This window comes from Ipomoea triloba, chromosome 3, assembly GCF_003576645.1.
Source record: "Ipomoea triloba cultivar NCNSP0323 chromosome 3, ASM357664v1".
Classification (NCBI taxonomy): Eukaryota; Viridiplantae; Streptophyta; class Magnoliopsida; order Solanales; family Convolvulaceae; genus Ipomoea; species Ipomoea triloba.
Window position 1 is genome coordinate 1,662,199 of NC_044918.1, and position 60,948 is coordinate 1,723,146.

The following is a 60,948-nucleotide window of genomic DNA, read 5'->3' on the forward strand; positions in this document are numbered from 1 at the left end:
TTTCAGAATAATTTCTCCGCACAAATTCCGGCTTTTCTGGTCACTCTTGTTGTCCATTTGTGGGGGATCTGGAAGTTTGGGTTCTCAGAATTTTGAGGTTTGACTCCTCTCTCTACTGGCTTTGTTGAAATTTTAATGTGAATGTAAGTTGACCTTCCCTTAATCCCTTCTATGCGGTGGGGTTTCGAAAAAAGATCAGTCTTTGAATCTTAACTTGTTTTTTAGTTCTTCAATTTTTCTTGCAGTTTTGTTTAATTTTATTGCCTTACCCTGCGATTTCTTCTAGTTTGAAATGAACTGCTAGATTCAGTGAATTTATCTTGCTAAATCAGTAAATACCGTTCTCGCTAACTTTAGATTTTTCCTTTTGCTCTTTTCAGATAGCAGAATCTCCGGTTTCTGAATCTTCAAAAAAGGTCAAATCTGGGGTGTTTTTGTGTTTCCAGTCATTCTTTTGAGCCCAAATACTTGGTCTTTGCATTTGAATATTGCATAAAGCGAAGGATTCCTGGCTTTCCCTCCTAAGACAGGGTGTTTGGTTTTTGAAAACAAAGAGCTCTCATCCTGGGAAGCTTTAAGATTTATTCCCTTTTGCTTTTTTGAAGAGAGAGTTTGAAACTTGGCCTCCTTTTCTAGGGTTCTTGTTTAATGGGCTAAGTGTACTGCTGCTTGTCTCTGGTGTTAAACTGGAGCTTTATTCAGTTCTTCTTTAGACATACTCTGTGTGATTGACTGTACAGAAAAGAAAGCTTTCATGCATCTTTCATTATGGAAGCCAATATCTCTCTGTGCTGCTCTGATATTGGACAAAAAGAGCAGAAAGAAAGATGGGTCTAACCATTCCTCAGAAGAAGTTAAGAGGAACCCATCAATTCTGAGGAAAGTGATAGAACACAAGCTCAGGGAGGCTCTTGAGGAAGCATCTGAAGATGGGTCTCTTGTTAAATCCCAAGGGATGGACTCTGAGGCCATGGAAAATCAAGATGAGGGCTTGGGGAGATCGCGGTCACTTGCCAGATTACATGCCCAGAAGGAATTCCTCAAAGCCACTGCTCTTGCCGCAGAGCGCATATTTGAGTCAGAAGACTCCATCCCGGAACTCATCGAATCCTTTTCCAAGTTCCTCACCATGTACCCGAAGTACCAGTCATCGGAGAGGATTGATCAGCTGAGGTCAGATGAGTACTCTCACCTTTCTGGGTCTGGTCCCAAGGTATGTCTTGACTACTGTGGATTTGGGCTGTTTTCGTTTCTTCAAACTGTTCACTATTGGGATTCATCTACATTTAGCTTGTCTGAGATTACTGCCAATTTGAGCAATCATGCTTTATATGGGGGTGCTGATAAGGGTACCGTGGAACATGATATTAAAAGCAGAATAATGGATTACTTGAACATCCCTGAGAATGAGTATGGCCTAGTTTTTACTGTTAGTCGAGGATCTGCTTTTAAATTGCTGGCTGAATCATACCCTTTTCACACAAACAAGAAATTGTTGACAATGTTTGATCATGAAAGCCAGTCGGTTAATTGGATGGGTCAGGCTGCCAGGGAGAAAGGTGCCAAAGTTTACAGTGCGTGGTTCAAATGGCCGACCCTCAAGCTCTGTTCAACTGATTTGAGAAAACAAATTTCAAACAAAAAGAGGAGAAAGAAAGACTCAGCAACTGGTCTTTTTGTTTTTCCTGTTCAATCTAGAGTTACCGGTGCAAAATACTCCTATCAATGGATGGCTCTGGCTCAGCAAAACAATTGGCACGTCCTGCTTGATGCTGGTGCACTAGGTCCCAAAGACATGGATTCCCTTGGATTGTCTTTGTTTCGACCAGATTTCATCATCACCTCATTTTATAGGGTGTTTGGGTATGACCCAACTGGTTTTGGATGTCTTCTCATAAAAAAATCTGTGATGGCGAGCCTTCAAAATCAGTCTGGCCATGCTGGCTCTGGTATAGTGAAAATTACTCCGGTTTACCCCTTATATTTGAGTGATTCAATTGATGGTTTCCCTGGATTGGCTGAAGATGGTGAAGCTGGAGGGGATAGTGAGGTTATCAAGGAATCTCGGCCAGGGTCTCAGTTGCCTGCCTTTTCTGGCGCTTTCACATCTGCCCAGGTCAGGGATGTATTTGAAACAGAGATGGAGCATGATAACAGTTCAGATAGGGATGGAACAAGCACAATATTTGAAGAGACTGAAAGCGTATCTGTTGGTGAGGTAATGAGAAGTCCCGTGTTTAGTGAAGATGAATCATCAGATAACTCACTGTGGATAGATTTGGGGCAAAGCCCATTGGGTTCAGATAGTGCTGGCCATCCAAATAAACAAAAGATTTCCTCTCCTGTACCGCCATTTTGGTTTGCCGGTAGGAGGAATAATAAGCGTCTATCTCCAAAACCTTCGAAGGTATTGAACAGCCCAATGTATGACAAAGAGGTGAACCCAGGGCATCGTGAAGACCATATGCTATCATTTGATGCTGCTGTGCGTTCTGTGTCTCAAGAATTGGACCATTTCCAGGATATTCCTGAAGAAGAACAGTTCACTGAAGGAAATCTTGGTTCAAGAGAATATAGGACCCCAAATAACCGGCTTGTTCATGAGATAGAAGAAGTGGGAACTAGAAAACCTCATCAAATGAACTCTGCTGTGAAAGGGTATGGTCTTAACAAGGCTTCTACCTCTGAACATTTTCAAAATGGTTCGACCTCTGAGATATGTCGTGAGATTAAAGATAGTGCTATAAGAAGAGAGACAGAAGGTGAATTCAGATTGCTCGGGAGAAGGGAAGGGAACAAATTTTCTGGTGGTAGATTTTTTGGCATAGAAGAGATTGATCAACCTGGGAGCCGGGGAAGAAGGGTTTCCTTTAGCATGGAGGATAACCACAAAGTTCGTCTAGGTCACACGCTGGAACCTGGGGAGTTATCAGCCACGAGTCTAGATGATGATGAGTACATCAGTGATGGGGAATATGATGGGCAAGAATCAGACAGGAGAGAACCCGAGATAATATGCAAGCATCTGGATCATATAAACATGTTGGGTCTCAACAAGACTACTTTTCGATTACGGTATCTGGTTAATTGGCTCGTGACCTCATTGCTGCAATTAAGACTGCCTGGTTCAAATGGTGAGGACAGTGTATCACTTGTTCACATCTATGGACCCAAAATAAAATACGAGAGAGGTGCCGCTGTTGCTTTCAATGTGAGAAACAGCAATTGGGGTCTTATAAGACCAGAAGTTGTGCAGAAACTGGCCGAGATGCATGGTATTTATCTTGGCATTGGCATCCTCGGTCACATTCGGATTCTAGATAGTTCAAAACAGCAGCGTGGAGCTTCAAATCTCGAAGACACTGCACTGTGCAAGCCAATGGACAATGGCAGGCACGACGCAAAAAGTGGGTTCATCAGAGTCGAGGTCCTCACTGCATCACTCGGCTTTCTTTCTAACTTCGAAGACGTGTACCAATTGTTTGCTTTCGTGGCTAAATTCCTCAACCCAAACTTCATCAAACAGACTCTCCTCCCTACTGTCGCAGAAGAGGCTGACGCTTGAAACCCGAATTCGATTTCAATGCTCGAGCTTTCTTGTGCTGCAGGACAAAGATGCAGAGACGTGCTGCCTTAAAGTGGATGGCAAGATTCAAGGTGGATTCTTTAGCAGCACCCTCTGCCTCTTTGATGCAATTTAGGATAATTTGTTGATTCTTGTTTTGATTTCTCATATTCAGCTTTTGGGATTCTGATGTGGAGTTGGATTTAGGAATTTGTATATCTTTAGGTAGTCATGACGAACTAAAGCATATATCAATGGGTTCATCATCCTCTCAACTACATTTTGTTATTTACAAGGCTGTTGTTCTCTGCTGTATATATACATATCATTATTTCTTGAACTTCTGGCTTTTTTTCTACAGTTATGATGTCTTTCATCTCCTCTACCTGTTAAGTAATGCTTATGCATTCTTTCTGTTTTGTTTTCCTTTGAACATAACATGTGAAAAACTAATAATATCAAATACAACTATGTAATTGTATCTGATACTATCAGAATCTTTTTTTTTTGCCTTGAGGTGTCTTAAACTAGCTCTAACTGTAGGAGACACCATAAGTCCACACCATACTCAAATTAATCTCCGTACTATACTCAAACTAATCTCTGTATGCACCGTCGAACTTGAGTAAAAATCAAATTGTGCATTTGAAATGAATTGGAATTAGTGTGACATATATGAAGGGCAACCCCTTTGGAGGGTAGCTTTATAAGGCATATAATGAAGGGGCACACAAATCTTATTTGGTAATAATTGTGTCTTGGTTCATTGCACTATGACTGCTACTTTTTGTGGTTTGGATGGGTTGGTTGAATCTGGTGCATGATATATAGGAGAGGCTAAAATGGCGGGGGTCCTCACCTCAACCATTACCTTTTCATGTTTGGGTTGGTTGAAGCTGCTACATAGGAGAAGCCTAAAATGGTGGGGGTCCTAAACAAATCATTTGTAGGGTCGATGTGACATAGCACCATTGTTTTAGGACATGGTCTTTTTGCTTCATCCTTCACGTGCGCCCCAACTCCTCATCTCAACAACCAAACCAACCGAAATTCGCAATAAAAATTTTTAAAATTTTATGTCACTAAACCATAAAGTCTTTGGCATCAGAATAATAGTCTAATACTTGAGAAATTATATTTAAAATTTATTTCTAGTGATAAGGTGGAGGTTCGAATCTTACCATCTTTGTTAGATAATCTCTTTGTGAACAGAAGTGCATAGGTTAGGCTCGAAAAACAAAGAAGTGCAAAAAGATATTCTTTGGATTTTGGTGGCAGTCCTAATCTGATTTGGTAATCTATAAGCATAGGTGCAGCAGGCAGGCGTCTCTCTACTCTTGCAGTCATTCTTGGTGACACGTGTCTGCACTCAGCAATTTCAGTTGCAATGCATTTCTGATTTCATCTATGACAGTACCAGCTTATATAGCTCAAAGATTAGCAAAATCTTAATTACCAAAACTTGTAATTATAATTCACAAGCGAAATGAAGCTTGATTCTCTCAATCCCAATGGCTATCCATCTTTCTTTATCATCTACAAGCCAAGGGTGAAAATCAGCTTTTTGTATCTCTGGCATTTGGTTTCTGCGCCCTTACTTTCCATCAAGAAAACATGTGAATTTGAATATAGTCCAGATAGACCCCAAGAATTTGTTTAGTCATATTGAGAAACCAAACGACAATCTATCTCTTTATTAAACTCATACGTTTTTTTTTTTCTTTTCCAACAACTGAACTAAAACCAAATACTCCGTATCATTCAGGAATTGCTTATTTATGTTTCTTGAAGTTTTTTACTTGATGTGACAAGCCAAACTAACACATCAAAGAAGTCTAATCATCATCATGTATGTTCAAATTTCTTACTGTTCTAAGTATGGGAACCGATGATCTTCCCTATTTGTAACTTCTTCTGTACAAAATACTTGCTGGGTTTCTGCAATCAGTACAAATGAAGGTTAATCCTCATGGCTACCCCTCGTTCATGAAGACTTATGTTGGTGAAACACGCTACTGGGAGAGAATTGTAAGTTCGATCTCTCTGTATATATATAAACACCATATTTGTTCTTACTTTAGTTTAATTTGTGTTTGATTAAGCAGCAAATACCCTCTAAATTTGTGGACACTCATAAGAACAACTTGGGTAAAAGCACATGGGTTCTGAAAACAGAAGATGGAACATCATGGTCCATGGAGATCATACGAGAAGGAACAGAATATTTCTTCGGCAGAGCGGATTGGGAGAAGTTCGCAAAGCATCACGACCTACGATTCGGAGACCAGATCATGGCTTTTCTTGTGGGAAATTCTGTGTTTGAAGTTATGCTTTACAACCAAACTACTTGTTGCCAGATTTTGAATCCCAACCCTAACCACACTGCTAATGAACCATCAGAGATCAATGAAGCTTCAAAAAATGGCAGGAAACACAAGAGGAAGTATGAATTTCGCAAGAAGGCAAAAAGTTCAGATATCAAAGATGAAATCTTTGACACCAAGAATGTAAAGCAAGAAGATGGGGTGCAGATTAATAGATTCAGTACTTTTAATCTCAACGCGAAATGCCCTTACTTCGAAACCATTATAAAGATGAGTCACCAGACTTTCATGGTACTTAGCTTCGTGCATATTATATTTCATTGAATCATTGTTATGCAGATTAATATTATCTCTTTTAATATAATGTTCATATTGTTTATATTCATAATGTGGATGTTACCATGTTAGTGTGTTCCTATGGATTTTGCACGGGAGACGGGAATAATTCATCAGAAGAGAATCGAGCTGAGAGGCGAAAAGGGGAGGAGGGAGACAATGCAGGTCGAGCGCTTACACAATAGAGTCAAACTGAGCAAAGGCTGGAAGTCTTTTAAGAAAGCTAACAAAATAAGGAGCGGAGACAAGTGTTCGTTCACTTTGGTTAATCCCGATTGTCTGTTTGTTAAAAAACTCCGCCACTAGAGCCGATCAGATAAGAATATCATCAGCTAGCCATGGCTGCCCATGAATTGATGATAACTGGAAGCTGTTGGCCCTCGTTTTCGATCTTTTCTGTTGGTCTGTATATCTAAATTCTGTTGGCATTGTTTTTGCTAGCTTTTGGCTTTTGTTTGTTTTGACTGCAAAACAACCATTTCGGTTACAAATGTTGGATTCAATCTTTTTGTTCTAGCAGGTGTGCTTGTCTGTTCTTGTGGTTTATGTATGGAAGATGGTTAAACTAGCTTTATAAACAGTGATTGATAGATTCCTAATTTACATAGTTGTAGTTGGTATTAGTTGTTTTTCACATGTTATGTTCAAAGGAAAACAAAACAGAAAGAATGCAGAAGGATTACTTAACAGGTAGAGAAGATGAAAGACATCATAACTGTAGAAAAAAGGGCAGAAGTTGAAGAAATAATGATATGTATATATACAGCAGAGAACAACAGCCTGGTAAATAACAAAATGTAGTTGAGAGGATGATGAACCCATTGATATATGCTTTAGTTCGTCATGACTACCTAAAGATATACAAATTCCTAAATCCAACTCCACATCAGAATCCCAAAAGCCGAAAATGAGAAATCAAAACAAGAATCAACAAATTATCCTAAAAATGCATCAAAGAGGCAGAGGGTACTGCTAAAGAATCCACCTTTAATCTTGCCATCCACTTTAAGGCAGCACGTCGATCTCTGCATCTTTGTCCCGCAGCGAAAGAAAGCTCAAGCGTTGAAATGGCGTTCGGGTTTCAAGCGTCAGCCTCTTCTGCGACGGTAGGGAGGAGAGTCTGTTTGATGAAGTCTGGGTTGAGGAATTTAGCCACGAAAGCCCACAATTGGTACACGTCTTCGAAGTTAGAAAGAAAGCCGAGTGATGCAGTGAGGACCTCGACTCTGATAAACCCGCTTTTTGAGTCGTGCCTGCCGTTGTCCATTGGCTTGCACAGCGCAGTGTCTTCGAGATTTGAAGCTCCACGCTGCTGTTTTGAACTATCTAGAATCCGAATGTGACTGAGGATGCCGATGCCAAGATAAATACCATGCATCTCGGCCAGTTTCTGCACAACTTCTGGTCTTATAAGACCCCAATTGCTGTTTCTCACATTGAAAGCAACAGCGGCACCTCTCTCGTATTTTATTTTGGGTCCATAAATGTGAACAAGTGATACACTGTCCTCACCATTTGAACCAGGCAGTCTTAATTGCAGCAATGAGGTCACGAGCCAATTAACCAGATACCGTAATCGAAAAGTAGTCTTGTTGAGACCCAACATGTTTATATGATCCAGATGCTTGCATATTATCTCGGGTTCTCTCCTGTCTGATTCTTGCCCGTCATATTCCCCATCACTGATGTACTCATCATCATCTAGACTCGTGGCTGATAACTCCCCAGGTTCCACCGTGTGACCTAGACGAACTTTGTGGTTATCCTCCATGCTAAAGGAAACCCTTCTTCCCCGGCTCCCAGGTTGATCAATCTCTTCTATGCCAAAAAATCTACCGCCAGAAAATTTGTTCCCTTCCCTTCTTCCGAGCAATCTGAATTCACCTTCCGTCTCTCTTCTTATAGCACTATCTTTAATCTCACGACATATCTCAGAGGTCGAACCATTCTGAAAATGTTCAGAAGTAGAAGCCTTGTTAAGACCATACCCTTTCACGGCAGAGTTCATTTGATCAGGTTTTCTAGTTTCCACTTCTTCTATCTCACGAACAAGCCGGTTATTTGGGGTCCTATATTCTCTCGAACCAAGATTTCCTTCAGTGAACTGTTCTTCTTCAGGAATATCCTGGAAATGGTCCAATTCTTGAGACACAGAACGCACAGCAGCATCAAATGATAGCATATGGTCTTCACGATGCCCTGGGTTCACCTCTTTGTCATACATTGGGCTGCTCAATATCTTTGAAGGTTTTGGAGATAGACGCTTATTATTCCTCCTACCGGCAAACCAAAACGGCGGTACAGGAGAGGCCATCTTTTGTTTGTTTGGATGGCCAGCGCTATCTGAACCCAATGGGCTTTGCCCCAAATCTATCCACAGTGAGTTATCTGATGATTCATCTTCACTAAACACGGGACTTCTCATTACCTCACCAACAGATACGCTTTCAGTTTCTTCGAATATTGTGCTCGTTCCATCCCTATCTGAACTGTTATCATGCTCCATCTCTGTCTCAAATACATCCCTGACCTGGGCAGATGTGAAAGCGCCAGAAAAGGCAGGCAACTGAGACCCTGGCCGAGATTCCTTGATAACCTCACTATCCCCTCCAGCTTCACCATCTTCAGCCAATCCAGGGAAACCATCAATCGAATCACTCAAATATAAGGGGTAAACTGGAGTAATTTTCACTATACCAGAGCCAGCATGGCCAGACTGATTTTGAAGGCTCGACATCACAGATTTTTTTATGAGAAGACATCCAAAACCAGTTGGGTCATACCCAAACACCCTATAAAATGAGGTGATGATGAAATCTGGTCGAAACAAAGACAATCCTAAGGAATCCATGTCTTTGGGACCTAGTGCACCAGCATCAAGCAGGACATGCCAATTGTTTTGCTGAGCCAGAGCCATCCATTGATACGAGTATTTTGCACCGGTAACTCTAGATTGAACAGGAAAAACAAAAAGACCAGTTGCCGAGTCTTTCTTTCTCCTCTTTTTGTTTGAAATTTGTTTTCTCAAATCAGTTGAACAGAGCTTGAGGGTCGGCCATTTGAACCACGCACTGTAAACTTTGGCACCTTTCTCCCTGGCAGCCTGACCCATCCAATTAACCGACTGGCTTTCATGATCAAACATTGTCAACAATTTCTTGTTTGTGTGAAAAGGGTATGATTCAGCCAGCAATTTAAAAGCAGATCCTCGACTAACAGTAAAAACTAGGCCATACTCATTCTCAGGGATGTTCAAGTAATCCATTATTCTGCTTTTAATATCATGTTCCACGGTACCCTTATCAGCACCCCCATATAAAGCATGATTGCTCAAATTGGCAGTAATCTCAGACAAGCTAAATGTAGATGAATCCCAATAGTGAACAGTTTGAAGAAACGAAAACAGCCCAAATCCACAGTAGTCAAGACATACCTTGGGACCAGACCCAGAAAGGTGAGAGTACTCATCTGACCTCAGCTGATCAATCCTCTCCGATGACTGGTACTTCGGGTACATGGTGAGGAACTTGGAAAAGGATTCGATGAGTTCCGGGATGGAGTCTTCCGACTCAAATATGCGCTCTGCAGCAAGAGCAGTGGCTTTGAGGAATTCCTTCTGGGCATGTAATCTGGCAAGTGACCGCGATCTCCCCAAGCCCTCATCTTGATTTTCCATGGCCTCAGAGTCCATCCCTTGGGATTTAACAAGAGACCCATCTTCAGATGCTTCCTCAAGTGCCTCCCTGAGTTTGTGTTCTATCACTTTCCTCAGAATTGATGGGTTCCTCTTAACTTCTTCTGAGGAATGGTTAGACCCATCTCTCTTTCTGCTCTTTTTGTCCAATATCAGAGCAGCACAGAGAGATATTGGCTTCCATAATGAAAGATGCATGAAAGCTTTCTTTTCTGTACAGTCAATCACACAGAGTATGTCTAAAGAAGAACTGAATAAAGCTCCAGTTTAACACCAGAGACAAGCAGCAGTACACTTAGCCCATCAAACAAGAACCCTAGAAAAGGAGGCCAAGTTTCAAACTCTCTTTTCAAAAAAGCAAAAGGGAATAAATATTAAAGCTTCCCAGGATGAGAGCTCTTTGTTTTCAAAAACCAAACACCCTGTCTTAGGACGGAAAGCCAAGAATCCTTTGCTTTATGCAATATTCAAATGCAAAGACCAAGTATTTGGGCTCAAAAGAATGACTGGAAACACAAAAACACCCCAGATTTGACCTTTCTTGAAGATTCAGAAACCAGAGATTCTGCTATCTGAAAAGAGCAAAAGGAAAAATCTAAAGTTAGAGAGAACGGTATTTGCTGGTTTAGCAAGATAAATTCATTGAATCTAGCAGTTCATTTCATACTAGTAGAAATCGCAGGGTAAAGGCAATAAAATCAAACAAAACAGCAAGAAAAAATTAAGAACTAAAAAACAAGTTAAGATTCAAAGACTGGTCTTTTTTCCAAACCCCACCACATAGAAGGCAAGGTCAACTTCTATTCACATCAAAATTTCAACAAAGCCAGTAGAGAGAGGAGTCAACTCAAACCTCAAAATTCCGAGAACCCAAACTTCCAGATCCCCCACAAATGGACAACAAGAGTGACCAGAAAAGCCGGAATTTTGCGGAGAAATTCTTCAGAAAGAGCTTCGCTCGCTCGCTGTGTCTTCCTCCCTTCAATCACCTGAAACTCTGAAACACCTTAAAGCTCTCTCTCTTTCTCTCTCTCTCTCTCTAGCTTTTCAGGAAGGCAAATTAAAGGCAAAGACTCAAAACCAAATGCACATTTACTGCAGTTGGGTGCCCAAGAACATAGCGATATTGATTATCTATCTCCCTTCTCTCTCTCTCTCTCTCTCTCTCTCTTGTCATTTGGCCCTATCATCAGCCTATAAATCTATGAATCAGGAAAAGCTCAAACGCATACTGCTCCACTTCTCTCGCTAAATGATAAAAGCATTGAGAAATGATATTGACTTTCACACTCACTGGAATGCGATAAATGCTAGTACGTTCTGTTATCTTTCTTTAATTAATAATTATTGACAAAATCTTTGATTATTCACAAAAACTAATCTGCGCGGTCCCCCATGACGTTTTCTCTCATCTCTCAACACCCATCCCTCAAGTCAAACAATCTGCTGGCTGCTAAAGCTGTTTTCTTTCATAGCTATTTCTCCTACCTTACATTATGGACTTTGATTCAAAAATAATCTTTAAATCTGTAATTGACAGTTTTTGTATTTATAGTTATCATATTATCTGTCAGTAATTATCAAGTTATTTGTTTACATATACAAAAATTATTAACTGTAAATATAAAATGTGTTAACTAAAAGTACACAATTTTTGTATCAGGTTTATAATATAACATGAAGTCTTATCCATTAATTTGGGGTTAGAGAACTAGGGCATGAACATATTCATAGAGAAATAAATTTGTACACATATTGATTGGTGATGCAAGTTGATATAAGATTACTTGGCTTAATGATTCTTGACACCCATTCTAATGATGTTCTACAAATTCTAGAGATGAGCGTGTTAAATGAGTTTGGGTGCTTGGCTACATTAATTATAGTTTATTTTGTTTGTGATTTCCACGTGTCAACAAAATTGTAAAATTTTGTAAGTAAAATAATAATCACAATTACGTTGTAATCATAGTAAAACACTCTTATTGCTCAGTAAACCTTTGATTATCCAACAATTGAGATGCATGTATGAGGACTAATACGGGATTAGGTGGGGGATTAACGTGTACTTTGATTAAGACTGTGACTAACATTATTAATGTTTTTTTAACAGGAACACATGAAGACAACCACAAAATGAAATCATAGAAGATCATTGGTTTTATATTTTTGTTGCCAGGTCAATTGCGCTTCCTCTTGTTTTATAGTCGTAATGAGTGACCTAATCATGAAACATTATTTGGTCAAAGGGCTTCTATTTGCTTTTAAACTCTTATATTACAAAAAGAAAAAAAAAAGAAAAAAAATCATTATAATCTAATAAATAGTTTATGCTAGCTAATAAGCGGACTCTTAATGTAATTGTAAAATTGATTCAATTTTTGTAATGAGCATTATAATGTTAATTATCATGTATTATTGTTATGTTAAATCTAAGTGTGTGATTGTAAATAATATAAAAATAATAATGATTCTTTTTTCATGTGAAAACCCTTTGGTTTGTGGAACAAGCTTATTTTTATAGTATGGCGAAGGAGCACATGACAAAATTCTCTCTGATCTAACTATGTCACATGCGACGCTCGCTCATATGTTAGTTAGATTGGTTGCACCATATATTGGCACTAAAGTAATTTGAATAGGTGTGACCATTGAGTGGACGATTCACATGCTGCTTGTCCGTCTATATATAGTCTACTTCTTGACCTCCAAGGTCAAGAGGCGCACTATTGGGATAAAATAAGGTCAGAAATTGCAAGATAGACTGTATATCTCCATTAGAGTGAGCCAAAAAATCTTTATTAGGAAATAAAAATTACAAATATCTTGACATTGCCACTCTAATGCAATCCGCTATCAAATAAGCCGAGTATCTTTCAGATGATTATTTAAAATACAAATGTCTATATATATTTAATCGGTGTATGTCACTAGTCAATCAATACATAAATTAGTCTCCAATGGATATAAGAAAACGAAGTGACCAACTCAACAAAATAAAACAATAATTAAAGAGTGTATAATTAAAGAACTCGAACACAACTTGGGAAATTCAATCATAAAATATGAGTAGACAAATATTAAAAATGTCAAATTACACTAAACAAAATATTGGCCTGTTCTTAATAATCTATTGTCCTTGGATTCCCTCTCCGGGATAGGCGGAGTGTTGGCACGACAACCTAAATTTTGAAACCACCAAAGTGAAGATTAATTAAGAAAAGTAAACATGAAACCCTTTGACTACAGTTTTAACTTGTTTTGGCATCTTACTCTTCTTATTTGACTTTTTTGTTTTGGCACAGTCAAGCAGAATAAAGAAATGCTGCATATGCAAATAGTTTGTACGCAGTCTCGTTTTACTCTCAATTTCTGACGTATCACGTATTGATATAAGTTACTTAAAATTAATATTCCCTATTTTTTTTTATTGGATCTCAACGCTCGTGACTGATATAAGTTAAGCATGTTTAACTATAAAATTTTTTGACTATCTGTTATCATATCTTACTTAAAATTAATTGGTAATAAATATATACACATTAACTATTTAAATGTCACGTCTCAAATCAAGCAGAGACTGATTTAAATGTTTGTGTAATGCAAATGTTTTTAAAATTTAAACAATGTCTTTCTTGTTTTAATTTTTCCGATTTATAAACACAACAGTTGAGTCCACCACTAAAAACAATTGAAAACAATGCGCAGCTAGAAAGCAGAAGGGAACAGAGATGGAATATATGCACTCAACTAACTCAACCATCACCATTTACTAGGGCATGGGGGCAGGAGCAGATTTTTGGACCCATTACACAAAGGCAGACACATTTAATGTGAGCTCACACATATTTTTTCCCAGCCTGTCTTTATTAGCTGTTTACATACGTTGTTGCGGATGACAAGAAATCCTATGCCTTCCATACATTCTGATCAGTTCTTCAACCAAGCAAAAGTCATCACTTTTTTTAATTAGGTGACAAGAGAAATTCACTATTACTCAAAAGTATGCACAGATAAACTTATTTTAATGTAATAGTCAGTAATCACACAAGAAAGATAAATCACATTAATTAGAAAGACTCTGTACAATAGACTCGACTATGAAAATATTATTAGTAAGAATTAAACTTCTAACATTTTAGTACAATAATTAGATTTCATCACTCGATGACTTTTTTTTGCTAGTGTCATGACTTTGTTTTGAGCAAAAGCAGGCATTAAAGATGGAAGAAACTTTTCAAAAGTTAATCCCATTTGTTGAAAAGCTCTTTTTATTTCAAAAGTATAGTGGTGCTAATTCATCTTTTTGCTAAAGATTTGCACTTTGGGATATGCAAATGTACAATGGTTGCTTTTCTTTATAGTAGCTAGCCTAGCATGCATTTTGAGCAGTAACAAATACTCAAGCTATACATTAAATTTCAAATACTCAATAAATAAAAATTTATACATAAATTATAAACTACTCTGCATTAAGTTACTATTATATTTAGTCTTCAAGCATTATTTTTGTCACATTTAGTATACGATTTTACAGAGTAATTTTTTAAGAGTCACATTAAATTTAGCTATTCTAACCAAATTTATGGTAGAAACAATTAAAATGCACCATGTTTTTAATCCAAATTACAATTATACATTTTTCTTCCAAAAGTATTGAGAAATAGGAGAGTAAAGTTTCCGAAAAAGAAACAAAAAAAAAAAGGAGAGTAAACCACACTAAACTAAGAAAAAATCATCTACAACGGACTCAGCTGAGAGGGTAATCATGCTTGTTCTCACTCGACCACCCATTTTGATATCATTTTGATTGTTTTTTACTTAATATTTGATCAGAATGACAAACTATGACAAAAATGAAAGTCGTACATGTATATCAAACGTGACAAAAATAATACTTGAGAATTGTACTAAATTTAGAAATGATCTAAATAAATGTGAGCCCAAAAATAAAAATAATTATGAAATGATTTCTTTAAACTTGCTACTTATAACACTAATCAATAACATGTTAAAATTGCTATTATTATTATTATTATTATTATTATTATCCAATTAAATATTACAATTAACATGTGTGTGGACTTCAAAGTTAAATTGTCACCTATAATTATTATTGCTTTCAAGTGCGTACGTGCCTTTTCTTTTTTGCGATATCATATCCCCCAACTTTGGATTACCTGTTTCCACTCACAACAAATTTTAACAATTCTTTCATCTTTATTTTCCACCAACTTTTGCCCTCTATTTCTTGGGTAGCTATAATATGATGCTCACATTTCAAAAGCTTACTTTGCTGGTGGCCACAAAATATAAGATTCAATTCTTATTAATCTCCTCCAAATCTCTAAAGTAGAAGCTGATAGGACAAATTAGTTCTATGAATTTTGTGGATATATTAATGTGTATAGAAATTGTATGAAAATATACATAGATAGGAGAAAATATGTGAAATTGGCTCTAAGTGGCCTTTATTATTCAATGTTTAGAGAGAGAGAGAGCAGGGAGTATAGAGAAAATGGTCTCTCCTTCACTTGTGAGTCAGTTGCCTTTATATAAGCCCAAAACATTGACTAACCGACTTTGACCCGATCTGTTTGATCCTGACCCGACTACAAAACAAGGGCATGGAACATATAAGTCAGGGAGGTCAAACCCGGGGAATATTTCCTATCAGAAGCAATAGAAGCTCTCAGGATTAGGATTAGGGATGTCAATTTTAGCTCGAAATTTATGGGCTAGTCCGATAAAACTACAAAATTTTAGGATTTGGGTCAAAATATTTTACCCCGATAAATATGAAATTGGTAAGTTCGATGGCCTAAACGGGCTAGCCTAATAACCTAAGCCACTTAATCCTATTTTTTGTTACATAAGTGATATGGAACAAAATATATATTGAGTTTATATGTAAGTTCATACTTAGTATTTTTTTTAAACTAAATTTTAAATAAAATTTTAATAAATTTATTACAAAATAAAATATTTTTTATGAAAATAAATAATTATAAAAAAAACTTACTATAAACATTATATTATAGTGTAAGTTTATTAATTATTTTTAGTTGAAATTTGAAAATGAAGGTTTAAATTGGTTGAATGATATATAAGTTTATATTTATTAGTGTAAATATGTCAGTTTACTAAAATTAAAAGTTTATAATGTTTATTTGAAAATTTTAAAAGTTTTAGTTGAACCCACCTAATAAGCCCGACAGCCCGAGATTTAGGGTTAGGGAAAAAAATGTAAACCCAAAAAAGAAAAAAGAAAAAAAAAAGAAATCAATTAACCTAAGCCTATAAGCCCGACAGCTCGATATGTTAGCACAAAACCGAACAGGCTAGACCGATTGACATCTGATCCCTAATTAGGGTGCAATCATTTTAATTAAGAACTGAATCAAATAGTTGAAAGAAACCACATATATATGTTTTTAAGAAAATCATATTTTTGTCTGACCGGGTCTTCCTAATGTGGTTTATTTCTCATGTGTAGTTTGCATTTTATTACACAATAACCGGATTTACCAATGCACACCCCTAACTAGTGGCTACAAGTTTTCCAAGTCACAAAAAAAATCATATTTTGATAGGTATTTTTACATTTTTAAAAATTCAAACAATATGGTCGAACTATATTTAAATGTTTATGTTAATTTATGTTTTATTATAGATATTTAATTTTTATTTTTGTGGCTTATCTTGAATTTTGTTGAAATAATGATTAAAAAGGCAATGGTGGGCAATCATAGATAATTGGCCATCACTGTTATTAGGAGTTGACTTGAGAGCTAGAATGAAATGTCTTATTTAGTCTATATTTCATCCAATATTGTGTTTGATTGTACAAGTTCGTTGAAATGTCATGAATGAGATGTTTAACTTGGTGCTTTTAGACAGTTCTTATATCGTGGACCGCGGTCCACAATGTATTGTGGACCGTGGTACCAAAACGACGTCGTTTTAGTAAGTGGGAAACGTAGCCCGTAATTAACACTACAGTTCATCTCAAAAGATACTGCCTTACATTTGTTTTGATATTATCGAATGAAACTGTAGTTATATCGAAATGTAACTGTAGTTGTGTTGAAATGTAACTACAGTGTATATGAACTGATACTGTATAACAGTTTCACATTTGTGTTTTATATTATCAAATGAAACTGTAGTTATATCAAAATGTATCTGTAGTTGTGTTGAAATGTAACTGCAGTTGTGTTGAAATGTAACTGCAGTGTATATGAACTGAAAGTGAGTGGCGTGAATTCATCTGTCTGTTTTCATTAATTAAAACGACGTCGTTTTGATGCGCAGTCCATGATATAATTTGCGGCTTTTAGAGTGTTTGAATGCAATTAGCTGTAAGAAGATAGTAGAGTAACATTACAAAATCATAAATTGGATTTGGGTATCCTGGAACTCTTTTACACACACATCTTTCCTAGAATATTAAGAATTACTGTACATAATCATTAGGTCAATACTTTCAAAGTGTTGCCTCATACCCGGTGTTGATGCATCTTCATGCATGGGCATTGACTTTTAAATGCCTTTAATGGTGTCTGAAACACGTATAAAAGATTCGGATTCTAAATTTAGATCGTCCATGATACTGTGATTTATCTTTCTAGATTAAGACTATTATGTTAATTTGATGCACAATATTTATTGATGCCCGATATATACATTAGGTAGTTATACTAGCCAAAAACTCAAGTGTTGTGAGCTTGTGGGCCATTGCTGGTCATGGATGTCAAAATCCAAACAAAGAGGCTCGACACCATTAGTACAAGAGGTCACATCTATCACCACTAAGCAAATTATCACATCAACGGTTACCACGTGACACGATTGACTTGGGCACCCAACTACAAAGCGTCACGATGGTTTTGCTAGTAGCCATTTCCCTACTACTCCAATATAAATATTATACACCACTAACAACATGTCGTTGGAGATTTCAATTCTATTTCACTTACATACACTGTACCAACCACAATAAAGTTTATCCCAAACTCAACCATGACAAGCTATAGAACATTAGGCCGTTCCCATTAGTTAGTTTTGCACAGGTTTTAATAAACTTTTTGACACGGTAGAGGAGAGAGGGTGGATTGGTACTCCCTGCAAATGAGGGTGTTTTGCAGCATTTGGTGGGTCCCCTGCCTGAAAAAGGAGCTGAGCCTCATATTTTGTTTTTGTTTTTTCTTTTTATTTTTTTTCTCCACATCATTTTCTCTCTCTTAATCACACTTACAAAAACTCATCAAAAACCACACCAAAATTTTAACTATTGAAGAAGGCCTTATTGTGCTTGAATTATTAACTACCACTTATTTACCAAGTATCTACTACGTAACATATACCCAAACTGAATAAAGCAATCATTACCCATCACTCTACATGATGAGAAGTTGTGGGATAAACTAAAAAAGTCCAGATCAAAGACTGACTTTGGCACCTTGCTTTAATTGCAGCATAATGGCACTACACCTTTAAAGCATTATATTAGGAATGCTTCACCTTTTGTAAAGATGGCATGGCATTATTAGGAACAATGAATGAGCAGTCTCCTTGTGGAAAGTCGGCAGCTATCTCTAACCTCTTTATTGAATGGGCAAATATAATATCAGCTTCAACAACTACTGGGTTTCTGGGCTTTTACTATTCCACAGATTCTCTATATTGGGCTGACATTTTGTGAAATAAGGAAAATCGTTAAATGGAATCAAATGTATCCAAGTTCTGTCCCATCAATATGGATTTGGACCAAACCCAACGGGGTAGCTCAAGTGGCAAGTGAGCTCTCTTTGTGGGGAGGAATTTCCGGAGAACCCGGGTTCAATTCCCACAAGTGACAATTCCTCCTTTTTTTCTGTCCGTTAAACGGACAGAGAGAAAGACCCTGTATATTTACCAACAAAAATATATATATATATGGATTTGGACCAATCCATTGTCTTATTGACGTTTTCCTCCATTACTTGTATAAAAGATTACTTGTTCTCCTTTACATATAGATTTAGTCATAAACTTCATTCCAAATAGACCACTTTAAATTAAGTTAACTAAATAATGGTTTTTTTAGTACTATTAAATAATGGTTTTAACACACTTAAATATACATAATTATTATATTTCTAATGATAGAAATTGCTCTCGATTGAGCTCGTCACACATGTTTTTCTAATGCAGTTTATCTCTTCTATATGATTTACAGACTATTGTGCATAAGTATGATTTATCTGAACATATCCTCAAGTTGTAGTGGGTTCCCACGTTACCCAAAAATTTGATTTAAAAAAAGAAGCTAGAATAGGTGTAGCCAGGGATTATGCCCAATGTAAGTAGATCCATCCTGCCCACTGACACTTAATCATGTTTGTTGAGTCATTAAGTTACTTTGATTTACATTCTCTCAAATGATCTGGCAGGTCGAGGTGTGGGGGACCGGTGAGATTGGCGATTCAACCTTTTGAGAAGAAAGAAAAAAACTAGGATATGATTTTACTATCCATTAATTCTTGAGTAACTATATTGAAATAAATGGTGTGCTATTTAAGATTCATAATTATACGTTTACTCAATTAAATAGGGTGTGGGAATTAAAGAACAGAAGCCGTATAGGAAAGAGTTAGGTAAACGGTGGATTTGAATTCTCAATTATTATGATATTAGTATCCCATGCATTGCATGCAGGTTAACATGCCGGCTTTGAAATTTCAACGGATATCCAAGTTGATAACTTCAATATACCAAGGAAAACAATGGATACATTTCTGGGTTTTTGTGATGAAGATGAAGAAATCCATCTTTTCAATATGGGTTAGTTGGAATGACTATCTGCAACTCCCCCGTCATTAGTGATTCTTTTGTGATAGTGCTGGTTAAAATAACCGTAGTCCAAAAATTGGATGTGGCAATTCACATGGCATGCAAGAAAACAAGCAAAGTAGCATATGTGCAACTCTAGCAAATTAAATTAATTAGACCGTTGGATTGAATAATTACAAAGTTCTAAGTTTTACTCTTAATGGAAGTAATTTATTGGTCTTCTTCGTTTGAGTGGATTAGACAATATAATCAGTCATGGGCAATGCTGCCTTTAGTAGTCACTGCGGAGGTTCCAAGTTCGACCCCTGCTAACTTATTAATTTGAGTCAATCAGTTATGATCAACCTAAATTAGGGTGTGTTTAATTTGAAACCCGTTCCGGGTTTCCCGTGTTCGACAATCAGAAAAATTTAAAGTCAATGAAAAATAATGAGTTGGTCAATGAAAAATAGCTAACATTTTAAGGAAAATGACTTGCCCACTCTCACCCCCACCCCACCCACCACCATCCACCTCCTCACTCCACCCACCACCTCCATCGTTACCACCCCGCCACCAACACCATTGTATATTTTAAATTAAAAATAATTGTGCTCAATTTTCAAAAAATAAACCAAATACATCAAAGACAATTTTCTGAAATGCAGCCAAACACTAGAAAGAAAAATATTTTTTGAAAAATAACTCATTTTTCATAAAACATTTTTCAAAAGTCATTTTTACGCTTTCCAAACAAACCCTTAATTTACCTTATTGGTCCTTTAATTTGTTGGCTAGGCACTTAAGCTTACAAAGCGATTGCACACTTTGAACTAATGACTTGTCATTGGAAAACAAGTAGGATATGTGAATGGGGTTTTATGTTTATGTTTAAAAGAAGGAAATTAAAGAAAAGGGAAAGGGAAGGGAATCACAGTGATTCCAAGAAGAAAAAGACAAAAAGAAGGATTGGTAAGAAGAGAGGATAGGGAAAGGGAGAAGAGAGAGTAGAGAGGGAGGGGGGTTAAGGTACACACAGATGTGGAGATTGTCGACCTAAAATTGGCAAACGGCAAATCCCATGTCTGAAAACGCAGCATCTATACATCCGGCACACAAGACCAGCGTGTGTACTTTGACAACGACTCCACCAAACAACAGTCAAACATTTGCTACAGTTTTGTATGTATGACGCCGCGCGCGTGCCCATCAGAATCACCGACCGTTTGACCCCTGACAGACACCTTATTCTCCCCGTCATAGCCCTGCCCTGCCCTGCATGCCTTTGACAATATGTTCCTAAACATACATTGTCTCTGATCTGCGTGTGTAGATCAGATGAGAATCAACGGCTGAAGAGATAGGGCGCATGGGAGCTACGGTGAGGGAGAAAACAGGACGGCCACGTGATTGGGAATATAGGCGTACGGAGAGGGGAATCTGAAGATAACGACGGAGGAGGGGGCAATCAAATAATGGCAGCTCCACGCTAACCCGACAATCATGATATTGTCTCTACTCATTCAATCTCCTCTATCAGTCCATCCCATAATCTTCTTTTCCCTGTTCTTACACGCTCAACACCCTTTGCTTTACTCCAATGCTAGCTCCATCTATCATAGCCTCGGGTCCGTGGTCTATTAACCCTTATTCTTCGTGGTACTGAACAAATCACACAAGACAGGTAAATCACACTTTCAAAACTATGTAATTAATACGCTCGATCAAGAGAATGCCGGTAAAAATCGAGGAGTGTACTTAGGAGTTGTGATGAGTAGGCGGCAGCATAATAGCAAGGGAATTGAGCACACTGCACACACACGAGGCCGGCCATGTTGCAAATGCATGCCATATAATAACACTTTGGCAGTGAATATACTACTAATGGGTAGGGGCGGTAATTGAGTACGGAGCAGTACGCACCATATGTATAATTATAATAATAATTTAATATTATTATGAAACTGCGCCTAAATTTGAATTATAGACAGCCTTCATAGTAAAAACCCATACTCACCATTAGTCCATTATATACTACTTCCTAGTCCTAAAATAATTGTATATATAAATAATGTATAATAAATCCTACTGCTCTAATGTAGTGTTCAGCCTCAAAACCTTAATACATGCATATATAGTATGTGTGTATGTATCATTTTTGTAAACATGTTACAATGTTGTACTATATATATGAAAAGTTTAACGATATTGAAAAGATATGTTGATTTTCAAATTGTGTGCACAAAAGCGCTTCTTAAAATAAATAATAGAACTATTAATAGGAATATTTTTTCTTTCTCCAACTTATTTCGTGAATCAAACATACATGTTGTAATTGTATAGAAAATGCTTTAAGTATGCTCAAATTAGAGAAAATAACTAATAGTAAAAATGATAATGTACCCTTTCACTTCGTCTTTAATTTGTTGAGGATTTTGCACAATAACGATTACTTAATGCAAATTATTACTAATCATTAATATCCTACAATAAAACAAACAATTATAAGTGTTGGATTTAATACCATAGTCATTCGCTAATGGCACTTATCGACGATGGCCTTTGAAGATAACTCATACTATCTCAAAATATGATTTTCTAATGATTTTGACACCAAATACTTGTTCAAAGACACGGATTAAGACTTAACACCAATCACCTGTCTAAGAACAAAGAGCAATGAATAGTCAACACTGAACCCTTGATTGTGGACGGGAAATGATAACTTAACAGGTGCAACCTAGCCTTAGATAGAAAAGAAGATGTGACACTAGTCACCTAATTGAGACTAATGAAAAACAACAATCTAACATATCTCGTTTCAAAATTTATTTTATTAATTTTAGATACGTTTCTCTCCATATATAATTATGATAGTGTGGCATGCATGTTAATAGACATTTATTCATCTGCATTATGTATGCATATATAGGGGAATAAGAGCCCCAAAAAAGGAGCCGACCCAAACAATGGGTGTGTTTCGAGCCGTCTGAAAAATTAAGCGGCATAGCTCCCTCCCTCCATCTTCCCTAAGCAGCAAACCCTGCAAAAGCTGCTCTCTCTATTCACACATATCCCTCACTGCTCAGAAACTGCTTCACTAAACACTACACACCATCTCTCTCTCCTCTCTCTAGCCTCTCTTCTCGTTCCATATATATAAATCCCACTTCTATGCTCCCATAAACCCCACAACCAAACTCTCTCTATCTTTCTTTTCTTGGGTTTCTATCAACACATAGAAGAAAACATGCCATCAGCTGATAACAGTGATCAACGGCGCGCTGCCAAGCAGCACCAAGTCGGCGCGCCGCCGCCGGAGCCGGAGCACCTCCGCTGTCCGCGCTGCGACTCAACGAACACTAAGTTTTGCTACTACAATAACTATAACTTCTCCCAGCCGCGCCACTTTTGCAAGTCGTGCCGCCGCTACTGGACCCACGGGGGCACGCTCCGCGACATCCCAGTCGGCGGCGGGAGCCGCAAGAACGCCAAACGCTCGCGCACCATCCCCAGCTCCAGCTCCGGCGCCGCCGCCGCCACAAACGCCGCCGCCTTCCCCGCCCACGACTTCCGCCACGCCGCCGCGCCCTCCTCGTTCCTCTTCCCGCTCGGCGCCGATCACGCCGGCTCCGTGCCCTTCCCCGCCGACATGGTGAAGCCGGGCTTGAACGTGTGCGGGAGCTTCACTTCCTTGCTCAACACCCAGGGGCCTGGGCTTTTAGCGCTAGGCGGGTTCGGGCTCGGGCCCACTATCGACGACATGGGCTACGGCTTCAGCCGAGCCGTGTGGCCCTTCCCAGGCGTCCCCGAAGCCGCCGCAAACGGCGGCACCGCCGCCGTCTTGAGCGGCGGCCCTTGGCAGCTCTCAACCGGAGAAAACGCCTTCGTTAACGGCGATTGTTTTGGCTTGCCAGATCTTGCAATTTCTACCCAGGGAACCGGCATGAAATGAAACAAAACAAAACCAAACCAAAATGAAATCATCTCTTCTCTATAGAAATCGTATTTTTTTTTACGAGTTTTAGGATTCGGATTTGTACGAGTTGAAATGGTAGTTTGGAAAAGCCTAAGAGATCAAAAATCCTTGTAAATTTTCCAACTTTCTGGAGTTATCTTGTATCGGTTGGAGTTTTATCAAACCTTGCATGTATGTCTGTTTCCTTAATTACCTCAATCAACAATACTTCTCTTATGTTAAATCATCATTTGTTTAATTGTGGTTAAGAAGTCAAATCAATAATGTTCTTCCACCTCCGCACAAATCAAAAAACATAATGGACCCCTCAATCAAGTGCACGGCAACCATTCATGATCTTCTGTTCTCTTCCAGTCCAGGTTAATCATGGTAAAAACAGAACTATCATTGCCATCTTCAAGTACTCTCAGACATGCCCGTGTTCATTAGGTAGTCCAAATAGTCAAAATTTACCGTTCAGTTTGAAAATTTGAAATATAGATTGATAAAACTCTAATCTTGCCATAAAAAGATTAGAAATTTCTTCCTTCAAGAGTGAGGGGCCTACACTCTAAACTAATAAAATAATGAAAATATAAATTATGGTGATTTAGCAGTTTATTAGATGGTAAAATTAATACTTTAATCTCACTATATTAGATGTAATTTATATATATTTAATAATAAAGTTCGTTAGATGTACGAGTCCGAGCTAAGTTAAGTTGTAACCGAATCAACTCCAATATAGTTTAAGAGTCGAACTCATCTCAGTTAAGTTGTAACCAAATCAACTCCAATATAGTTCAAGTGTCAACCTACTGAATCACAAAGAGTCAATATCGCCTGCTCGAACCCACTTCCTTCCATATAGGAGTACAACCGAGTGCCACTAGACCACAAATGGTCCTCTGACTATTGGGCTAATACTCCTTTTAGTCATTGACTTTCAATTCGATCATAAATGGTACTTTGACCTTCATTTTTTACCACAAATAATAGTCCTCTTATGTTAAATATAGGTTAAATCTTCGTCGAATTTAAAATCAATGACTAAAAAGAGTACTATTCTAATAATCAGAGGACCTGGTATTAACTCTATAAAAAATTATAAGTTTATTAATTATAAATAATTTATTATTATTATTTTGAAATGAGTATTTAATCCCGTATGATATACTCGTATCTGATTATACTACGTATTATTTTAATACTGTCCAAAATATGAGTATTCGTTTATTTTCCGGATTTGCCACTCCGACAGTCGCCCTGTCATCGCCGGAAACATTAACGGCCGCGCTTGCTCTAAGGTTAACCGAAGAATGAGTGGCCGGGAAGTACACTTGAGGCTCTGTAGTCTAATCGACGATTCTCTCCGTCCGTATGTTGTAAGTTCGTCGGCGCAGGCAGTTTTCTTCTTACGCTTTTCGCCGCCGGGCACGACTGTCTTTCCGAAACTTCTCTCGTATTTTATATAGTAACAATGATTGTGTTTTGCAGGAGGTTATGCCTACTTCGTTTAATAAGGAAAATGTAAAGGAGCTATTAATCGCGCTCTCTCAAGTTTGCTCACAAATCAAGCGGTGGACTGTGGAATTCGCATCCGATTCTGATTCCGACGGCGTGGAGTCTGATTCCGATACTGTTAGTTCTCATCTCTCTCTCTCTCTCTCTCTCTCTCGTTATATCTCGTAATTTGGATTTTTTGAAAGAAATTGTGTATTCAAACATGCGTGCCTAACTTTGTTTGCAGGAAGTGACTGGAAATTCTGCTGGCGTTGGCCTTGTTCCTGGTTCAGAAGCTGAATGTCACTATAGTTTAGCAAAGGCCATCAGCGTCTTGGTGAGTTTTTTAACTGATAAAGTTATGAAAGGCCTTTAAGTCATCGTTGAATGCATTTGGCATGTTCCACATATTGATTAAAATAGTTATATTCATCATGTCTTGGGACACCATCATCTAGATGGTAGACATTTTTGAGCAGCATTTTTATGGCTTTCTTTTTGGTTGCTTTGAAGTTCAGTATATAATTTTGCCTTCTCATGGACAACATTTGCATTTCAAAATGTTGTAGTTCTGGTTTTGCACTGTTACCATCTCATTTTGATTACATATGCAAATGTTAATCTTTTCTTTTCTTATACACAGATGGGCCTGCTTGCTATTGAATATCCATATGTGCAACACTTAGTGGGCAACATTCTGGTGGCTATTTCTGATTTCATAGTTGCATCTGTATGTTATGATATGGTGCCACTTAAGTTCATTGCATTTGCAATTCTTCATCTTACTTAGTTACTTTCTTGCATTTTAGGGAAGTAGTTCGGAGGAATTTATGCAGTTACTATCTCTCTTGAAGTTGGCAGCTGCTAGTTCTTTTCCATCTTCTACTGGATGTATAATGGCGGAGGCCAAGAATTCATGTTGCAATTCAGCAGCTTCTGTTTCACCATTGAATCCCCACCATAAAAGTGCAAAGTGGCTAACAGTGGCTGTCATTATTCAAGTTTTACGTAGGATACTAAAGAACTTGAAACAAGATGCCGATGATCACTTTTTCAAACTGTACTTGGGTTTGACGAACTCTTTTATTTCAAATATGCCATGGGATTTGTTGGATCAGGTTTTTGTTAGTCAAACAAGTAAGGCATTGGGAGACCCCATTGCCGATGGTTTGCTTCAATTCCAAGCTGCAAAATCAAAGTCAGCAATTATGTTTCTTGGAAATTTCATCCAGTTGTTGTGTTCCTTGGTTGAGAAAGGTATTCCGATTGAAGCCGTTACTGATGATTTAGATAAGCACCCACTTATTTGTGAGATCAGGAACATCCTTCCTAGACTCCTGGGTTGGTGCCTTGGGAATTTGCAAAATTTTGATGTCTATATCTCTAAATACTACAAGCACAAGCTCCTGGTATGAATTTTCTTCAACTAATCCTGTTATGAATATAAATTTTCCCCTGGAAAATGAAGCAGAAGATTTTGCATCTTTCTAGCCACTCAAAATGTTAACATGCAGATACTCATGATCAGGCTTAGTTTCAAAATCCAGTTGGATTGTTCAGTTCTTCTTTCATGGCTGCATCTCATCCACCTTTACTTTCAAGATCTCTTGTGCCTACCAATACCAATAGCTGGATTAGAGTCTGACCAGGATAAATATTTGGAAGGCTCACCATTCTGGGAAGATACTTTTGATGCAGCAAAAGAAAACATCTCATCCAGGCATTTGCATAGGCTGGCGATTTTTCTTTTTCTAAGATGTTCCTTTGGCTTGGTCAATATGGAGAAAAGTGGTCAAAACTGTGCATCCACAGATCTCAATTCTCACTCTGACCCGAATTTAGATATAGAGCGTTGCACTCAAAGCAAAGGTTTGCAAGAGCTCCATGAGTGGCTCCAACGTCTCTTTAATGATGTTTTTCTGGACCATGAGAAATCTGCTGAATCTATCGTGAGCTTTCAGTTTTCCTTCCTACAGCTATATATGCATGAGGTTATTCTTCCCCCAGTAGTGGCTCTTTTAGTCTTCAGATTATTATTTATTTCTTGGATTTCTAAAACAACATTTGCTATCTAGGTGCTGGATTTGTATTGGATTATGTTTTCCTGTATACCTAGGGTCTGGTATCTTCTGATATTTCTTGTACTTATGAATTGTAGGATGATATTTTGTTTCAAATGCTCCTGCAACTGCTTTGTGTCCCACTTTGCTCTGAGAAATGGTGAGTAGTGCACATTCGATTTTACATTTCTATAGTTTGAATGCGCAGACTGAACATTTATTCTTGTTTGTAGGTCTGTTAAAGAAGGAACTCCATCCGCAAATGATAACGCATATTCTATTGTTTTGCACCTTTTTAACCCTGTACATTTATTTCACATTTTTCTTGCAGAGGTAAGTGCTACTTCACTGTTTCTATAGAATTGATACAGATTTGCAAGTACTCTCTTCCGTTCTGATGTTTGCACTGCTAACAGATACACTATGATCATCAAGTGCTTCTTGATTATCTCATCTCAAAAGATACAGGAGCTAGTTCTGCTGAATATTTCTTGAGGTATGTACAGTTGTACTGATCTTTCACTCTTATATTTTTACTCTTGGTGATACAAATTTGAAACTGCATGAAAGCTGTTTGGACAAGTTCAAAAACTGTATTCTTGTTGTGGTTACTTGGTAATAGACCTACTAATTTAGAGAATAATTGACAACAAAATCTACATGATGTGTTCACATTTTTTACTTGAATACTCATAGGTGCTTGCGCATGGTATTTAAGTCGTGGAGCTTATTTACAAATTTTGCGTGGAGTGGAAAGAAAGAAATCCAATTATGCCAAAAGAGAAGAAAAGTTTCATTAGATCATCTGAATTTTAAAGTGGAGGTGTCCACACCAGTGACAGATGGGCGTTGCTCACCGGTTGAACGAGATCAGAAGAAAGGAAAAGCATCTGGTGTCATTGACTGCAGAACTGAGAGGCAACCATTTCAGCATGCTACTAATTGTTTGTTGGAACTGAAAACATCTATCGAAAACCTTCATCACAAGAACCTTTTTCCATATAACCCCAAAGTGCTTCTCCAGCGGTGTGTAATTTCTCCTTTACCATTCCTGTTTTGGTGTTACATTTCTTACGCATTCCATTCATCTCTGAATCAATCTTATAAAGCCAACGCGAGGATCAAGTTTTACATGTTTATTGCAGCTTGTCAACGTTTCAGGAGCTCTGCCAAAAGCAGTAGGCCGTAAGAAGCCACATAGGTTCCTCACCTTTTCCGAGTAAGCAACACAGCTCAAGAATACAAGAATCACAAAACTCGAAGGATAAGACTGGAGAGCTGTTCTCCTGTCGTGTTTGCAGCTGAATCCAAATACTTGGTTGAAGAAATGGCTAAGATGAATGTCTCTGCCTGATAGCTCAGTTTCTGATATTTAGTTGACATTCGCAGAAAATTGTTTTAGTTTTTCTACAGCTAGACAAGCACTTAGGGAGGATTAAACTAAGTTTATGGGATTTTCATATGTATAGCTATGTGCTAATTCATTTTTCCATTGTAAGCCTAAGCAAGAAAACGAAAAAGAACTATAGGAAATGGGACCAGAAATGAGAAGAAGGGAGCAAAGAAGAAGCTATTCTTGTTCCATATATCCCACATCGAAACAAAAGGGAAGCAGGAGCTCAGCAGCGCCTAATAAAAGGGGGCCCAGGAACGACGTAAAACATACTTACCTGGACGGAGTCAATGAGCGATCAACTAGGCTCATGGCTTAGGCTAGTGACCTCCATTGCACTTTGGAGGGGCATTAGGCTAAGGTCTACCTTATAGGTGGAGCCTACGTCATAATTTGTGGTAGAGGGGGCTTGCGTTCGCGCAGCCCCCACCCAAATCAAGTTTAATATTTTTTAATCAGCTTTATATTATATATATATATATATATCATATATATTATATTATTATAGATTATTTAATTGTTACTTGGTTATTCAGAACCCAAATCAAGTTTAATATTTTTTTATCAGCTTTATATTATATATTATTATAGATTATACAATTGTTACTTGGTTATTCAGAAAATATATTGTAGTGTTTGGTTAGGTTAAAGAATAGAAATACAATAAATATTTGGAACACAAATTTATCCTTCATTCTATAGAATTAGCAAATAGAGATTAGCCTAATACTAGGGTTCTAAAGAATAAATAATTATTTTTCTTTGTTATTTTAATAAATACATTATGCATTACCCAATTATGCTAATTATGAGATTTATAAATAACAAAAATAAATAAAGATAAATGATATATTACCAAATTATGCTAATTATGAGAATTCAGCCCCTTCCAAGGGGGAATAAGATCTTCCCTCAAATACTATTTTCACAAATAAAATAATTTATCAAATGCAAAATAGATTTATTTTCGAGAATAATTCATTCCTCCTCTAACCTATTCGATAAACCAAATATATTCTTATAGTCTTTGTAATTTTAATTGGAAAAAGACTAAAAGTAACTTAAATTGTTCATAACTCATTGATTTGATTTAGATTATTCCCTCAGAATTGAACCGGTTACCAAACCAAGCTAACCAACTTAGTTCAGGTTGTCATTCTATTTTGTCCTCAGGGAGAGGTTGTTTTAACAGAGTTAATGGCCATCTTCTCTGCGTTTCAGTCTTTTGATGATGACAACAATTTCATGAAAACTCAAACAGTGGCAGTATCACTTCCATTCCATGTTAGCATCAGCAATGATTTCCTGCAGGCTAAAGCAGAGCTCCTCAGGTTTTGATAGCATGGCCATATGCCCAGTTGCAGCCATGGATTTCACTTCACAAGGAGGGCTGTTTTGTATGTTATGTATCTGAAATTCTTGGTCCATAACTTGGTCATCTTCGCAGATAATATAAACCCTTTTCACTGTACCATATTTGTCTTCTGTCAGCAAATTTTCCTTTGCCATTTCCTCTACAAAAAGAGCTCCTGGCCTGATTAACATTCTTCCTAGCTCCAAGTCCTGCATTTCATCAGTGAACTAAATCTCCAGTTTCTTGATCCCAGAATTGTTTATAATTGAAGGCTGTGAGGTTAAATAAAAGTATTGTACCTCTGGTTTGCTGTGTGTGTAAACCATGGCTTCCATGAAATTGGAACCGAAAATAACAGAAGTTGGTGGATTTTCCAGTCCTTTGTCAAAAGTCAATTGACAATCCATTAGAGTTTCCATTCTAGTCCTTCTAAAATACTAACGAAAATTGAAAAACCATCAATTACTCTCTCCTCCCAATTTTGTACCGAGCATGTTTGATACAATCAATAAAGTTATTACCTCTCAACTTATTATATTACTTATCATTATTAAAATCTTCTATATGCCCCACACACACACACACACATATATATGCTTTTTGAGTTGTACTAAGGGTGTGTTTGGTTCAAATATTGAAATCGAAATGGTAATTGAAAACAAATACTTGACAATGGTAATGCGCTTAAGTAGGATGAGTGACTTTGTTTGATAGTAAATAGGAATTACAATCTAAATAAATAAATAAATCTTCCTTATTTTTGACTTAATTTTTCCAAAGTAATGAGTAAAATGGTAATGGTTTTGTAATTATTAAAAGATTTGAATTTAATGGCAAGATAACAAAAGGGGTAAATAAACATGGTAATGTGTATCAAAACCTATAGTAGGATGCAAAAGTCTCAAGCCAAACACACCCTAAATATTATCAACTCTTAATATTATATACATAATTGTATCAGGTATTGTCAACACTTATCTCACATATTCGATACGAATGATACTAGTGTCAATTGAGCAAGGAAAAATGGAGTGTGAAAGGAGATTAAGAAGAATGGATCACCTCTTGAATGAGAGTGGCAGGAGGGGCGTAGTGATTGGGCATGTAGGCAGCAAGGAAGACGGCAACCAAGATCTTGTTGGGAAAACTTTGCATGGCAAGAGAAATAGGAAGGCCGCCATAACTATGGCCAACCAAAACCACCTTCTCATCCCGGGGAAGCCTGCCCAACAACTCCATCAACGGCTGCACGTAATCTGCCACCGTCGCGATCTCCTTAAGCTGCCGCGGATTGACACCGCATGCTCCGAGGTCCAACGCCGTCACCCGGTGGCCGGCAAGTCTGAGCAGCGTTACAACCTTATACCAGCACCAAGCTCCATGGCAAATACCATGGACAAGAACAATATGCTTCTTATTATTTCCCTCCATTGTTTTAATTTGTTTAAGTCAAGTTATCTCTTTAATTTAAATGCCGACTTTATAATGTCGTTAGCATGTAGGCATGTGTATACGTATTTGGAGGCTTAAGTCTACATCTCACGAATAGTTTTCTGTGTAAGAGCGATTTTTCACCAATCTCCAGTACAAAAATAGTAAGAACCCTTATCCATTTCGGAGAACTAAATGCCTCCACCTTTGTAGTTTTTCGTATCATCCAGACTTGTACCACAACTGATCAATACGGGGATACGATGGTTGGTTGCATAAAAACAACAAAATATTGTAAGAAAACGACATGTATTGTGTTTTCAATTGCCTTGCGTGGCTGACGAATTTTATGAACCACAAGTAGTGCAGTGCAATTGACAATTGGACTGCCACCAACAATGAATTGAACTGATAACACGCCCCAATCAATGATGGGATCACATCACATTTTTAGACCTGATCTTTTCTAATTCTTTAACAATGTGATTTAAGTTAATTAATACGATAATATCATTCACATAGAGAAAAAGTTACTTTAAAAATTAAAACCTAATTATTAATCATGATGCGCGTGAAATTGCGCATCATTAGGATCAGAATTATTTTTTTAAAACCATGCATATACTTTTACTTCCATATTAACAAGAACTAAAAACATGGGCAAAACAAAAGTATTAACCAACGATATTGAGTTTCTAAGTAATAGTTTAAATGTAGTATTGTACATAGATGAACCCTAAAGGCATCTATTAAGTCCATGGTTCAAGTGAAAAATGCTCCCTCAATATTAAGGGGTACCCTCATATAGTATAGTGGTAGATAGAAACGAGAAGCATGAAAAAGAGATCTCCATTGGTAGATAAATACATACTGTATGTACAATAAATATTGACTAATGTTACTCTCTACTGTTCAACCACAGAAAGCCACCTCACCAACTTCAGCCCAAACTGCAACAATTTTACCTTATGAACCAATGAGATAATGGGCATAGCTTCTCAACTGAGAATGCTTGGGTGCCCAGTCTGGAGCATCCTCTTGAACATTTCCATCCCAAATGCGGAATCTGATGAACTAAAATAAGGCAATACATGATTTAGCAGCTTCATATTTAGTTTCAGAAAAGTTTTGTTATATTTAACAAGAAAAAAGAAGTGAAATTTTGCTATTACTAAAGAGCCTCCTTCCATTAAATTCCTCACAACTATGGCCTTTGGTTAGTTACAGTTGCTGATGACAAAGATACTGCCCCTACTCAATTAGCAATTAGAATCCACAACTGATAAGTATTTAGAGCTCTACATGTTATCAAACATAATCCACTAAAACCCTCCCCACAACCACAAGGCAGAAGTTAAAGCAAATTGGAATTAATCAGTTATATCAAGCTGCAGAAGACCATGAATATTGTTAATGTCAATTGGCATAGCCAATTTATCTCAGCTGACCAGACATACACAGCTCTTGCTATTCACACATCCATATCATAGGGAAAAATATCCAGACTACGACAACATATATCTTAAGGGTAGCATATTGATTATGAAAAATTATGATGACAACAGCAAACTACTAATATATTGATTAGGAACAATTATTTGTAGACACAACAAACAAAAAGAAAAAAGAAAACAAAAGAAAAGACTATACATGAAATATACATAAACTTATACATAAATGGATAATCAAGCAGAAAGAAAAAATGTTACCTTGAGATAGTGATCTCATAGGGAAATGAGACACCCTCAAGATTTGGTACCGAGGGAACATGGTCCTTTTTTTCATTTACAAATTTGATTATCTGAAACAGAACTTCACGAAGAGACAATTCTAGTGCTGCTCGCCGAGCATTCCTCTCCTCAGATGCACTCTCTGTAATAGTTGCAGATATAAGAAGAGTATAAATCCCTCTACACACTCCAATAATTCCATTAGTAATCTCTATGTTGTAATTCAGTAAGTCAATAAAGCAATAATAAAGCCCAAAGGTAATACCTCCAGGATCAACTACTGCTTTGGAGTGATGAGATTTGCTAGAATGTGCTTTTGGGTGCTGAGCAACATTCAAATTTATGTACCACTGTTCCCAGTAGAGACGTTCAACTTTGTTTGAGAACCACGTTGCCTGCTTGTTCTTGACTTCATAGAAGGATAAACAGATCTGCAGTATTTGATTGCTTAGTAATCAAAAAGATGCATGCATCTCAATGCCACAATAAAAAGGCATAACATCACCAGTTTTAGATAGTAAATAAATTGCAATGCAAATGAAATCCATAATGCACAAGCAACTTCAGAAATGGTCATAGCTATTACATCATTTCACAACCCACAAGGATTATACAACATGAACCAGCAAAATACATGAAGTGATTATTAATAATAAGCAAAACTTAGCAAAGAAATGACCATGTCATTAGTAAAAAAATATACTTTGTAATGACTAAGTAGAAATATGCACCATGAAACAGTTGTGAGCACCAATGGAAAAAATAAAAATTACATGCACAGCAGTTTTAGGCATAAACCTCATTCTTCTTGTTGGGGTGCTTCTCCACCCTTTCAATGAAGTGCTCAATCTTCTCATCTATTTTCTTCTCAACCTCAACATCACCACATTGAACCTGTAAGAGTTTATAAATAAAAGAAGATCAAATATGAGCCACATGGAACTCCAAACCAAAACAATCTCCTCAAAGAGTATAAGTCTGATGAAGAATTATTTTTTAGCAACTACATTGAACATCATTCATCTTCAAAAATCTCAAATAATATGTTTATAGCAAGGGAGAATAAACTCAGATAAAATACACATAAACATAATATGGATCCTTAGTTCCTTACTGAAGATAATGGCAAGCAATCACTCAAGAATCAAGATACTAGATATTACTTACATAAGTAATGTCAAAAAGCTCCAAGTCAATGTCCTTTGGCCGCACCAGGCCTAATGCTCTGTGGAATAAAACTGTATGCAAAATGCCTGCATCCATTTTCAACACTGTTACATAAGATTTGCTTGCTACAAGTCAAAGATAGAGAGTTCAGATCTTTGAGTAGAAAGTTTATGAAAGGTAGTTGAAGATTGATGAGGAACAAAATAAAGAAGTCACAAAGTTGCAACTGCTTAACAGCAAGAAGCCTGCCTTTTTCCACTAAGTGACATGGAGTGTACCAAAAATAAATAAAGTTATAAACAGTATCAAAGTTTCATGTTCCAAGTAATCCCTGTATGTATAACAGGGAACAAATACCATTTAATTGTGGCCAGAGAATAGGGTGGATACAAATCCATTCACTTCTGTTTTGGTATTTACCAATTTTCACTTCAATACCATCTTAAAGTGTCTATAGACTTCAACTTGTTATAAAATCACTGTTAGCACACCGTAAGTTCCTAATTGGCTGGCATTGGCATTACACCAGTAAAGCTACTTCAAAACTCTACTGATTCTCACCAGAGGAAGGAACAGAAAAACTAAATCTTAAGTTTCCCTATCTCATAGTTCTGGAACGACTCCAAATCAGACGAAAACTAACAGACACAGCTTAAGTCCTAGAGATTACAGTAACTACCAGCTCAGCATAAGGTTGGATATAAAACCAGGTCAAACAACTGATTAGACATTAAGACATTCAAATATTCCGAATCACAACCGTATGAAAGCTAAATCGCTGATGAATCGATATAAGAGAACTAGAAAACTAAATTAAACGAGCGACTCACATCGCAGAACCTCTCGTATCTCAAAGTGCTCCACGTCCTACAAGTAAAAACGAGCAGTTATACTTCGCATATACATAACGCGATACTTCAAAAACAAACTTCACCGAAATTCGCACGACGTATTGGCAAAACGGAGGAGGCGACGGCGGCTTACCAGTTCTTTGAGCCGAAAATCGACGCAATTCATAGTGATTGTGTGCAGAATGAAGACGATCAACGATGCCGAATTTTGATAAATCCTATCTCCGAGTTAGATTTAGCGTCGAAGTCAAGAAACAACACAGATTTTTTTATTCTCTTCCACGATTTAGCAAAATATGTAGTCCGGAGTTGCATAAACGATGAGGATTCCTTTCGGTCTCCCTTTCAGCTTCAGATTCTACTTCTATTACTTCCTGCTTAAAAAAAAATAAAAATTACGGAGTATTTGTTCAATAAGTTCAGTTCTGTTAGAATTATTTTTTGGTAGGAAAAATGAAAATGTTACTCCGTACCAACTTTACTAAATCCCGGCGCCAATCAGGTGCATTCCACGCCGGACTAAGATGTTTCGATCGTTATACCCTGCACCATAACAATGTGCACCACGTACGTAAAACGACGTCATTTTGGTGTTAGTGGACGCGGACGCGAATGACTCCAGATAATTCATTATCTATAATACACATAATCATTATTTATAATACACAGAACGTTTGCCTACAATACACAAAATGTTTGCCCATAATACACAGAATATTGACACAAAATGTTAGAGGACGCGAATAACTCCAGGGAATTCATTATCTATAATACACATAATCATTATATAGAATACACAGAACGTTTGCCTAGAATACACAGAATGTTTGTCCAGAATACACAGAATATTGACACAAAATACACATAACTCATCCTCCTAACATTCGAATGCACAAACACATCACAACCTGTATTAATAACATGAATACACAGAATATTGACACAAAATACACAGAACTCATCCTCCTAAACATTCAAATGCACAAATACATCACAACATGTGTTACTAACATGAATACACATAACGGTTGCCTAGAATACATAGAACGGTTGCCTAAAATACACAGAATGATTGTCTGAAATACACAAAATATTAACATAAATACAGAGACCGGGCGAAACGGGAAACGTGATTTCCAAAAAAAACGGATGATTAGTTTACAATGCTCAAAACGACGTCGTTTAGGTACGTGGTACATATTGCTATGTACACCGTGGTGCATGGTATAATTTGCCAAGATGTTTAGGCCTATTCGAATTATTTACCAATTCGGTCCAATACCGAGGGAACACACTTATGGGCTTGAGTTGGAGCAGCATCGGCCCATTAAATTAAATGCACAATGAGATGTGAGAAAAAGTGTTCAATAAATCACTTTGATTTAAAAAAATTCGTCCGAAGTTATTGATGTATAGTTGGTCAGCTTAAATAAAAAATAAAAACTAAGAATTACGATAGTATTTTGTGCTTAATTTTTGAAGAAAGTAAAATCAAGATATGAATTTTTGCACAAATAAAAAACATGATTTTTGGATGAATCTTTCTCTTGCAAGACCCAAGGTTTTTGTGGGTCTCGCAAGACAGAGCTGACAACAATCTACTGCTGTTGTGTGCGTTAATCAAAATCTTTGTAGTTACCAACTTAATGTCTAATCAATTTGACTAGAATTGTCTCATGTCAAATAAATCATTAAACTTTTAACATTTATACAATTAAGTTATTAAATTTAAGAATTATTAATACTTTTTATATTTTATTTAGTATCGATCAATTTACAAGTCATCAAGAATATAAGAATGGTAGTTTAATTCTTCTCTTGCATTTTTTTAAGAGGTTTTTGGAGAGTTTTTTCCTCTCAAAAACCTTCCCTTGCAGGGAAAAAAACATTATCCCATTAGTAAAAAAATCAAAGTATCAGTTTTTTGTCTGTAAAAAACCTCTCAAAATTCACAAATGTGAATGTTCTAACATAAACCAAATGCAATTGTTATACCATGGACTACGATCCACCTTGTATTGTGGATCCAAAACGACATTAAGATAATGTGCTTATAATTAACTTATTATGTGCTTATAATTAACAAATTATGTACCAGTAGTTAACATTATATACCTACAGTTTTTATTTATGAGTACATAATCTTTTAACAACACATAATCTAAACGTTGTTTTGAACTAGGATCCACAATTTCCCAATCAAATGTGTGTGTTCATTACAAGTCTTGAATGCAATTTAAATAAAGCCAAATACTCCTTAATATATTTCCACCAGACAAATCATTCATTATACAAGAAATTAACAAGTTACAAGATGTGGGGAGCAAATAATGTTGGACTGGTAAGCATATTAGCATCTTGTACAGTCAACCTATCATGACTTGTGTAAACATGTACGAGAAACCAATCAGAGTCTAAGGATGCCGGCCAGCAGCTTTGCCACAAAGCAGAGCGTTTAGAGGCATATCATATTCATTAGAAAGACTGTGAACTGGAGAGTAAACCCTGAGATACAGCTGCTGTCCTAGGTATGTCCTGTCCCACATCGCAGACCTCAAATTCCACATCCCTTGGTTGTCCAAAGATACAAGAATAGCTGTCCAAGAATTGGGATAAACCTGAATGAACAAAACACCAACGTTTTAGTTCTCAGAACCCGGGAAACGTCAAGTCCAACTATCAATTCAGACTTTTAGTTGAGAAAGAACACATCAGTTTTAACTGATATGTATAGCACAATTTACCTGTGTAGTGTGCCTGGTAGGAGCATCAACAAGGTTGTATCTCTTTCGACTAACTTCGCTCCATTTTCCCTTGCCGAATCTGCAGGCATTGTTGAGTAAATCAGATTAGGAGATCAAAATGTTGCTGCTACTCAGGGAATTGGGGAAATAAGAGATATGTAGTAGTAGTAGTAATAATAATAACGTACCCTACTACCCAGAAATCGTAACCATCAAGGTGCCATGATTGCATGGTGTTCTCGTTATTTTGGAAGACGATTTCGATGAAATCGTGCAGGGAAGCAGGCAACACAGATGTGGCAAGGTAAGGAGAGCCATCAGAAGGGAAACTCTGAATTGAATTGAGACCGAAGACCCCCGAGATGTTGAAGTGATCAGCGAGCTTCAGAGGGGTGTCTGAATTGATGTACGAGACTCTGTTGACAGCATATCTTTGCTTTCCAGCAATAATAGGAGCGGAGTTAGCCAGCACGAAAGACCTTGACAGCGGGATTTTCCCATAATGATAAGAGCCCTGTGGGTTAGGCCTAGCCGCGTTTGCTGTCAAATTCCACCTTCAAAACCACTACAATTATAAGCAAAACTTCTATTTGTATTGAAAACAACACACGACTACACGAGTCTCGTGTAAATGATGTTATACCTGAATGATCTGGCTTGCTTCATAGACCAGTGCATCTGCCCCATCGGGGGAGGAGGTAGCGGGCCAGAAACACCAGAGGCAGAGTTTGTGTAGTGCAGAATGGCATTGGAGCTAAGAACGCGCCTACTGAACCTTGTGGATGCAACAATGTAATAGTCCTTGGGAGGTTGATCCAAGGTGACAAGGACAGTTAAAGATTGGCCAACATGGACATCAAGATTATCATAGAAATTCTGGATAACATGGGATCCTTCAACCTCTACTAGCTTCATTTGGTGGTTTTGAATTCTGAAGTTAATCGAGGTTTTCAAACCAACATTCGAAATTCTGAACATATATGTTTTCCCTGAACATATGAAAACAAAACATGCTTTCAAGGGGCTGAGGGTTAAAACTTAAAAGCCAATGCAATTCAACAACTCAAAAAAATTACCTTGATCACCCGCGAAAGTGGATTGTTTCTTGCCATTGATAAGGAGTCCACTCGGGTATCGAGGCAGAGATTTTCCTGAGTCAAGAAGTAGCTGCAGTTCCTGTAATTAAAAAAAAAAAAAAAAAAAATATTCATGCACTTAACAAGAAAGATGATGAAATGTAACAGATGTGTTTTTATACAAGAAGGCCAAATATACAGAAGTATTATGCACTTATGCAGTTACTCACCTTGTGACTTTTAGCATTGAACCAATCACCAATTAGTAAAGTGAAATCTCCATCAGGTTTTGGATAGGGAACCGGAATGACTGATCTTGCATAAACATTAAGAGCTCCAAACCCTCCCATTGCCTTTTGCATAAAAGTTGATGGGAAGTATATGTAGCTTCCAATCTGATCTTTAGTCTGGAACTTATAAGTGTAATTTGAGTTTGGTGGGATAGGACAATTAGTTCCCAAAACACCATCTTGCCAAGAGTTCTTCCTCTGCTTAATACCATTCCTAAACGTGTGGAAAGTTAACCTCCAATTAGACTTTCAAGACTCTACAAATCAAAACTTTAAGCAAAATAGAGTCAACCCAGCCAAGTTAGTCAGATCGTTGGCTTGGTAGTTCCAAGTTCGACTCGCAGTGGGAGCGGCCTAAAGCCAGTCAGCTATGGACAAACTAGGGTCATAAGACATGATTTAACCAGTGCATATGTGGGTTTTTCTCGTGACCCAAAAAACTTTAAGCAAAATGTAGGAAGCATGTTTAAGCACTTACCATGTCAGAAGCAGAGGCTGGTCCAATTTGTTGATGAGGTTGAGGATGACATTGTCATTGGTGACAAGATTCAATGTTGGGCCAGGAAATTGACCATTAATGAGGATCACCTGCAAGTTAAAGAACCAAAAACATCAGAAATGGACATTCCAAAACAACCAAAATTCTCAATAATCAAGAATTGGGCATATATCTCCTAACCTGCTGAGGAAACCCAAGTGGATAAGCTGTTCCATAAGTGGCAGTCCATGTGTAGTACTTATAAGCATCCTCTGCAACAGCAGATGAGCTCCAGAGAACCAAGACTGCAAAAACCAAATAGGGCAATGCCATTTTCCCCATTTTTAGAGCTCAAGAACGAAAACCCAAATCAGGGTATACAAAAATGGAAAGAATGAAAGAATAGAAATCAAATCAGAGCGTGTTGTTGTTTTGTCTCTGTGTGTGCTTGTCTGCTCTAATGCAAAGCAAGCATGTCTATATATATGTAAATAGTGACAGGGGGAGTTGAAAGTAATGCGTTCACGGCTCAGCATGCCAAGCTTGCCAACTTTCGTACTCGGCGCAATCGACGCGTTTCCGCGTTATTATTATGGAACAACCACAGCTGTAAATAGTTATGGCCTAATTAACGTAAGAATATAGGGTTTCACAATATTTAAAATTTAAATGGCTAGTCATGACAAATATTTCTTTTTATCAAATGGACAATGCTAATGGTTAGTGCAGCTTTATTATAGTTGTTTTTTTTTAAGCACACCCCATGTTAGACTTAGAGACTTTTGAATATAAGTATGTGTTATTCTCATTTATATATATATATATATATATATATATATATATATATATATATATATATATATATAAGTATGTGTTTCGATAAGATGGTAATGAATTCATCTACTTGTTTATTTTCATACATTAAACTGTTAAAGAGAAAAACAATAACTTAGACGATTAAGATCTCAATCGAGTTGGTTGTGCAATTAGTTTGATAACCACAATGTTCCAAATGTGACTTTCAATTGATTTTTCTATTTACCTTATTTGTTTGAACCGGTCAACTATGACCTTATGAACCTTTAGACTAGTGGCTATTGAAGACGAGCATCCATTGTAGTCCACCCTGCAGGCCTTGTGCACCCTTAGACTAGAGGTGCAAACGGGGCATTCCATTCACAAGTAGTTCAAATAAAACTTAGTTTAATGTTAGTTAAATTTGAACTCTAGCCAACTTATTAAAACTCAAGGTTTTTTTTTTTTTTTTTTACTCATGACTTGTTGAGCTACTCACAAGTGCCCCTCCGATCCCCTCGACCCTCGCCCCTCCCCTTCTCTCTCGCACACGTATAGCCATAATATTTGACATATAATTTTTCTTTTGTTTGTTTGAAATAAAACCCACCATAATGCATTAACCGATAACAACATAATCACAAATGCAAAAGAGCGGATTTATACTCCAAAAACCATGACTAGCCTATGAACCCATAACATTAACAAGACCATGAGCTACATTTATGATACAATGTCCTTCTAATGTGCCGATAAGAAACCTTATTAAGAGAGTGTTATAGCGTAACACAATATGAAATAACACGACTCATATAATTAGCAAGACAAACTCAAGCTGGACTATAATTAATGAAAACTTGAGCTCAATTCAATCCAATTAAGTCGAGGTCAAGCTTGCACTCAAACCACTATAAACATTTTGAATTTAAATTCGAACTAATCAAAAGTCAAATTCATTTCAATTAATTCACACTTAAGAGCGCAGCTTAGACACCATTATCTTATTTACCTTTTGAATTGATAATCTACAAACTATACATTTATTTATTTCTCATATCAATTATTTATTTGTACACACTATCCAATTGCCTATAAAAAATTAAATTGTGAACTGCATGCCATTTTTGTCAACTCAATCAACATTTTTTTTTTTTAAGGTAACATTTTTTGTTATTATTAACTTTAAATTAAAGAAATGAATAGGAGAAAGTTGAGAAATCCTTCAATCTCGGCGCCTAGTATTGCCTATTTGCCTGCTCATGACTTCATGTGCTATATATGAGGTGAAGTCAAAAGGGCCTTTCTTATATATTTTATTTATCGAGCTGGCGGGATCTTGAATGTTCTTGGGGACTGTTGCGAGTATGAGTGAATTCGATCACGTACGCAGCATGAAAGCATCCAACTAACATAAACATTTTTTCTTTCATTTTTCGTTTTTTTTTTTTTTTTTTTGGTTGTTGTTGTTGTTGTTTGAATGCATTTTACATGCAACTTTTGCAAGCAAATGAGTAATTAGAGCATATAATATATAAACATAAATGTGAAATTTAACTATCAGTTTAGACTTTTAGTTGAGAATTAAATTTATACGGTCCAAAATAAATCATGTATTACTAATAAAATATTTTTAAATTATCATTAAAGTTCTCAAAATGCAATACAGTATTATGAAACGTAACATTTATTTGAGATTTGACTTCTTCACCCACTTGTGAATATTAAATACTGTAAAACTGCATGATGATGACGAATAATGATTCATAATAAGTGGACCTTTAACATGCACCATAATTCATATCAATGGAGCTCATGGAATGACCGAATGAACCTTTAGGAATAAGCAATTGAATATTAATCGGTTTCATAAACACAGTAAATGACGGGAACTGCACGTCTGCACTACCTAAAAAGTCACAGATTAAAGTAGTAAAAGAAGAAGAAAATTTGCAACAGGAAGTTTTCTAATGATAACCAACCATGTGACATGTTTGGTCGTTAATGAACTTGTTTAGTCGTTAAGGTTAAGGTTAGGGTTATCCTCAGTACGAGACTTCCCAAGTAGTCGACGGGCGTAAATGTGGGGGTGTGGATAGTATCGGCGTCTTCTTCGACGGGGCACCGCCTGAGCAAATTTTCTCACGAGCTTTATGGTCAACGTTCAACAGTCAACACGTTTGTAAATGGGCTGCATCCTGTAATGAGCTGGTGAAACGTGTAGGCCAAGGCCCGTGATAACTAATAATAGAGAATGGGCTTCATGGGCCTAGGGTGGGTGTGAAGGCAAATTATGCTGTGCAAGGTGGACCTGGGTCCAAAACTACATCGTTTTTGTCTTTTTTTTTTTTAAATTAGTTAACATATTGCTGAATATAGAGTTGCCCAAAAATGTGTGAATATAGAGGTTTCAAAGTGTGAATGTAGAGTATAGGAATAGTGAATGTATATTTGTGATTGTGTGAATGTAGAGTTGCCCAGAAATGTGTGAATGTGGAGGTTTCAAATTGTGAATATAGAGTATAGAAATCGTGAATGTAGAGTTATGCATGTGTGAATCTGTAACAGAGTTAAGAAGATCTAGCAACTTGTAGCCCTGTAATGTGTGAATATGAAGTTCTCAAGTTGTGAATATAGAATATAGGACCTGTGAATATAGAGTTTTGAATGTGTGAATGCATAACAGTGGTAATATAGTTACTATAAACATATAATCTTGTAATGTGTAAATGTGGAGTTTACAAAGTGTAAATGTAGAGTATAGTGTATGTGAATGTAGATCCAGGTCCACTTGCAAGGTGTACCTGAGTCCACGGCATAACAATTGGGGTGTGAAAGAGTAATATCAACTTCAACTGGCCCAAAAGACACAATTTCATCGTTCTTGAGGTCTTACGCTCCAGCTGACAAAGTATGACCCATCCAGCTGCCGGGTCTGCATGGCTTCCACGTGTCCGTTCCAAAAGCACCACGCGTGCACCTCATATCACCTTTTCGCCTCTTCTTATATCCTCCTCATCGCCTAAACTTTTCCATTTCGAAATCTTCCCTTCTGATAATCACTTTCCGATCAGCACGTTATGTCATCGGATTTGAACACAACGGAATCCCCTTCACCGCCGGCAACGGAACCCACCTCTCTTCCACCGCCGCCGCCGCAAAAGCAAGCTCTTCCCGAACCACCAGTACCAACAGCAACGATCAAAGATATTTTGCTGTGGAAGAGGAAGCGTTTGAACATCGCAGCTATAGTCATATCAACCGCAACATGGGTGGCTCTCGAGATTTACAGATTCAACTTCATTACGGCCGCGTCATGGGTGGCCATGTTCGTCGTCGCCGCCTTCTTCATCTGGGGCAACATCGACAGGCTTCTGGGAAAGTAAGCAAGCCCTGTCTCCCTATCTCCCATAACTAACACATACTTATTTGCTAAGATCTTGTGTTCTAGTGGTATTAAGTTATACTATTTTTTGTGTTTCAGTAGGGTAAGAAAGTAATTATGAACTTATACTATATTGTAAATGAGTCAATAGGACTAAAAAAAGTACCTACTTATTACTTCTAATCAATTACTTCATTAATCATTGTCCACTGTTTTTGAATTTCAGAGAACCGGCGGCCGACATGTCTAGGGTGTACATCAGCCAACAATCCGCCGAGAAGACGGCCGACGTGTTCCGCCGATGTGTCAACCAAAGCGTTGAGTTTACGCTGCGCCTTGGCGCCGAGAGAGAGTGGTACGTGGTTGCTGCGGCCGTGGCGGCGTTGTGGGTACTCTCAGTTATTGCAAGCCACCTTGATCTTCTTACTCTTCTCTACATAGGTAAACTGATTTTTTTTTTTTTAATATTGGACCAGGATCTACAGTGCACTTGTGACCCTAGTCCAAGATTTAAATTGCTGAAACACCAGTAAATTTTATGTTGTGACCTTAATTGACAACCTTGCAACTAGTTTACAAATCAAGAAGAAATTAAAACATGTGGGGATGACTTGTTGGTTGTGTTGGGACAGGTGAGATGGTTGGGCTTACTCTACCGGTTACTTATAACAAGTATGAACAGAAGATAAAGGAGTCCGGGCAGAGATTCAAGGTGCTGTACCGAAGATATTACAACATGGTTTTGCAGAAGTCCAGTGAGTTGAAGACGATGATGTTGCAGAAGACTGGGGACTTGAAGAATAAGCTGGCGTCTAAACACAAACACAAAGAGAAGAAGAGAGAATAGTGATAAGCTCATTTGCATTATGTATTCATGTTTTGGCAAAACTATGTGTTATAACGAGTAGTTTGTACTCCAGATAATCACCCAAATTCTCGCAATAACAGTATCATTAAACGATTTTAAAACATTTTCCTATGCATGTTTAACGAGGATCCGTGGCGCAATGGTAGCGTGTCTGACTCCAGATCAGAAGGTTGCGTGTTCAATTCACGTCGGGTTCAATCCCCGTGATCCATACTTTTTTTAGATTGTTTGGCTGCGATTCAGCTCAAGATCGAATTATACGCTTTCACTGGACAAAGTTTCCTATGCATGTTCAAAATTGTAGAGTCAATAGTTTCCTTTATATATGTCCACTAAGGATCCGTAGCGCAATGGTAGCGCGTCTGACTCCAGATCAGAAGGTTGCGTGTTCGATTCACGTTGGGTTCAATACCCGTGATCCATATCTTTTGTGATTGTTTGGCTGCGCTTCAGCTCAAGATCGAATTGTACGCTTTAACCCTACTTAATAACTAAGTTAAGATTATATTCTAGGTGAGTAATACAGCTCTGAAAATGGACCTTTCTTCTGGGGGGCTGGTGGTACCGTTAATTGAGTCCGGCCTTCTTCTTCTTCTAACGTCCAACCAGTATTGGCATTGTGTTTCTTCAGAGTTCCAAAATGTACTAGGACCTAGTAAAAGCCATTTTCACGGTTGTTTCTTGACTATTTCCATTGACTGAATTATGAAGCTAGTCACAAAAGCTTCGAGATGCATTTACAGTATTGGAATAGGGGGAACTTGTCCAGATGTTGTAAGAGAGCATGGTCAATTGTTTCATCTTCTTCATTGTAGCATGGACATATGAGTTCTATATCAACTCCCCTGCTAATAAGCTTTGTTGTAGTAGGTAGAATACCTTACAAAGTGAATTCGGGTCCATGGTATAACTAATGCAGCGGACACTTAAAAAATTATTCTATGGACTTGGGTCCACCAAGGTGGATCTGGGTCCAAAACATGCGTATGGAATAATGGTGCTGTTAGTGGCACCGTTTTCTTAGTCAATGATATTTTTTGTGAATATAGAGTTTAAAATTGTGAATATAAATTCAAAAATTGTGTTATACTATTGAATATAGAGTTCTATAATTGTGAATATAGAGATGTAATTGTGAATATTGAGTTATGGAATTTTGTATATTAAGATCTAAAATTATGAATATAGACTTAAAAATTTATAAATATAGAGGAACGATTCTAAAGACAAACAAGTTAATAGCAAGGAAAGAAGCAATTTTTTCTTAAAATAATTTAGACAACGTTATTTTGAAAATAAAACAACACTGTTTTAGACCCGGGTCCACCTTGATATAACAACCGGGCCACTTCTACTTATCCATATCAATAGTTGTGCAAGTTTATTTTCTTGTTCAATTCTCTCTTCATATCTTGTTAATATGTATTGGGCCTAATCTATTAAAACAATCATGAAGACATTCTTATAAGCCCAAATTGACACGCCTATTAACAAGCATTTGGATCCGTACCAATTTCCGTGTTGTTATGCCGTGGACCCAGGTCCACTTTGCAAGGTGGACCTGGATCTACATTCACATACACTATACTCTATATCCACATACACTATACTTTACATTCACACTTTATAAACTCCACATTCACACATTACAGGATTATATGTTTAGTAACTATATTACCACTATTATGCATTCACACATTCAAACTCTATATTCACAAGTCCTATACTCCATATTCACAACTTGAGAACTTCACATTCACACATAACAGGGCTACAAGTTGCTAGATCTTCTTAACTCTATTACAGATTCACACATGCATAATTCTACATTCACGATTTCTATACTCCATATTCACCATTTGAAACCTCCACATTCACACATTTCTGGGCAACTCTACATTCACACAATCATAAATCTATATTCACAATTTTTATACTCTACAATCATAAATCCACGACGTAGTTTTGGACCCAGGTCCAGGTGGACCTAGGTCCACAGCATAATTTGCCCCTATTTCCAACAGAAAAAGAAAAGGAAAAAGAAATAACTTAGCCTGAACTCTGGGGCAAGGGTACTTTGATTTACCAGAAAGGCAGCCCTACGTGGCTTCAAAAACACGTGAAAGGCAAGACGGATAAGGTCTTAGATGTCATTTCAAACCAAACCAGCACACCGCAGCAGCTGGGCCTTCACTTTCTCCCGGGAGCAATTCCCAAAGCAACTGAATTTCCATAACTGTCCTTCGCCAGTTGACAACAGAAATCCCACGTGTGACCCTTACCCCACTAAATCCATACCTTTCCTCTTTCATCCACCGGAGCCCCAAAATCGGCATTTTCCAGCGAACCAAATTCCAGACCTAACTTCACCCAAACGTCATCTCACACACTGTACGGACCGGAAAAATGGTCTCCGACGCGGACCTCGTCAGCCGCCTCCGGGACTTCCTCAGCACGTCGGACCTCAACACCACCACCAACGCCACCGTCCGCCGGCAACTCGAGGCCGACTTCGGTATCGATTTGTCCGATAAAAAGGCCTTTCTCCGTGAACAGATTAATCTCTACCTTGAGCAAGCTCAGGCGCAAAATGCGGTGAAGGAAGAGGAGGAGCGGCCTGCGGAGGAGAGTGTCTGCGGCGGAGAACAGGAATCGGCCGCCGCCGCGGAGGAAGGAGAAGAAGAGTCAGAGGAAACGGAAGAAGAGGAGGCGGAGGGGGACGAGGAGTTGAAAAAAACTAGTAACGGAAGGAAAACTGCAAAGAAAAGGTGTTTATATCAATCCACTTCAAACACAGATTTCTGCGTTTGATTATTGAAATTGATTTACATAGCGGTAGCCTACTTGTGTTTGTATATACGTACCAAAGTTGTATGGTGTGCATTTGCAAGTTTAATTGACAGAACCTAATCTTCCTTAATGCATGAATATTGAAGTTTTTCTGGTCCTATTAATTCTATAGTGATATATGAGAGGATTTTAGGCATTGTGGGAACAGGCAATGGTTCTTTGGTTATAGCTATAAAGAGATTAGCTAGTTTTCCCTCTTTTTGATTGAAGACACAATTCTAGTGAAAGAGCTGAACTAATTGAATGTCCGGATGATTTCTCACTTATTAGGTCCAAGAAGCAGAATAAAGAGGTCAGTAGGAGAGGTGGCGGATTTACCAAATTATGTGGCCTTTCTTCCCAACTTCAGAAGTTCACCGGGGTACCGCAAATGGCAAGAACTCAGGTGTCTCAAAACTCACAATCTCTTTATCGGATTCTATACAAGTAGTTGATATATAACACTGGGCTTGTATTACCATGTATTCAGGTGGTGAAGCATATGTGGAACTATATTCGGGAAAATAATTTGCAAGATCCAAATAATAAGCGGAATATAAATTGTGATGATACATTGCGTGAACTTTTCGAGGTGGATGCCATAGACATGTTTCAAATGAACAAGGCCCTATCAAAGCATATTTTTCAGTTGGACTCTGATGGGGGTATTACTTTTTAAATTTTACTTTTGATGGAGGATTTGGTTTTTATCTCGTTTAAATTTGCTACTTGTCAATCTCATATCTGCTTTTAATAGTAAATTCTTGTGGTGCTATTTTAAAATGCTCAGCTTGAACTATTTCTATAATGAAATTGTCAGGCATTCTCATAGATGCTTAGGGAAGATATACTTGCATCTATTGATTCAAAGTATTGAGCCTTGGACTGTATTTAGCTGTTCATATCCCTTTAAACTGAGTTGACCCTCGTATCACTTGCTGGCCTTTCTTATGCTACATATTTTAGATGCTTAACCATATCCTTATCCTCTATTAATTCTTCTTTTAGAGGTGGCAAGCAGTATGTGCTTTAAACTTAGCTTTATTAGGAAATAATTAGAACTGTGATCACATAAGCAATTTATATCATCTTGTTCTGTGTTGTAGCTTATATCCTCTTCAGTGTTGTATTATGATGAGTGAGTTCCTTGGTTACACATTTGCTTTAATATGTATGCTAAAAGGGGGAAAAGTATGATCATTGACCAATTTCTGTAAAAATGCAGCTTCGGTGTCAGCTAATTCAACAGAATCAACACCAAAGGAAAAGAAACGAAAGAAAGAGAGCGATGAAGGTGAATATGTGACATGCTTTTTTTTTTTAGTTATTATTATTTCTTTCTTGGTGTTTATGCTCCAAACAGTATGCATCCTTCTGGAATTTGGTGTTAATGCCCCTCACCCTTAGTATTCTTTTCTCCTTAGGAGGGATCACTCAACTATGTTTGCAAAACACCATATGCAAATTATATGCATTGTCTTTTTATAAAAAAAAATTCAAACTCCAAAAAGTTAGTTGTGTTAAAGCTTAGTAAGTATTATGATTCAAGTGTTTCCATGATTATATGATTGAGTTTTCACCACACATGGGACACAGTGACACACACATTTGTGTGTGTGTATTTTTTAATCTCTTAATTGGTGCCATATCTCAATATAGATTCAGATGAGCCAAAGGGTGGGGAAAAGCGGCAGAAGGGAGGGATTCTTGCTCCACTTCGACTCTCTGATGCTTTAGCGGAGTTCCTTGGTACTGGTGAAAGTGAATTGCCTAGGTCCAATGTTATCAAGAGAATATGGGATTACATTAAGCAAAACAACTTGCAGGTATATTTAGCCTCTTTATTTTTTTTTGAAAGAATAAAAAATATGAATCCAATTTTCCTTGCAAATCCAATTGTTTGCTTGAAAATTAATATAGCTTGTTAAAATTTTGGAACTAAACAATTCTTCAGTTTGGTTGGCCAGGATGTGCACTGGACCCAACCATCCCCCAACCCAAAATTACTGTGTTTGTTCTCCTAAATAATCTATCTATAAATGAGAAAGATACTTTTCACCCACATTATTTAATTGCAACATTTGTTTGAAACACAAGACTTCTTTATATTCAGCAAAGTACATCATACAATTTCTTGGCTTATTATTTTCTTATTGTACTCCTGGAGTTTTCTTTTCACCTTATCCATTTAGATCCTCCTATTTCTGCTGTTTCTCACCCGTTTCTTTGCCTTGAAGGATCCATCTGATAGGAGAAGAATAATATGTGATGAGAAGCTGAAGGAGCTCTTTAATGTCGACACTTTCAATGGATTTTCGGTCTCAAAACTCCTAACTAGTCACTTTATAAAGACGTAACGGTGAGCTGTTGGACTGTCCTCAATGGATCTTGGAATTTTGCATGGAGTTCAAACTGCAACACTAACTGTTTTTTGGTAATCTCATGTATGTAATTTATTACTACGAATAGCGTTGGTTGGATGTGGGAAGAGGGGGAATCTGGTGGGGGGGAGATAAAGAACTCCTTTCAGTTCTACTGTCTTCCTCTGTTTTTCAAGTTTGTTTTCTAATATAGATTCATCCTTTGGAAAACAATGCGGCAATACTTACACGCCTTATTTTTACTTTGCTAATGTATTATATTATCATACACCTGTAAATTTTACGAGATATATGGAAGCTGAATATGGCAAACAGGTAGAAAATAGCCACAAAAACTACTGCATGTAACTGTGTGTTGTTTATGTGTTTACTCTTCTGACATGATAGCCTACAGGCTAAAAGAGTTTGATGTAAAATAGGTGCCAGCCAAAACCCAACTTGTCACAACTGCATCGAATGTGAAGATCACTGTGAATATATTTCATGCATAAAATCTTCTACCCTTTGTAGTATTTGCTTTGATTCTTTGATTGCAGCCTGCAGTTCTTGACAAAAGGGCGCGGAAAAGGAGTGAACCAGAGTGAAGCTTGAAGAAAACTGCAATTACTTTGAATGTATAGACAGCGAAGAATCAAAGCCCTGAGATCCTCATTATTGTTGGGATTGTATGAAGGCTAGTTTGTACGTTGCGAATTGATGTCGTTTACGGAAAGTATTGTGTCAAAGGATTCCTCTTTGTGCTTTTTGTTGGTGTACACTTTTTCTTGGGCTATTCACGTTGGCTGTCTGGTGTGGTGGAGTGTGAATCAGAATCACCATCATAAGATGATATATACCTTTGGCCTTTGGGGTGGAGATAGGAATTCGTGGAAATAATCATCAGTTCACTTTGCACCATCCGTGAAAAATATACCATTCTACACCACTTGTCTCCGTCATCTTTCATGGATTGACATCTTGTTTGCCTTCATTTGCGACTCACTTATGGGTATTCCCATACTTTCACGGTTGTATCCATCTCAAATTCGGGTTTATGTAAGGCAAACTATATCATTTTTGTCAGCATTAAATCAATGTTGAAAGCTGAGTTTAAGTAGTTCGACGTCTTTCTTGTATGTACTTCGTGGCTCTCCAGTAATGGGCAACCTTATTTCAGATTTTCAGGTGCCTTTTTCTCCAGGCAAATTATACCATGGACTAGGGTCTACTTTGCATAATTGCATTGTAGATCCTGGTCCAAAAATAACTTCCAGATGTTGTATCTGTAATTGACATATTTTGTACGTGTAGTTGACAGTTTTTGTACCTGTAGCAATTATCAAGTTATTTGTTTATATGTAAGTGTTAATTGTGGGTGCATAATGTGTTAACGGAAGGTACATAACTTTTGTATCAGAGTTCACAATGCAATATGAACCTTGGTCTATAATATAACAATTGTTTTCTTTGCTAGGGTTTTTAGCACCGAACAACCTTCTTCCAAGTAATTTATTTTTTGTTTTGTTTTTGTTAGGGGCAGTCTTATTCTAAGTAACACTTTTTTTTTTCAAGATTTTTAGTACTATGCAATTTTTTCTCAGGCATCTTTTTTCTATCAAGTATCGATTTTTCAACGAGTATCGCTGATTAGTATTCAAACTTAATGACTAATTCAATAAGTCATAGGATTTCTTGAGTTTAATATCACTCCATAATATTTTGTAAAGGGTGGGTCGTATAATGTATAAATTACAGAAATCTACCAGACATAACAATTAATTATTTTTGTTTTTGTTTTTTTTTGTTTTTTGTTTGGATTTGTGGATTAAGAGAATAAGAGCTCCTAATCTTCAAAATAACCGGTGGGGGCATATATGGTTGAAGCAGGGCCAGTGGAGCACGAGTTGTTTGAGATACTAGCCATTGCTTTCGAAAGGACAAATATATATGAGATTCCTTTGAAGACAGATTCTTGTTATCGTGCTGTGTGCAATGTCGTAATAAACTAATGACCATTAGGATAAACCTTAGTACTCCTTAAACACAACTAAACTACGTAATTAATGACAAGAATATAATAACCACAACTTGACAAAAGACACACTTCTTTTTCTTGTAGATGTAGAATCTTCTTTCTTCTGCAGTGCTATAAAAAATGAACAAATTTTATTGGCCTCTCGGGCTGTCGGACATGCCCCTTTGTGGGCCTAACTTATCCTTCCTACAAAAAATCCTTATCCTAAAGATGAGTTAAACACTTGAATGGAAGGAGACACCAACATGGAATCGCTACGACACTATCGCACCGTTTTGGGGATGTTAATGGCATGGGGAATTGGCTAATCCACCTAATTTTTTGAATCATTTGAGTGTTAAAAATAGCAATGGATTAGATTATGATCATATGCATATATTGTCGATGTATAAAAATTGTCACTTAATATTGTTATGATATATCACGATAATCAATCCAAAAGACACCTCATTAATTTTATGATTAATTGGTCAAGGCTCAAATTAACATGAACCTAGAAACAATACAAAACTATAAGAGAGAGTTATGAAAACAGAGAAGAACTTTTATATTAGTATGTAAAATATTAATTGTTTGTCCTTTTTTTTTACGAATCTAATGTACAAATTAAGTAAATTTAGACTTCTCGTAAATATTGCCTAGTTTTCTTGAGTACTAGGACGTACTTTTCAAAATAGTCATAAACGCAATCAAATTTCTATAACCATGGTTAAGGTTACCTTATGCTACACACCATTTCATCTCCCTCACTGGATGGCTCTATACAGGCTGTCATTTTTTGTCAAGATTGAAAGTCTCAATAAAGTTAATCGAACCTACCCAACACACCCATCCTCTCTTGCAAGGGAGGATCTACAGTGGGGACAGCTGTCCCACTTCCCCACAACGTCCTCATATATAGTATCTCTTGTGTAAATATATAATATATGTTTATATATAAATAAAATATCTTTAATCAATTAATAATAATATATTACACTTGCATTTTATACAAAAAAATTTTGAAACTTCTATTCTGTCGAACTTTATCTATAGTGTATATAGTAAGGTGCGTTGGGAATCTATATGAAATTACTAAAGGTTTTTTTTTTTTTTTTGGCGTAAATTATCTAAATAAAATAATAGAAAATGAAGAATTGAAGAGTAGTATATATTATATATATCTGCAGAGATTCTGGAAGAAACAATTATATTGTGAGTCGTAACGGACCCAAAAAAGTACTCCGTAATAAAATGTTAAGAACGAAGAAAAAAAAAAAAAAAAGAAGCAGAATCTGACACCGTAATTGATCCTTTAAAAGGCCACGTGTCTAGGCTATGTTCCACCAAATATGCGACTAGTCCGTAAGATTCGTACGCCATAGGATCATGTTTTTCATGTGACAATCATCTCGTATTTGCAACCAAGTCCTTCAAAAATATCAAATATGTCCCTCTACTTTCTTTTCTTTCTTGTTTGAACTAGAAAAATATCTTTAATATCATATCTATCACACCCAAGAACTTCTTGTCGTTTTCCCCAAATTTTGAGGTTCATATATGTTCACTTGATAAGCATACATGGACTCAGGACATAATGAAATCTCTCAATTTTGTCCTATTTCTTTCCTTTTTATTTTTTTTATTGAGTATAAAGAAAAAAATAAAATAACGAACAAAATTATCATCGATTGTTGAATTTTATTTATTTAATAAGACATTTAATAATATAGTTAGGTAGGCGCACTAATTTGATAAATTCTTGGTAGATTGACTAGATCAGAATCAGTTACGTTACAAGTAATTAATAAATATAAAAAACTATAAAATAATATTAACATGCATAAGTTTGTATATGAAAAATATTTTATCTAATTATTGAGATAATATGATAATGGTCGAATAAAGTCGATTTGGTCAAATGAGAAGTCAACAAGGTTATATACAATCAACCCAATTAATGATGAAACACGTCCCAAATCATCGATAGGATTCAAGTCGGATTGACGCAATCTAACATGATTGTTTGGAGGAGAGGCAATACGATAATTAAAATATTCGAAAAAGTAGATGTGCATAAAGATATTAACTTGTTTATTATTTTACTAATAATATAAATCAATTATTTAGTGTTAATTTCATAATTTGTATTAAAACCATCACTAATATTCTTAAAAGAATTTATGTAATATTTAAAAGGTGAAAAATATAGGGAAAGGGGAGGAATCCATAACTGCTTTAAGCTTTTCACAATTGATTTTCTATAGACAACATTTTCTGAAAATTTTCTTTTAATAAAAAAATTTTTTTTTAAAGAACATTTTCAAAGAATAATTTGATTACATTAATTAATCTCAAGACAAGTTCAAAAAATCTCAACCCCAAAGGCAATAATGACTACATATAATTCTATAAATCTATACGTATTAATCGAGTTATTACACTAAAATTAAGATTATTGTTATATATTACGACCGTTATCTCCATCATAGCATTATCCCATCAAAATTACATATTGGAACCATAAAACTTCTTAGTCAACAATTCATACCCATCAAAAGTTCACAGAATCTTGAAAAGCAATATTCCTTCTTTAATTTTTTTTTTTTATAACAAAAGCACAAAATTTATTATCTGCTTACAATCACTTTTTCCTGAGCAATTTTTTTCTTTAAATTTTAATATTGACATTTTTATATATTGAATGGTTAAAAATAAAAATGACATTTTAAGAAACTTAATTATAATACCCTCACATAAATTTGTACTCCGTACATATTAAGATAAATTTAATTAACTAATTATTAAATATGCTAACTTGTAATTAATTACTTATAAAATGAAAGAATTATTTAGAGTATATTGAACTGAGCCTCGAGAGGTTTCCGAGTTAACTCATTTATGCGACGAACCGAATGTGAAAGCTATCAGAATCTTTATGACTTTCACCATCAAGAATCCTCTTCCGTTTATGTAATCCCAATTTTGCCCCTGTCTTCCTTTTCACGCTGACCAGTGCTAATATAAATCCTTCGCCATTCGCCGGTGAAAGAGTATCGGAGGGCTCTGAAGAAACCAAAATCTCATAAAAGAAAGTTGAGAGAACGAATGGGTCCCGATGGAAGGAAACTCAGCATAGATTTGAACAGTGAATTTGGTGTTCCTAAGACCATTTCAGATTGTCTGGCGGAGGTGTCGGCGACCGGCGATGTTTCCTTAAAATTGTCGAAGCTCAGCTGCTTTCTCCACGCTTTAGAAGAGGAATTGAGGAAGATCGATGCGTTTAGACGTGAACTCCCTCTCTCCATGCAGATTATCAATTTGGGTATGTGTTTTTTTTTGAATTGTTTTTGTTTGTGGGGATTTGTTGGGGTGAGATTCTGAATAGAATTGGTTTTGCAGCGATCGAGAAAGTTAAGGAGGAAGTTTTGCAGGTGAAGAGGAAGGAAAAAGGGCCAGTTATGGAGGAGTTTCTGCCGTTGAAAGGCGATTCTGATGAGGAGGGAAGAGGGGCAAAACGGTCAAATGATGAAAGTGATAAGAAGAATTGGATGAACTCTGCTACTCTCTGGAACAACCCTGTCGAGTTTAAGCACCGAAATTCTGTAAAACCTCTCTCTCTTTATATTCTGTTAATTTTGTAGAGATTTCTGTTCTGTTTTTTTTTATTATTTTTTATTAAACTAAATTTTGGGTGAATTTTGTGGTTTATTTGTGGAGGTTGAGGACGAAGATGTCCAGTTCCGATCAGGGGAGTTTAAGAATGAAGGAGGGGCGTTTCAGCCGTACAAGAGAATAGCGGCGGCGGTGAAGGTGGAAGAGGCGGCGGAGAAGGCGGCTTTACCAATTAATGGGTTACCGGTTGCGTGTGAGAGAGGCAGAGTCTCCATTGATTTGCATCTCAAAAGCGGCGGCGGTGGCGGCGGCGGCAGCAGAAATGGGCCACCTCAGGGCAAGAAACAACGGCGGTGCTGGTCGCCGGAGCTTCACCAGAGATTCATAGATGCTCTCGATAAACTCGGCGGAGCACAAGGTTTGATTCTCTCACGATCTGCTGCGCAGTTTTATGGAATTATTATCTGATAAATATTGTCATATTGGCAGTCGCCACGCCGAAGCAGATCATTGATATAATGCGAGTTGACGGCCTTACCAATGACGAAGTCAAAAGCCATCTTCAGGTAACCAATCTTCAACTCCATAACACATTTTGGCCTGTATGCTAAAATAGTTAGCTAGTTAACTAATTTTGGCTAATTTTGATTTATTTGACTACTTTTAGCTATTTGACTTGGTTAAAAATCACAATAAATATTTGGTTAATCAATTTTTTTATAATTCTAAAATGCTAAAATTTAAAAAGCTACTCAAAATAACTTTTTCAATTAGTTTATCAATTAACAGTTAATTTACTAAACACATTTTTACAATCAACTAATATTACTATTTCCAATCCAATCAACTATCAGTTACAGTCATTTATCAAACAGGCCTTTGTATAGTATTGCCATTTTTGACTGGAAACCTTGTGCGTAATTGCAGAAATACAGACTCCATGTTCGAAGGCTTCCATCACATCCACCACCACCATTCAGCTCAGCAGAACAGAGAAGCGATGCTTTGAAGGTGGCCAAAATGGCGGCCCAGTCTGGGTCGCCGGAAGGGCCTCTTCACTTGAGCGGTTCTGGAAAAGAAATCTCCATGACTCTTACTAACATCCCGGAAGAAGAAGAAGAGGACGAGATATCTGAGAGTAGTTGGAAGAAGCAAGGACATATTGTGTAGGCTATATATATTCATATATATGATGTTTGCAGAGAGGGGGAACATAGGGAAACCAGACATGAATTAAGGTTTCAGAGCATAGAGTGGAAAGTTGTAGTGATAGGTACTAATTGTGTTTTTTTGGCTCGCGGAGGGAAGTTGTAGGTAGTGAAGGGAAATCAAACTTTCTGATTAGAGTATGTTATAGTTTTTACATTATATTGACCCCTCTGCTTTCGGTAAGCAATTTAATATCTCTTCAATTTTCATGAATCAATTAATATATGGTCATATGGAGTATATATGTCAAAGTTTTTTAGATGAAAAAGAAAATTCGTAACCATTAATTTTGAGTTTGTACTGAACAAATTTAGTTTTGTAATTCTAACATGCAAAGGAATCACTATTCTTGAGTATACACAAAATAAATCTAATATTATGATTATTGCTATCAAATAATCACAAAAAAAAAAAAAAATCAATCTAAACACAGTTAGTAATAGTTACTAATTAAAATAAATCACATCTTATGTTCCTATCTAGTAAAAGATAACTAACTTAAATTAACAATAATTATTCAATTCAAGTTAATAGGTGCTCAAGAGTGGCGATCACCATCACTCTGAAAACCTTTTCAGCTCTCTCAACCTTGCCTACGCTACACAACGCGCGCAATACAATAATCAAATAGATTTAAAAAAATAAAATAAAATGCAGAGCAATCCTCATAAGAATCACAATATTCGAAATTTCAATCTGGTTTCAATTCCAATTCAAAAATCTAAGAAGTTGAGCAAATCTAACGTCAATATCAATTGTTTAAAGATGGCAAGCAAATCAAGCAATATTATTACCTGAACCAAACATGAAAGTCTCAGAAATTGAGGCGAGAGAGAGAATGAACTTCCGCGAGAGAAGCTGTGAGGACGGAGGTGATGCCGGCGTGCCGAGATGAGGACAAACGTGAAGTCTGAGTCGTCCGTGACTGTTGAAGAGAGCCGGAGAGGGTGTGATTGAATCATGAATTTGAGAGAAAAAGAGAGAAGAAGGTCTGTGAGTGTGAGAGCAAAAGAAAAAGAAACAGGATTTGGGACTTGGGTTTTAAAATTGTAATATATATACATGGGCTTAAGGTGGGCTTATCTAATACAAATATCAAATAGGCTACATTATATTTATTAGACTTGGGCTATTGGCCCTGGATAATTTTATCCGTTGATGATTTTCGGCTTGATCCGGTTCTTTTATTCAACCCAACATAAAAACTTGTATAAAACATGTTTTTCCAAATATTAATAAATCTAATTAGCCAACACTTATTTTATCTCTCTATAATTAATTTTAACGAACTAAATTAAATCATAATTGTATCTCTCTTCAACACTATCCTTATTCTTGATGGATTACATATTATTATTAGTATTGTTGTTTCTTTCCTCCAAGTATTGTTGATTCTGCACATTTGGTGTTGACGATTGGTCAATGAAATTGATTGCACCCAACATATCGAACTCTTAAGAAAAATCGAACAACAAGAGGATTTGATAAACATTTGAAAAACAACAAGAGGATTATAATTGCTTTTAGAGTGCGAAATTGTGAACCGGTATTTATACCGTTTTAAATCTTAATTAAGATGTTCAGACTAAATTAGGAAAATAATCCTCGTTAATTGTAATTTAATCTTTTACAGTATTAGGTAAGACAATAAGCTACCACAAGTCGTCACAGATCAAAGTGGGTATGGACCGACCACTTGAGATAAGTCCGACTACTAAACTTCCTGTAAATATGTAGTCAACTCATCAAGTATAGTAATCGAAATTCTTTATATATTGAACATTGCTTCACCATATGCGAATAAATTGACCTTCACAAAATGTCACATATTCTCTCGAAAAGTTTATTTGATAAAATTTGTAATATATGTCGTTATAGTATAAATTATACTATGACTTATTAGATAAGCGCAATACATCTCACAAGTTTCCTTCCGTATCACAGAGATAAGAAAAAATCATTTGAGATATTTATGGGGAAAGAAGAGCGTAAATGGGGGAGGGAAGAAGATAATAATGGATAATAATTAATTTTAGAGAGAGAAAAAATTATACAAATAAAATAAATGGTAAGTAGTATAAAAGTATTTTAGAAATTAAAGTAAACTTGACAAAAGCAAGTAATTTTTAAAATTTTGATAATTTTATATCTAAAATAAATAAATGAATGATAAGATTGACTATCGAGATTTGAGCTATTTATTACAGTTTTTGTTTGAATATAATTGGAAAAGTAGATATAGAATGGTGGAATTGAAAAGCGAATTGGAGGTGGCAATTATGAAGATCACACAAGGGACTAACGGGATGTTTGGTTCACGCACTACTGAAAAACATGGCTATAGTGACGGACAGATTCCGTCGCAATTAGTCACAGTTTCGACGCAAAAGAGTAATTCCGACATACTTTGCGACAAAACGTGTTCGTCGCATCAGGTCGAATCGCAATTGCTAAGTTGCGACTATTTGTCGCAATTAATTATTATCACCGACGACCATATTTTTGTCGCAATATATTATAATTTTGTCGCAATTTGTAATCAAAATCAGTCGCATTAGTTTGTCGCGAGGCGTCGCAAATAATACATTTGTTCGTCGCAATTAAGCTTCTAAGTTTGTCGTTTTTGTTAATTTGTTGTCGCAATTAATTTTACAACCATTGCAAATACTTGTTCATATTCGTCGCCGTTTCCAATCTTTTGTCGAAATGTATGTCACAACTTTATTAATTTTAAATGCCATTCGTCAAATCGGATGTCGCACTTGTTATATGTTTGTCGGTGTGGTATGTCACAAATTTTTAAAATATATTTTTGTTTGTCGCAATTATATGTCAATTGTGTCGTAGTTAATATTAAAATATAATATAATATTTGTATATTACATAATAGTGTTCACTACAATTTTCGTCAAAAATCACATTATTCTAACTAGTACTCCGTATAATCTATAATTTACTGTCACAAATCTTATGCATACAAAATAAGTATCACCCAATATATAATAGTAAATTCAATCTATCATATATATAATTAGTTCAATACAAATAGACCTCATCACTCAAAAAAAAAAAAAAAAAAAAGCCACTAATATTGTGGGGTGGCTAAGTAATACCCTCGTCTAAATTGCAGTTGATTAGCATTCTAAATTATAAACTAAGAGCCGGTAGCTAACATCTTACTAATACAAAACATAAATCCCAATAGACAAGCTAACCCAAAAACATATGTTGGGATTGTTTAGCCTGTCAAAGTTGTAACCAAAAAAATTACCTACAAAAGAAGATCCCGGTGCAGGTTCCACAATGTTGCTCATTACCTACAGAGGATCAGATTGTATCTCAACAAATTTATCAAAACGACTACATGAGCATTAGCAACATTAAAGTGTGTACAAGTAGCATAAGAAGAAAACCAGCAGATCTAAACAGAGTTGTTCCTAACAGTTTTGACCCTTCCAAATGCTTCAAGAACAGTATTCGACTGCAAATTATTTTAATAACCTCATAAATCCCAACCACATTTATCCAAATTAGAACCTCAAAAGAAGACAAACAGCTTCTAAAGGAACATCCACAAATAACATGCCCTTAAATGAAAACAATAGATATGAATTCTAAGCTTCTAAAATTTTTTGTTCTACCGTCCGTCCTTTAATTCCTGATCGGATCTGCCACCCAGATATGCATGGTTTCTCATAAGCATATTGCACCTCACATTTTATGCAAATCTTCACAATTTTCATCACATATAAACTGATCATAGAAAGGTGCATTACCTCCCAGGATATCCACCAAGTGTCCTAATTGATCATAGGCATATTTAAGACATCTATAAATTCATTATTCATAAACTTAGGAAAATATATAGTGTAAGCACTTAACAGGTTCTCAAATTCATTATTCATAAACTTCAAGAACATTGGGTAGAAACACAACTAACTAGGAATACAAGCAGAAGAACTAGGAAGACTAAAGACGGACACCAATCAACAGAAGTAAATGATATCAGTGCATATAAACATCAATTGGTAGCACACAAAGAAAATATATATACCCACAGCCAAAATTAAGGCTTTCAAGTGAACCACTAACCTGAATTAGAACTGGAA

At 36.6% G+C, this 60,948-nt stretch overlaps 11 protein-coding genes and 3 non-coding genes across 16 annotated transcripts in view; 10 read left to right on the top strand and 4 right to left on the bottom strand.

The window, feature by feature from the left end:
• LOC116012809 overlaps nucleotides 1–3,905 on the top strand; it is a 3,999-nt gene extending 94 nt beyond the window's left edge. The window contains exons 1-2 of one of the 2 annotated variants that reach the window (XM_031252481.1): nucleotides 1–143; nucleotides 381–3,905. The exon at nucleotides 1–143 is cut by the window's left edge and continues 94 nt beyond it. In XM_031252481.1, the coding sequence (XP_031108341.1) occupies nucleotides 755–3,565 (2,811 nt within the window). In that variant the 5' untranslated portion in view covers nucleotides 1–143; nucleotides 381–754 and the 3' untranslated portion in view covers nucleotides 3,566–3,905. The remainder of the gene's footprint in view (nucleotides 144–380) is intronic. The other variant, XM_031252480.1, reaches the window with a different exon arrangement.
• A 1,142-nt stretch (nucleotides 3,906–5,047) lies between these two features.
• On the top strand, nucleotides 5,048–6,824 carry LOC116014065 (B3 domain-containing protein REM17-like). Its single transcript, XM_031254053.1, has 3 exons — nucleotides 5,048–5,593; nucleotides 5,671–6,180; nucleotides 6,298–6,824. Exons 1-3 carry the CDS (start codon nucleotides 5,519–5,521, stop codon nucleotides 6,529–6,531), a joined length of 819 nt encoding a protein of 272 aa, XP_031109913.1. The 5' UTR covers nucleotides 5,048–5,518; the 3' UTR covers nucleotides 6,532–6,824.
• A 137-nt stretch (nucleotides 6,825–6,961) lies between these two features.
• Nucleotides 6,962–11,211, bottom strand: LOC116012774. The gene is made up of 2 exons (XM_031252431.1): nucleotides 10,773–11,211; nucleotides 6,962–10,491 (listed from the first exon to the last, which is right to left on the bottom strand). Exon 2 carries the CDS (start codon nucleotides 10,115–10,117, stop codon nucleotides 7,307–7,309), a length of 2,811 nt encoding a protein of 936 aa, XP_031108291.1. The 5' UTR covers nucleotides 10,118–10,491; nucleotides 10,773–11,211; the 3' UTR covers nucleotides 6,962–7,306.
• Nucleotides 11,212–22,660: 11,449 nt separating this feature from the next.
• Nucleotides 22,661–23,934, top strand: LOC116013996 (dof zinc finger protein DOF3.4-like). Its single transcript, XM_031253975.1, has one exon. The coding sequence runs from the start codon at nucleotides 22,983–22,985 to the stop codon at nucleotides 23,685–23,687; it is 705 nt and encodes a 234-aa protein (XP_031109835.1). The 5' UTR covers nucleotides 22,661–22,982; the 3' UTR covers nucleotides 23,688–23,934.
• A 1,009-nt stretch (nucleotides 23,935–24,943) lies between these two features.
• On the top strand, nucleotides 24,944–29,081 carry LOC116012137. Of its 2 annotated transcripts, none has more exons than XM_031251611.1 (11): nucleotides 24,944–25,075; nucleotides 25,188–25,331; nucleotides 25,441–25,530; nucleotides 25,837–25,923; nucleotides 26,003–26,602; nucleotides 26,708–27,184; nucleotides 27,352–27,413; nucleotides 27,487–27,586; nucleotides 27,670–27,749; nucleotides 27,950–28,279; nucleotides 28,399–29,081. In XM_031251611.1, the coding sequence occupies exons 1-11, from the start codon at nucleotides 25,010–25,012 to the stop codon at nucleotides 28,433–28,435; spliced, it is 2,073 nt and encodes a 690-aa protein (XP_031107471.1). In that variant the 5' UTR covers nucleotides 24,944–25,009; the 3' UTR covers nucleotides 28,436–29,081. The 2 variants fall into 2 exon arrangements, with proteins under 2 accessions (XP_031107471.1, XP_031107472.1); XM_031251612.1 differs by having other exon boundaries at nucleotides 25,837–25,893.
• Nucleotides 28,916–29,076, top strand: LOC116014533. The gene has a single exon (XR_004097404.1). It is a non-coding gene; the product is annotated as a U1 spliceosomal RNA (small nuclear RNA).
• Nucleotides 29,082–29,703: 622 nt separating the features above from the next.
• On the bottom strand, nucleotides 29,704–31,431 carry LOC116014333 (methylesterase 10). Its single transcript, XM_031254368.1, has 3 exons — nucleotides 31,063–31,431; nucleotides 30,300–30,437; nucleotides 29,704–30,209 (listed from the first exon to the last, which is right to left on the bottom strand). Exons 1-3 carry the CDS (start codon nucleotides 31,429–31,431, stop codon nucleotides 29,916–29,918), a joined length of 801 nt encoding a protein of 266 aa, XP_031110228.1. The 3' UTR covers nucleotides 29,704–29,915.
• A 672-nt stretch (nucleotides 31,432–32,103) lies between these two features.
• On the bottom strand, nucleotides 32,104–35,575 carry LOC116012102 (autophagy-related protein 101). The gene is made up of 7 exons (XM_031251569.1): nucleotides 35,313–35,575; nucleotides 35,159–35,195; nucleotides 34,329–34,414; nucleotides 33,960–34,055; nucleotides 33,427–33,592; nucleotides 33,141–33,303; nucleotides 32,104–32,505 (listed from the first exon to the last, which is right to left on the bottom strand). The coding sequence occupies exons 1-7, from the start codon at nucleotides 35,343–35,345 to the stop codon at nucleotides 32,430–32,432; spliced, it is 657 nt and encodes a 218-aa protein (XP_031107429.1). The 5' UTR covers nucleotides 35,346–35,575; the 3' UTR covers nucleotides 32,104–32,429.
• Nucleotides 35,576–37,404: 1,829 nt separating this feature from the next.
• Nucleotides 37,405–40,218, bottom strand: LOC116014256 (L-ascorbate oxidase homolog). The gene is made up of 8 exons (XM_031254278.1): nucleotides 39,969–40,218; nucleotides 39,768–39,877; nucleotides 39,230–39,503; nucleotides 39,000–39,099; nucleotides 38,567–38,912; nucleotides 38,112–38,477; nucleotides 37,924–38,002; nucleotides 37,405–37,797 (listed from the first exon to the last, which is right to left on the bottom strand). Exons 1-8 carry the CDS (start codon nucleotides 40,107–40,109, stop codon nucleotides 37,594–37,596), a joined length of 1,620 nt encoding a protein of 539 aa, XP_031110138.1. The 5' UTR covers nucleotides 40,110–40,218; the 3' UTR covers nucleotides 37,405–37,593.
• A 3,387-nt stretch (nucleotides 40,219–43,605) lies between these two features.
• LOC116014230 (reticulon-like protein B13) lies at nucleotides 43,606–44,913 on the top strand. The gene is made up of 3 exons (XM_031254247.1): nucleotides 43,606–43,941; nucleotides 44,171–44,385; nucleotides 44,577–44,913. The coding sequence occupies exons 1-3, from the start codon at nucleotides 43,640–43,642 to the stop codon at nucleotides 44,789–44,791; spliced, it is 732 nt and encodes a 243-aa protein (XP_031110107.1). The 5' UTR covers nucleotides 43,606–43,639; the 3' UTR covers nucleotides 44,792–44,913.
• A 24-nt stretch (nucleotides 44,914–44,937) lies between these two features.
• On the top strand, nucleotides 44,938–45,009 carry TRNAW-CCA. The gene has a single exon. It is a non-coding gene; the product is annotated as a tRNA-Trp (tRNA).
• Nucleotides 45,010–45,148: 139 nt separating this feature from the next.
• Nucleotides 45,149–45,220, top strand: TRNAW-CCA. Its single transcript has one exon. It is a non-coding gene; the product is annotated as a tRNA-Trp (tRNA).
• Nucleotides 45,221–47,081: 1,861 nt separating this feature from the next.
• Nucleotides 47,082–51,340, top strand: LOC116011696 (upstream activation factor subunit spp27-like). The gene is made up of 6 exons (XM_031251098.1): nucleotides 47,082–47,580; nucleotides 47,933–48,047; nucleotides 48,132–48,306; nucleotides 48,867–48,935; nucleotides 49,301–49,467; nucleotides 49,879–51,340. The coding sequence occupies exons 1-6, from the start codon at nucleotides 47,219–47,221 to the stop codon at nucleotides 49,996–49,998; spliced, it is 1,008 nt and encodes a 335-aa protein (XP_031106958.1). The 5' UTR covers nucleotides 47,082–47,218; the 3' UTR covers nucleotides 49,999–51,340.
• Nucleotides 51,341–54,995: 3,655 nt separating this feature from the next.
• LOC116012345 (transcription factor HHO5-like) lies at nucleotides 54,996–57,056 on the top strand. Its single transcript, XM_031251862.1, has 5 exons — nucleotides 54,996–55,340; nucleotides 55,418–55,620; nucleotides 55,736–56,048; nucleotides 56,120–56,196; nucleotides 56,558–57,056. The coding sequence occupies exons 1-5, from the start codon at nucleotides 55,124–55,126 to the stop codon at nucleotides 56,798–56,800; spliced, it is 1,053 nt and encodes a 350-aa protein (XP_031107722.1). The 5' UTR covers nucleotides 54,996–55,123; the 3' UTR covers nucleotides 56,801–57,056.
• Nucleotides 57,057–60,948: the final 3,892 nt, after the last annotated feature.

Coding starts and splice junctions, on each gene's coding strand:
- LOC116014065 (XM_031254053.1), top strand. CDS start 5,519: ATGAAGGTTAATCCTCATGGCTACCCCTCGTTCATGAAGACTTATGTT. Junction 5,594..5,670: donor CACGCTACTGGGAGAGAATT/GTAAGTTCGATC, acceptor TTGATTAAGCAG/CAAATACCCTCTAAATTTGT. Junction 6,181..6,297: donor TGAGTCACCAGACTTTCATG/GTACTTAGCTTC, acceptor TTACCATGTTAG/TGTGTTCCTATGGATTTTGC.
- LOC116012774 (XM_031252431.1), bottom strand. CDS start 10,117: ATGCATCTTTCATTATGGAAGCCAATATCTCTCTGTGCTGCTCTGATA.
- LOC116013996 (XM_031253975.1), top strand. CDS start 22,983: ATGCCATCAGCTGATAACAGTGATCAACGGCGCGCTGCCAAGCAGCAC.
- LOC116012137 (XM_031251611.1), top strand. CDS start 25,010: ATGAGTGGCCGGGAAGTACACTTGAGGCTCTGTAGTCTAATCGACGAT. Junction 25,531..25,836: donor CAAAGGCCATCAGCGTCTTG/GTGAGTTTTTTA, acceptor TCTTATACACAG/ATGGGCCTGCTTGCTATTGA. Junction 25,924..26,002: donor CTGATTTCATAGTTGCATCT/GTATGTTATGAT, acceptor CTTGCATTTTAG/GGAAGTAGTTCGGAGGAATT.
- LOC116014333 (XM_031254368.1), bottom strand. CDS start 31,431: ATGGAGGGAAATAATAAGAAGCATATTGTTCTTGTCCATGGTATTTGC. Junction 30,438..31,062: donor CTGCCACTCTCATTCAAGAG/GTGATCCATTCT, acceptor AATTTTCGTTAG/TATTTTAGAAGGACTAGAAT. Junction 30,210..30,299: donor ACACACACAGCAAACCAGAG/GTACAATACTTT, acceptor GATGAAATGCAG/GACTTGGAGCTAGGAAGAAT.
- LOC116012102 (XM_031251569.1), bottom strand. CDS start 35,345: ATGAATTGCGTCGATTTTCGGCTCAAAGAACTG. Junction 35,196..35,312: donor ATTTTCGGCTCAAAGAACTG/GTAAGCCGCCGT, acceptor TTTTACTTGTAG/GACGTGGAGCACTTTGAGAT. Junction 33,593..33,959: donor ACCCCAACAAGAAGAATGAG/GTTTATGCCTAA, acceptor CAAATACTGCAG/ATCTGTTTATCCTTCTATGA.
- LOC116014256 (XM_031254278.1), bottom strand. CDS start 40,109: ATGGGGAAAATGGCATTGCCCTATTTGGTTTTTGCAGTCTTGGTTCTC. Junction 39,504..39,767: donor CAGCCTCTGCTTCTGACATG/GTAAGTGCTTAA, acceptor CCACACGTTTAG/GAATGGTATTAAGCAGAGGA. Junction 37,798..37,923: donor CTACCAGGCACACTACACAG/GTAAATTGTGCT, acceptor TTGTTCATTCAG/GTTTATCCCAATTCTTGGAC.
- LOC116014230 (XM_031254247.1), top strand. CDS start 43,640: ATGTCATCGGATTTGAACACAACGGAATCCCCTTCACCGCCGGCAACG. Junction 43,942..44,170: donor ATCGACAGGCTTCTGGGAAA/GTAAGCAAGCCC, acceptor TTTGAATTTCAG/AGAACCGGCGGCCGACATGT. Junction 44,386..44,576: donor TCTTACTCTTCTCTACATAG/GTAAACTGATTT, acceptor GTGTTGGGACAG/GTGAGATGGTTGGGCTTACT.
- LOC116011696 (XM_031251098.1), top strand. CDS start 47,219: ATGGTCTCCGACGCGGACCTCGTCAGCCGCCTCCGGGACTTCCTCAGC. Junction 47,581..47,932: donor AGGAAAACTGCAAAGAAAAG/GTGTTTATATCA, acceptor CTCACTTATTAG/GTCCAAGAAGCAGAATAAAG. Junction 48,048..48,131: donor CGCAAATGGCAAGAACTCAG/GTGTCTCAAAAC, acceptor CCATGTATTCAG/GTGGTGAAGCATATGTGGAA.
- LOC116012345 (XM_031251862.1), top strand. CDS start 55,124: ATGGGTCCCGATGGAAGGAAACTCAGCATAGATTTGAACAGTGAATTT. Junction 55,621..55,735: donor AGTTTAAGCACCGAAATTCT/GTAAAACCTCTC, acceptor TTATTTGTGGAG/GTTGAGGACGAAGATGTCCA. Junction 56,049..56,119: donor TAAACTCGGCGGAGCACAAG/GTTTGATTCTCT, acceptor TCATATTGGCAG/TCGCCACGCCGAAGCAGATC.